At 31.1% G+C, this 72,089-nt stretch overlaps 1 protein-coding gene across 3 annotated transcripts; it reads right to left on the bottom strand.

Moving 5' to 3' along the window:
• Positions 1–32,988: 32,988 nt before the first annotated feature.
• Positions 32,989–48,034, bottom strand: LOC107411281 (V-type proton ATPase subunit a1). Of its 3 annotated transcripts, XM_016018827.4 has the most exons (18): positions 47,498–48,033; positions 45,731–45,775; positions 45,135–45,257; positions 44,765–44,872; positions 39,863–39,976; positions 39,595–39,768; positions 39,284–39,421; positions 38,944–39,051; positions 38,680–38,787; positions 38,407–38,555; positions 37,213–37,366; positions 36,772–36,932; positions 36,130–36,336; positions 35,816–35,999; positions 35,641–35,724; positions 35,195–35,388; positions 35,051–35,110; positions 32,989–33,813 (listed from the first exon to the last, which is right to left on the bottom strand). In XM_016018827.4, exons 1-18 carry the CDS (start codon positions 47,639–47,641, stop codon positions 33,609–33,611), a joined length of 2,460 nt encoding a protein of 819 aa, XP_015874313.1. In that variant the 5' UTR covers positions 47,642–48,033; the 3' UTR covers positions 32,989–33,608. The 3 variants fall into 3 exon arrangements, 2 of the variants coding, with proteins under 2 accessions (XP_015874313.1, XP_024926745.1); XM_025070977.3 differs by lacking the exon at positions 44,765–44,872 and having other exon boundaries at positions 47,498–48,034; XR_003054888.3 differs by lacking the exons at positions 32,989–33,813; positions 35,051–35,110 and adding an exon at positions 35,474–35,571 and having other exon boundaries at positions 35,249–35,388; positions 47,498–48,034.
• Between the last annotated feature and the right edge of the window lie 24,055 nt (positions 48,035–72,089).

Raw genomic sequence — 72,089 nt, 5'->3', positions numbered from 1 at the left:
AATTGTGTATTGTAATTATCTTAATTAGAGCCTGTGTTGATAAGATTATGTTGAGTTTTAATATGCATAATATTCTTCTAATATGGTTTTGATGGTATTGGTGATAAGCTCTCTAGGGATCTATGTTCCAATAATGAAAGAGTGATTAAAAGGACAATTGATAATAGTCAAATATTCTTTTGCATTTAGTAGTTTGTTGTTCACTCAAGATTGCATACCATTGGATATTGTTTATGTTGTGGGTGTGTTCTTGTAAATGATTGAGTAGTCCCAGTTATGTATACTGTAAAACAACCATTTTTTTGGTTTTGAGATCAGCGCACCACTACTTGTGAGCTGATTATAATGGCTATATATATAGATGTTTAAATGGTTGACACTAGGAATATTATTTATCATAGCAGTAGAAGCTATTTTATGAATTAATGTTGGACAAACATTTATAGTTTTATTGATTGTTAAGGCAGGGTATATAGCATGTTTTGAGACTATGATACATGCTTTCTGGTGCACTTTTGTAATATGGCCAATAATATTGTTATGGTAATTCTGTGGCTGTATTATTTTGGTTGAAGTCTCAAGTTTGTTGTGTACACGCTTGTTACAACATGGTAGCAGACCCACTAATAAAGGCTAGCCTATAAGTTTGTTTAAGGAGCATATGTTTTTGTATGGGTGTGTAGCAGTTGAGACTGTTATAGCTTAGTGAGAGTTTTGTAATCTGCAATAAATTCCTTGTTGTATGTAATATATATTGAGTGTTTCCTTGTGAGCAGTACGTGTATGTATGTGGATCATTCTAACGTGACGTTTGTTACACATATTGTTGCTCCTTATGATAGCAGGCTTGTTTGAGATTTTAGTCCCTGTGAATATGTATACATTAATCCACAGGTACCATGGTGAGTTCTTTACTACATAGTTTGAGTATATTGTTGTACCCTATCGATATGCAATGTGCTTGAATGAAATGGCATTATGTGTTGGGAGATTGTACGTGATAAGTTAAAATTCTATTATCTAGATTGAGTTTATGGCATACAAAGTGCTTAGTTGAAATGGTATCTAGTTTTGGGAGATTTACTAAGAGAATCTCTACTACCTAATTTGGTATATTGTTATCCCCTATCGGCATGCTATATGCTTAGATAAAATAGTATTTTGATTTGGGAGATACTGTAGTAAGTGAGTTTATTGTTATTTGTGATGATTATGCAATCTAAGTAAGAGACTGTTAGATATTTTGTGTGGACTAGCCATACTCATGTGACTCATTTATAGGGCTTGTTTGTGCTAGTAATGAAACTGGCTTATTTATTGACTTTTTTAGTAGAGTTCTTGGACACATACTTTCTGTAATACTTCAGTTGGCCCATTGAACTGAAGGATCTGTTCTCTCTGACTTATTCTCTATTTTATTATTATATTATTATTTATTATATATGTTATTATATTAATTATATTATTATTATTGTTATTATTTTATTAAGTATTTTGTACATATATAAATAAATTGGGAATAAGACATCAGTGTGAATAATAAGATATATACTGTTGAGATTATAGTTTTGAGGTGTCTACAATGCCTATTTGGTGAAGGAATGGTTTTAACACTTTATGAGCTCAATGAATATCATTAAAAGGACATGGAATCCAGCCAAGGTAGAATCAAAAGCATCTAAAAAGGACTTGTATGAACAGTCTCTCAATTTGGCCGAAAATATGTTGTTTTGCCACTGGCTTTAACTTTTTTTCTTGTTTGACTTATTCCAATCAAGGGGCAACGTGTGGGAATCATTATTAATCACATTTGGCATCCTACATGGTATATGGAAGCTGATTTGGGGCCCAAACAAGCTGAAAATTGGTCAAAGATACTTTAGTAGTAAAACTAGTCAACTAGTTTCCTAATTTGATTTTGACTTTTTGTTTTAGGAAATTAGTCTTTTATTTTGATTTTTATTTATTTATTTACTGGACAAATAAGTTTATGAAAGTTATTATTTTAGTATTTCAATTTTAAATTAATTAATTTCTAATTCAAAATAAATGAATTAATTAATCCAAATTAGTTTAGGAAACTAAGAAAAATTAGGTACTTTACTTTTCTCTACTTTCTTTTCTCAACACTTTGTGTCTGGTTTTGAATTAATTTTTTAGGGATTTTGCTTCGTAATCTTAGCCTATTTAAATGCTTATTTTTAATGAGAAATCAAGCTTGAATTTTATATAGGAAATTATTTAAGAGATTGAATTTTCTTTGTTCTTTTGAACACCTAAAACATCATTAGTGAATGAGTGTTTTAATTTGACTTATCAATAGGCCTTCCATCACCTACTATGGCATCTTCATTATATACCAAGGTTTCTAATCAAAGGTTGGTTAGGGGTCAAGGTAACCATTAGAACTTGAACATAATTAGATCCGGGCTAATATAATACAGGTTTAGGCGCAGGTCGTCCTAGGTTTGTATCATGTAGGTTGAAAGATTTAAAGAAACTGATGAATCAATGGTTGCACTTAAAAGGTTAATATTTTAATTAAATATAATTTTATAATTATGAGTGTGAAGATCTTAGGATTACAGTGCTATAGTTGATGCATATTAAATTGATTATATTATGGTAGCACTAACAAAATCCTCATCCTCATCATCCTTATTATCAACAACATCTACCTATGATTTTAGAATCTTTGGATGAGGATAAACTTGAAATTCAAATGTAGAATGAATATGAAACCCAAGGAAACTGGACTCTATAGCATTATTATCAATCGTAGGCCCATCCTTTTGAGCTGAAACATCCACAGGAGAGGAAACTAAATGCTTCTAGGAAGCCACAACTTTTTCTCCAACAACACTGCCACTTGTCAACACATCCTTTTTCTTTAAGCCCGTCTATTTTGACATAAACCTGCTTAAAAGGAGCCTTACAATCTGGGCCTCCCTTTTACCCTAAAAAAATCCTTAGAAACAGAATTCCTTTTGTCCCGGAGATCAAATAAATGACATAACTCAACAACATGTCCAATGTTCTTACAAGTTGAACAGAAAAGAGGACGATTCTTATAATAAATTGAAACTTGTTGACATAAGCTATCAACTTTTATCATTATTTCCTTTGGTAGAGCTTGCGTAAGATCAACATCAACTAGATGCTACGCATATTGTCCAAGATCCTCATTAATTTATGCATTATCAAATTTACAGAGGAAACAATACCCCTCACAAGATAAAATAGAATTTGCGAATGCCAAAACACTCAACTTAGCCATAGAAACGAATCCAAATTTGTAAATTCATAGACTTTTGAAGTTTTGGATTTAAAAATGGAGTCTATTCTTGCAAACGCAAAACTCTTGGCTTTAGTGCCAATGAAACTTGTACCCATATTGCATTCTTAACCTTAGCTAAAGGCAAAATAATTTGAAAATAGCCTTTCCCCAAAGAGATAAGAAGCCAACTATTTGAACTCCAAGTCTCTAATAGTTTCTTCTTTATGTCAATTAACCTCCAAGGAGACTCACCTTAGAAAGAATCACTCGGCCAATTAAACTAAATTTGTAAAGGTTCAACCTATCCTAATAAGCTCGTTGATTCACCAAAACAGACACATAATTACCTTTCCATGAGGCTACTGTTGAAGCTAGCAAAACCAAAGGTGCAGAGACCGTTGCAACATCTAACTTACTTAAACCATCAAAAATTGGAACATCCAAACCTATTGCTACACCAACAGCTAGCATGCAATTAGCTTGAAAAGGTGTAGAATCATCCGATTTCATATTAGAAGCAATAGACACTCTTACCATCCTCTATGACCAACGACGTAGATGAAGATCCTAAACCACTATGAGAGAACATGACTCCCTTACCAAAAGCCCTGTCAAAGGTATTAAGACCATCAAGCTTTATGTATACTATGCAAAGAGCCTCGCTAAAGACCAATGGAAAACATAAACACTAGCACAAATCAAAATAAAAAATAAAAAATGGAGAACTCATTGGAATTATTGAAAAAAGATATCAGAGCAAAACCCTAGCAGAGCACAATTTATCGCCATCTTTTAAGAATAATAATAATAATATTATTATTATTATTATATTTCAAATAATTATAATAGATAATTTTTTCAAATATAAAAATATTTTAAATTTTTTCTTAAAATATCTAAAATTCGTATAGAAATATAGGGGAAAAAATGAACAAATATAATTTTTTTTGAAAGTTTTTTAAAGGATAGTAATTAAAAGAATTATATAAATTTGTCCCAAAATACCATACTTATAAAAAATTGTCAGCACTAAAATTTTCTTCTAGTTTCTTCACTTATTTCTTGTAATAATTTAATTTTTTTTATTATTGTTTTAGAAAATGTAATATATTTTTAAAATATTATATACATATAAATATAATCTTTAATTGGTGTTCTTTAAAAAATTTAAACTGTAGAACTCGTTTATTTTTTTTTTTCTATCATTTTGTATGGCAAGAATAATTTTAATTTTTGCGTTGTTTGTAAATATTGTTGGAAAAAACATGGTTTAATTACCATAATAAGAGGCCATTTTGAGGAATTAATATTTGGCCATTAATTAATTATTATTAAACATTTTAACAATAATTATAATGGTTTAAAACATTTTGTAACAGTGAAACAGTTTCAAATATAAGTTTTGAACTTTTCGTAACGTCTCATTTTTATGGCAGAATAGTTTTGTAATAGCCAAGAATTGATTGATGGAGTTTATTGATCTGAAAATACGCCTGCATAAGCCTATAAATTGGCAATTTTTTCTTCTACTTGCTTCACCTATTTCTTCTAATAATTTTAATTATTTATTATTGTTTTAGAAAATGTAATATATTTTTAAAATCTTATATATATATATATACATACATTCTTTACTTTATATTCTTTTTTTAAAAATTAACAAAAAAAAAAAAAACCTAAAACTTTAGAACTCTTTTCAATTCTTTCTATCATTTTGTATGACAAGTATAATGTGAAATTTTTTTATTGTTTGTAAATATTGTTGGAAAAACATGGTTTAATTAACATAGTTATTGGCCATTTTGAGGAATTAAAGTTTGAATGAATCGAAATTGATACCTAAATTATGACCAAACATTTTTTTAACTATTGTCAAACATTTTAATAATAATTATAATTGTTTAAAACATTTTACAACAACGAAATAGTCTTAGATATAATGATAAGACCGCTCTCGAGGCCTTTTCTCGACATCTAAAATGGGTCCATCTAGGTAAATCCCACTAAACCGGTATCGAAAGTTCAGTGAGACCTTATAAATTAAATATAACCTAATAACATAGAAGGAAAAAAAAAATCGCTTTTAATAGGAATTTTGAAATCATAGTCATACCCATTAATGATTCCAACTCGAGAAAAAAAAAAATAAGCAAACATATTAGGTCAATCCACTAAAGCATACTGAAAGAAAGTAAATGAGTACAAAGATAAATAAAACAAAATGTATAATAGTCTCATAAGAAAGTAGAAAAAAGACAACACATCAGTAGTAGAAAGGTGTCAAATGTAAAGATGTCATAATGACATAATGTATGAAGGTCATGATGATGGAACAGTGCCCAAACATAATAGGCACCAACTGTTAGCCAAGGCCTAGATAAGACAATTTAAAAAAAAATACAAAGCTATGAGATGAGCTTAATGAGTGAACAATTATGGTATTATGGCAATAAATATTATTCTTAAAAATCATTTCTCTTAAGACTTCACTTTCACTGTTTGAAAGTTTCCCTGTCTTGACAAATGGTTTTCACAAAAACTTTAATTATTCCCAATACAAAAATTTCATAAGTCGTAGGATAAGAAAATTAAAACTAAATATAATCCTCTATCTTATAATAAAATACAATTTTTATGAGTTATGAGTTATAACTCTCAGTAAAAGAAATATAAATAATCATATACTGTAATCGTAGAGTAACAACAATAATTCTGTGTACAATATCCATTGCCATAACCTATCACTTGACCACTCTAGCATTCCAGTGTGTTGTCGACTACTTGGGAAGGGAAAAACTATCAATGCGAACCTCGGCATCCTAGAGGCATCGCAAACTGGGAACTCCCATCCATCCTCATAAAACACATGATCAAGTAGGGATGGTCAAATAAGTGCACGTAACTATAGGCCAACAAATTAATATTCATGGTATAATATGGTACCCAATAATCTACAACCTAGTATATTTATATGACTATTTAAATAATTCCCATAAGCATTGTATTAAAATGTTCCCATATATACCAAAACACACACACACACACACACATACACTTATATAACCATAAACTATAATTTATTTAAGTCAAGCCATTCCTTTACATATACTATAATGTGATAAGTTAAATAATTATTTCATGGCATGTGATCAAGCATATATTTCAAATAATTCTAGAAATAATAATAATAGAGAAACATATATATCACATATAATCAAATATATAATTCCTAAAACCATCTCAAAAAGTAAAGTTCACTCATAAATTATGGCTCAAACCAGTTCCTCCGCTACATCACCTCCAACATCACTTTGGACACTTAAAATAATAAAAAAATATTATTTAGACTCCCAAAATTAAACCAAAGACATTGAATGTATATCAATATCAAAAAATAACTTTAATAATTCTAGAATTTCTGAAATTGGACACCGAATCCAATTATACTATGAGTCCTAAATACCTAATGCCCAAAATTAGGGTTTTTCACTCGAAGGTCAATTTATTTAAATTAAATCTTCTATTAGGTCCCACTAACACCTAATTACACTAACCCAACTTCAAATTTATCCAATTATGTCTAAACATAGCCCAAATGTATCCGATATTAAACTAATTGTGTTAAAAATAGAAAAAAATTATCAAACAACATCCAAAATTTACTAACTTTATATTGACAAAGCCCATAAGATAAGAAATTCAATGGTGTATTTAGCTTGTGGCTAAAAAATCTCTTCAAAATTTCGACAAACTTGGTACCATTGGATCTTGCAAATGGTGGGGAATCTCAAATAACAAAGGCTAGGAGTTAACTTAAAGGGTTAAAAATAAGGGGGCAATGTATACGGGACAACCTAGAATGATTGAAAAATAGTTGAATTGCAGCGAAAGTTACTGGCCATCATTGGCATAGGGTAGTTGATCCTGACGCATTCGACAATGGTGGGCCATGGAACTTGGAGGTTTTAGTCACTGGGATGTGATTTGTCCCGATGGTCGGTGAAGTTTCGACATTGGAAAATGGGTTAGCATAGGGTTTTGAATCGAGTCACATCAAGTTTGCGAGTTTAGAGGTTTTTTGGAATTTTTTGTATTCTTATTTGTTTACTGTTGAGCATGCTCTCCAATGCATATATATAGGCCTAGAGTCCACTAAATAACAAATATAGAGCTGGTTTGGACATAAATAAATACTGATATTTTAAAATTTTTTCAGAACCATAACTTTCTAACTGCAATTTAGAATTAGGCATACCACTAATTTACGAATTCATGTCAACGGGCTATTGGTCAAACCAAAATTAATGACTAATATAAAGTTGAACTTAAGGCCCATTTACATTTTAATTAGTCAATTTTTGTCAAACAAAATAAAATTTAAATTCTAATTTTTAATTTTGGGATGGGTCATCATAACCTACCCCTTTTGAAGAAATTTTGCCCATGAAATTCATACCTTAGTTTTGGAAAAGGTGTGTATGCCTACTCCGTATCTGGTCCTTTGGCTCCCATGTAGCCTCCTCTACTGCATGGTTCCTCCACAAGACTTTGACCAGGGGTATAGTCTTAGTACGAAGCTTCTGGTCCTTACAGTCAAGGATTTATGTCGATTACTCTTAGTAAGATAAGCCCTCTCTTTACTAAATCTGCTAGGTCTTTAATGCATATGAGGGATCTGATCTATACTTGCATAGAAACATGAAAAGCATTGCGAATCTAAGATAGTTGCAATGATAAAACAAGTAGGTAAGTGACTGGCCTAATCCTCTTATTGATCTCATATGGCGTAATGTACATTGGACTCAATTTCCCTTCTTAAAATGCAATGCTCCTTTCCAGGGTGACAGCTTCAAGAACTTTTTCTCTCCATGCTTAAACTCAAGGTCCTTCCTTCTAACATCTATATAACTCTTTTGTCTGTCTAGATTTTCCTTCAGCCTTTCATAAATGATCATGACTTTATCTACTGTCCACTATGCATAATCAAGACCTTTGGGCTACCAATCACCAACCTCATTCCAACATATACAAGTTATACACTACTTCCCATACAAGGCCTTATAAGGTGCCATATTAATGTTTGAATGATAACTATTGTTGTAGGTGAACTTTGCCAAAGGTAAATGAGACTCCCAAATCCCCTTGAACTGCAGTACACAAAACCTCAATATATCCTTCAAGGTCTATATAGTCTTTTCGATTGCCCATTTATCTGTGAGTGGAAAGATGTACTAAAATGTACCTTAGCACCCAAAGCTACTTGCAGACTCCCCCAAAGCCTAGATGTAAATTGTGTGTTCCTATATGAGATAATAGACATAGAAATACCATGTCAACTCACAATCTCCTTCACATAAATTTTGGCCAGATCTTGCAATGTAGAAGTCTCGAGAATTGGCAAGAAGTGAGTGAACATCATGAGTCGGTCAACAATCACCTAAATACCATGATGACCTAACAAAGTATGGAAAAGCTTCAACAAGAAGGCTATGGTGATGTGCTCCTACTTCCATACTGGAAAAAGGCAAAGGTTACAAAAGTTTTTAAGGTTTTTTTCTCTCTACCTTCACTGTTAACATATCAAACACTTGACTACATAATCAGTAACCTCCTTTACATCCTTTGTCATCTTTAATACTCTAGTAAGGTGTGATACATTTTGGTACCACTAGGATGCATGATATCAAGAATCTCCTTCTTAAGTCCCTCATTTAAAAGAACGAAAAGTCTAGTACCCATAACCAAAACTCCATCATCTTTCACTACGAAAGTTGTAGTCAAACCCTCTGCATTATAAAAAAGGAATCATGAAGTTGGGCATCATGAATGTAATCAACAAGTATTTGCCAAACTAAAAAACTAGTTAAAAGAGTCCTCTATGGGTCCATCCTTAACATAACTCCTAACTTCCTATAACTTTACCATTAAAGGAAGTTGCATCATTTGTACGTATGCCAAAGAATTTGTAGCCTTTCTACTTAATGTATCAGTTATCACATTTTCCCTACCAGGGTGGTAATCAATGGTGCAATCATAATTCTTAAGTAGTTCCATCCATCTCTTTTTCTTTAATTCAACTCTTTTTATGTAAACAGATACTTAAGGCTCTTATGGTCGGTATAAATCTGACATGTAGCTTCATACAAGTAATATCTCCAACTTTTCAAAGTAAAGATCACCGCTCAAGCTGTAAGTCATGAGTAGAATAGTTAAACTCATACTTTTTTAACTGCCTAGAAACATAAGCCAATACCATTTTATGCTGCATCAATAAACATCCCAAGCCTAGGTAAGAAGCATCACTGTAAACCTCAAATCCTTTGTTGCTTTCTGGTAAAGTCAGAATAGGCACCGAAATTAACTTCTTCTTCAATTCTTGGAATCTATGCTCATATCTATTCATCCATACAAATTTCACTCCTTTCTTAGTCAGATAGTGAAATGGTCTTGCTATCTTAGAAAACCCCTCAATGAACATGCACTACTGCCCCATTAAACCCCAAGAAACTTTGCATCTTAGTCATTATAGTAAGTTGTTCCTAATTCAACACCGCCTCCACCTTCTAAGGATCCATATAAATGCAATCAGTAAAAGTAACATGCCTGAGGAAACCCACTCTATCAAACAAAAACTCACATTTTCTAAACTTTGCATACAATTTATGCTCCCATAAAGCCTGCAACACCAACCTCAGATGCTCCTCATGCTCCTCCTTGCTCCAAGAATAAACCAAGATGTCATCAATAAAAACTGTGATGAATTGATCCAAAAATGGGAAAAAAATCCTATTCATAAGATCCATGAAGGTTGCAGGAGCATTCATCAAAACAAAGGATATCACCAAGAACTCATAGTGTCCTATCGAGTCCTAAAAGTGGTTTTAAGTATTTTAGATTCCTTAATCCTCAACCGATAATACCCAGACCTCAAGTCAATGTTATAAAAAATTTTAGCACACTATAGTTGCTAAAAAAAAAATTATTTATGCATGGTAAAGGTGATGAGAATCCGCCTGTGCCCGCACAACCGACAACCTGCTAAGGTGCTGATCCAATATGGATGAAGACCGGGCCAATCACTAGGGCTCAAGCTAAGAGGTTTAAGGAAAACCTTGCTGCCTTTATCCAGGGAGTAATTCATTCTCAAAAGAGCTTGCCCATACCCAAATATACAAGACCATACAAATGGTGAAAGCCAATAAGGATCCGGATAACTGTTTTCGTGCAGATATGAACTCCGAGCAGCATGATATAGTTCCAATGCTTCATGGATTCAATACATATGTATAAGAGGTCATGGAATCAATTCAATTCAGCTTCAAATCCAACCAAAAAAGGGTTGTGTGCATGGAATGGAAAATTGGCCAGTTTTGTTGTATTATTTGCTGGCTTTACTGTACGTTGCTAAGTTGGCTTTCTCTCTTTGATTCAAGCAAGGACAATGTGTGGAACTCCATGAAAATCCTATTTGACATCCTAAAAAGCATATGGAAGGTGTTTTTGAGCTTAAATTGGTCAAAGATTGGTCAAAGTCAACTTAGTCAAAAAGATAGTATTTTAGTTTCCTAATTTGATTTCTACTTTTCATCTTAGGAAATTACCTTTAATATTGGTTTTTATTTGTTTATTTGCTGGAAAAATAACTTTAAGAAAGTTATAATTTTATTATTTATGTTTTAAATTAATTAATTTCTAATTCAAAATAAATGAATTAATTAATCAAATTAAGATTAGGAAAGGTTGTAAATTTCGGCCAACACTTTAGTTTCCTAATGCTGGCCGTTGTTGTCTTAGTTTCTAGGGTTTTATTTTGTAACTTTTCTAGCCTATTTAAGGGCTTGTTTTTGTGGAAGAACACACCTTGAATAATATTCAGAATTTATTACGATCCTTGATGTCATAGAGGCGCCGTAGACTAAGACCCCCCAATTATACTATGAATCCTAAATACCCAACATCCAAAATTGGAGTTTTTCACCCATAGACCAATTTATTGAAATTAACCCTTCTAGTGGTCCTACTAACACATAATTGCAACAAAAATCCAACTTCAATTTTATTCAATTTGTCCAATTATGTTCAAATACAGTTCAAATTTATTTGGTATTCAACTAATTTATCTAAAAATGAAAAAATTATCAAACAACATTCAAAATTTAAAAACTTTATATCGACAGAAAGCCCATGAGATGAGGAATGCAGTGGTGTACTTAACTTAGCCATTGACATCGTCGGTAATTTGAAACCTCTCTAGAGTTTTGGTCAAACTTAGTATTGTTGGGTCTTGCAAAAGGTTGAAAATGTCAAAAAATGGAGACTGGGAATGAGTTGAAAGGGTCCAAAATAAGGTAGAAGGGTATATTGGGCCGCTTGGAATAGCAAAGAAATGATCAAACTAGGCAAAAGATAGCAAATCCTGGCATGTTCAATGGCAACTGGCCATAGGACTTCAAGGTTTTAATCGCTTGGGCATGTGTTATCCTATGGCTGGTACATGTGAGGTTTCAACATTGAAAAATGGGCAAAACTAGCATATGACTCGGTTCACCATCAACATGGGTCATGAGTCGGGTCAAAAAGGTTTTGGGGACTTTTTGGTATTTTCTTATTTGTTTACTATTGGACACATTACCCAATGCAGGTATATAGGCCTACGGTCCATTAAATAACAAAATCCAAAACTGGTTTTGGATACAAAAAAAATACTAATGTTTAAAAACTTTCCAAATTTATAACTTAGAATTAGATGTGTCACCAGTTTACGTACTCATATCAACAAGCTTTATGCTACAGTGTAATTCAATTTTTATTACAAGGAAGGAGGACTGTGGAGGATTGCTACAAGAAGATGGAGATGCTCATGATGAGGTCGAGCATGAATGAGGACCTTGAGGCAACCATGTTGTAGTTTTTGGGAGGTTTAAATCGAGAAATAGGCAACCAAGTGAAGTCACAACAGTATGTGGAATTGGAAGACATGTTTCATGTGGCCATTAAAATAGATGAGGGGTACAAGCTCATAATTTGTAGGGGTTTCCAATAGCGGGAGTTTAAGTTAAAGTGTTTGGAGAAGCAATCTCACCTTTGATTCAAGAGAAAAGCCAAAGCTAGACGGTGAAACTCCAATCGGCCAAGGAGAGATACAAGGCTGGATTCCACTCAAGCACCTCTGTTGAAAGGTAAATCTTATCCTAAATCCTCAAGAACTTGAGATATTGTTTGTTTTAAGTGTTAAGGTCAAGGACATGTTGCCAACCAATGCCCAAACTGAAGAATTATGGTGCTAAAACATAGTGGAGAGATGGAGGCCAAAAGTGAAGAATCCAAAGCTGAAATCGAATTCATTGGTAAAGAAATTAGAGTTGAAGAACAAGAAGCACCCAAGACACTTAAAGCCTTAAGATCCAAACTTAGCGGCAATGAGGGTTCTAACCGTGTACAGGATGAGGATCAAATCCAAAGAGAAAATATCTTTCATACTAGGTGCGAAATTCAAGGTAATATTTGTAGTGTGATAATTAATAGTGGAAGTTGTGCTAATCTCATTAGTAATGTTGTGGTTGAGAAATTAGGGTCAATTAAATATCCCAAACCGTATAAACTACAATGGCTTAACGATAGTGGTGAAATGAAAGTAAAAAAACAAGCTAAGTAAAATTTAGCATTAATAAATATATGAATGTAGTTTTATGTGATGTTGTACCTATGCATGCCAGACATATCTTACTTGGAAGACCATGGAAATTTGATAAGGATACTATACATTATGGTTGTAAAATGCTATTGTTCTTAAATTTAAGAGAAAAAAGATTAAGCTTAAGCCTTTGACTCCAAAAGAAGTGTTTAGAGATCAATTACAAATGCAACAAAGGAGAGAGGTTGAACGGCTAAAAGAGAGGGCAAGTGTGGCACCTACGGCTTTACCCATTGTAAAAGAAGCTAAGGCTGATCCACTCAACCAAGGTAAGTCTTCTAAAATTGAATTTGAGGGGAAAAGGATAGATGAACTGAAAGAGAGAAAAAGTGTGACAAAGCTGAGAGTGAAGGAAAAAAAGAGGTGGATGAGAGAGATAAAGAAAAAGAAAGGAAAGAGAAGAAAAAGAAAAAATTTTATCTTAGTTTAGGTGAAATCAATAAAGCATTTTTGAATAAGAAACCTATGCTGGTCATGATTTATAAAGATGCTTATTTAAACCATCTAGCTAAACTTAAAGAGCTTGTATTACCAAGTTCTATATCTTCTCTTTCACAGGAATTTGATGATGTCTTTCCAGAGAAAATTCCTAGTGGTTTACCACCTATTCAAGCCATTGAACTTCAAATTGATTTTATTCCTGGAGCTGCAATTCTTAATAGGCCTGCATATAGAAGCAATCCTGGCAAGACAAAGGAGCTACAAAGCCAATGTGATTTTTGTCAAAATGAACTTGTTTTCCTAGGATTTGTTGTAAGTTCTATAGGAATTAAAGTTGACCAATCCAAAGTGAAAGCCATACAAGAATGGCCGAAACCTATATCTATTACCCAGGTAAAGAGTTTTCATGGTTTGGCTAGCTTCTACCGAAGATTTGTCAAGGATTTTAGCGCCATTACAGCACCTTTGACCAAAGTTGTCAAGAAGAATGTTGGATTCGAATGGGGGGAAGAATAAGAGAAGTTTTTTAATTTATTGAAATGAAAGTTAACTAATGGTCCTTTATTAGTTTTACCAAAATTTTCTAAAACTTTTGAAATTGAATGTTGATGCTTTGGGTGTAGGTATTGTGGCTGTTTTGATGTAATAAGGAGGCCCATAGCCTACTTTAGTGAGAAGTTAAATGAAGCTACATTAAACTATCTAACCTATGACAAAAAGATGTATGCTTTGGTGAAAGCTTTGGAGACATGGCAACATTACTTGATGCCGAAGGAATTCTTGACTCATATGGATCATGAATCATTGAAACACATTAAAGACCAAGGGAAGCTCAACCGAAGGCATGGGAAGTGGATTGAATTTATTGAAACTTTTCCTTACGTCATCTGCTATAAGAAAGATAAGGAAAATGTGGTTGCCGATGCATTGTCCATAATGTATGTACTATTTTCAACCTTAGATGCTAAATTGCTTGGTTTTGAACAATTAAAAAGAATTTATGAGCATAATAGTGACTTTGGTGAAATATAAAAAAGTTTGTGTCAAACATGATTTTAGTAAATTTTACATCTTTAAAGGATATTTGTTTCAGAAAAGTCAACTTTGTGAGCCTAATTATAGCACTAGGGAATTGTTAATTAGGGAAGGTCAAGGTGAACATTTTTATTGGTCGAACATGAGGAGACATGTGGAGAGGATATATGAGAAGTGTCTAAATTGCCGAAAATCCAAAACTAGATTGAAGCCTCATGGATTGTACCTACCTTTGCCGATCCCATCACATCCTTGGGTTGATTTGTCTATGGATTTTGTTCTTGGATTTACCTAGGTCTAGGAATGGAAAAGATGCAATTTTTGCAGTTATTGATAGGTTTTCTAAGATGGCACATTTCATTGCATGTAATAAAACTAAAGATGCATCCAATATAGCTAATTTATTCTTTAGGGAAATAGTAGGATTACATGGAATGCTTAGGACAATATTTTCTGATAGGGATGTTAAGTTCTTGAGTTATTTTTGGAAATATTTATGGGCTAAGTTAAGGACTAAACTTTTATTTTTTAAACTACTTGTCATCCACAAATTGATGGACAGACTGAAGTAGTAAATAGAACTTTGTCTGCATTGTTGACAACATTAATTAGTAAGAATTTAAGAACATAGGAGGAATGTTTACCACATGTAGAATTTACTTATAATAGATCTATGCATTCAGCTATTAAATATAGTCCATTTGAAATTGTTTATGGTTTTAATCATTTAACTCCATTAGATTTAAACACCTTTGTCTTTAAGTGAACATGCTAATTTAGATGGAAAACAAAAGGCTAATTTTGTTAAGAAAATTCATGAAAAGACAAAAGTAAACATTGAGAGGAGGACGGATCAATATGCGAAGAATGCTAACCAAGGCCAAATAAAGGTTGTACTTGAACCTGGAGATTATGTTTTTTGCACCTAAGGAAAGAGTGATTTACAGAACAACAGAAGTTAAAGCTTATACCTCGAGGGGATGGACATTTTGAAGTCTTGGAGAGGATCAATGAAAATACTTACAAACTTGACTTACCATATGAGTATAATGTGAGTGCTACCTTTAATGTGTTGGAGCTTGGTATGGTTTTGGGTTCACTTGGCCAAGAGTATTGTACACAGGTGTTAGTCTTGTGCATAACCTTTAATCTGGTTTTTGGTTTGATGTTTAGGTGTTTTTTGTGTTTATTTTTGGTATGGTGATATTTAGGATTGTTAGGGTTTTTGTTTTAAAGGAAGAAGAAGAAGATGAAGAAGAACAGAAGATGTTAGAGTAGGCCACACAAAACTAGACAGCACACTAATTCATCTTTGGTTTTCATTCATTTGTTGCATATATAGATACAAAACTTGTCTCATACATGTGAGGTGTGTGTGGGACCAAATGGAAGTCTTTAAAATTCAAAATTTACACATTTCCCACTCAAAATTATGATACATAACCATTCAACCACCTGCTTCACATGTGAGTGCATAATTATGACAAGAGTTTGTGAGATTTTGAATTTCAAAAAATTGTCTCCACCTAATCCTGTACTACTACTTTGACCAGATGGAAGGTTGGGATATCTTCATTCAAATTGCTTGAATTTTGGCATGTGGCATGTTGAAATATCAAGGATGAAATCTTGGTGGATTTTGATTTGCACAAGGTGGAAAGATTACCACCTTTTCAACATTCATCCTTGGTAATCTTGCTAGATACATTAAGGAGAGTCCTTAATGCCTCAAATTTGGTCTTTCCAAGTGGCTTTATGAAAACATCCACAAGGTTGTCCTCCGAATTCACATACCCCAAACAGACTTCTCCAAGATCTTCAAACTCCATCAAGGAATGATATTTGACTGGAATATGTTTTGTTCTTCCATGTTGTACCGGGTTCCTGGCTATTAAAATTGCTGAAGTGTTGTCATATTTGATGATGGTTGGACTTTCTTGAGTATGACCAAGATCTCCCATCAACTTCTTTAACAAAATATATTGGTTTGCACAAGATGAGCAAGCAATGTATTCAGCTTTTGTGGTACTTTAAGCCATTGTGCTTTGCTTCTTTGCATTCCATGAGAAAGGACCACTCCCGAGTGAAAACAAGTAGCCCAAAGTACTCCTTATATTATCAATGCAGCCTGCCTAATTATTATCCAAATAGCCAACAAGCTTCAACTCATCCTTTGCTTCATACCAAACTTCATAATCACTAGTGCCCTTAAGATACCTAAGAACTCTTTTGGCACCTTTAATATGAGTTTGGGTGGGTGCTTGTATGTATCTTGAAAGCACACACATGGCATACATAATATCCGGTCTAGATGAGCACACATAAAGTAAACTACTAATTAAGGATTGATAAAGAGTAGGATTTACCTTTGGTGTGCCATCCTCCTTTTAGTACTTCTCTCCTTGGATCATTGGAGTGCTCATTGGATTGCATTCTTCAAGATTAAATTTCTCCAAAAGATCCTTGATGTACTTTTCTTGTGACATAAATATTCCTATTTGGCATTGCATTACTTCCACACCAAGGAAGTAATTCATGAGACCCAAGCTAGACATCTCAAACTCCTTCTCAAGTTTATGTCTTAGCTTATCCACATTGCTTGGGTCCTCACCGGTGACCAACAAGTCATCAACATACAAAGAAACCACTATCATGCTTCCTTGAACCTCACATACAAAGTGGGTTCATTTTGGCTCCTCCTAAAGCCATGTCCAAGCAAGTAGCCATCTATCCTTCCATACCAATCCCTAGGTGCTTGCTTAAGACCATATAAGGCTTATAAACCTTAACTTCATGTCTTTCAATCACATAGCCCTCAGGTTGCTTCACATACACTTCTTCTTTCAATACACCATTCAAGATGCCGATTTCACATCCAAGTGAAACACACTCCATTGCTTGGTAGCCAAAAGAGCAAGGATGAGTCTAATGGTTTCCATCCTTGCTATGGGTGCAAACGTCTCCCCATAGTCAACTCTGCCTTGTTGTGCATAACCCTTGACCACCAACCTTGCCTTGTGTTTGCAAATGGTGCCATTTAGACTATATTTAGTTTTAAATATCCATTTGACATCAATTACTTTCTTGTTTTTTGGTTTAATGACCAAGGACCAAGTCTCATTCTTCTCAATCATCTCCATTTCCATATCCATTGCTTCCTTCCACTCTTTCTTCATCAAGGCCTCTTGCATGCATGTAAGGTCACCAAGTGCAACATTACACCTTTCGTAAATCTTGGATAAAGATCTCTCCCCTCTAACACAATCACCAACCTCCAAATCAGCTCCAATGATTTCTTAGAATAGATCATCATCCTACTCATTGTCTTCATCATTATCATCTTCATCATTGTTGTTTTGAACATTTCTTTCTTCATTTTCTTCTTCAAACCATGGCTCATCCTCATTCACCAATAGCTCCTCTTTACTCCAATCTCATTTTGCATTCTCATCAATCTTCACATCTCTTGTTACCACAAGCTTTTTGGTCTCTAGGTTATAGACCCTAAAACCTTTGGTAGCCTCATTATATCCCACCAAGACACCAATATTAGCCTTTTTGTCAAGCTTATCTCTCATGTGCGAGTGAACATGGAGAAAACACACATTACCAAACTCTTTAACATTCTCTAAAGATGGTTTCTCTTCAAACTACAACTCATAGGTTGTCTTGCCTTCAATGGATTTTGTGAAGTATCGATTTTGGATGTAGGAACTAGTATAGATGGCTTGGCCCAAAATTTCTTTGGCATTTTCTTTTTATGTATCATACACCTAACCATCTCTATCAATGTCCTATTCTTCCTCTCATACACACCATTTTGTTGTGGTGTGTATAGTGTGGTAAATTGATGAATTATTCCATTTTCTTTGTAAAAATCTTCAAGAGCTAGGCTAGTACATTCACCACCATTGGCAGTCCTCAAGCACTTCAAAGTGGACCTACTTTGATTTTCAATCAACTTCTTGAATTCCATAAATTTTTATAGAACTTGTGACTTATATGTGAGAAAATAAATCCAACATATCCTAAAGTAGTCATCAATAAAGGTGAGAAAGTATTTATGACCACTCAAGGAAGACACACTCATGGGACCACACACATCTGAATGAACAAGTTCTAACGCCTCCTTGGCTCTCCTCCATGCACCAATTTTAGGAAATGGCAACCTAGTGGACTTTCCAAGTTGACAAACTTCACACATATTTTTCACGTCATCAATCAAGGGCATATCATTCATCAAAGAATTAGTATTCTTCATTGCACCATAACTAAAGTGACCAAGCCTTTTATGCTAAAGTTAAAAAATGGACTCAACTTTGCCTTTCAAAACTTGTTCACTATCTAGTAAATTCAACCTATAGCTTTTATCTTTCAAGGTACCTTTAAACACCTCATTTCCAAAAGCATCCGATATCAAACAACCATCACAACCAAAGTTCAAAACATATCCCTTTTCAACCAATTGTGCAACACTCAACAAGTTTTCACATAATGAAGGGACATATAGAACATTTTGGATAAGTTGGTGTTAAATGAAATGTCTCATTTTCCTTCTACATCCATGAAGTTTCCATTCCTAATCTTCACCCTTGTCTTGTAGGATCGGTCAAGCTCCACAAAGTTGATTTCTTTAAAATTCATGTGGTGTGAACAACCATTACTTGTAGCTTTAAGGCATGTAGCCACAAATAAGGTCTCGGCCTCCTCATTTACAACATTTTCTTGTTGCCTTTGTTGCTTGCATACTTTGCCAACATGTCCTTTTTTCCCACATTTGTCACAAGTCGCATTCGATCTACAAAAGCACTTATTTGGTGCATGTCCATGCTTCTTGCAATTGGGGCATGGTGGATAACCCCCATGGTTTTGTTGTTGTCCTTCTTATTATTGCCTTGCATTGTTGTTGTTGTTGGAATTGTTGTTGTTGTTATTGAAACCTCCATAACCGGTTCCTCTTTTATTCTTGTTGTTGTTCTTTTTATTCTTCTTTTTGCTTTGACTAGACATAAAAGCACTTTCCAAAGACTCCTCCTTTCTTATAGCTCTTCTTTGTTCAGTTGCTTGGAGAGCATTGATAAGCTCACTCAAAGTAATCTTACTAAGATTCCTTGATTCCTCAAGGGAAGAAATCTTAGCTTTAAACCTTTCGGGTAAGCTCACAAATACCTTCTCTACAACCCTTTGGTTAGTCAATGGCTCTCCAAGGACCCTAATTTGGTTCACAACCTTTAGTAATCTATCGGTATAAAGTCCTTAACTAACTAATTTTCTTTCATTCTAATTGTTTCAAAAACTCTTCTTAAGTTTAGAACTTGCATTTGTCTTGTTCTAGTGTTTCCTTGAAATTCTTCTTGCAACTCTAACCAAACTTCTCTAGCACTTGCACAAGACATGATTCTAGTGAAGATGGAGTCACTCACTGAAGAATGAAAGGCTGTCAAGGCCTTGAATCCTTTAGCTATCTCGATCTCATGTGCAAGTTTTTGTGCTTGTGTGGCATTTGCTCTCAACTCCTCAACTTTATAACCTTCTTCCATTACATCCCAAAGTCCAAAGGCTTGTAGGTAGGCTTTCATCTCTATGCTCCAAATGGAGTAATTTTGGCCCTCAAATTTTGGTGGAGTGGGAGGTGCAAAACTTTGACAAGCCATGACACAAAATCGGATTTTTGAAGAAAATGGCTCTTGGGTTGGATTTTTGATGAGTTTTCTAGCTAGATTTTTGTACCACTTCAAACCAAAAATGAAAGGAATGAAATGGGGAGTTCTCTCACAAGAAAATAGGCTAGAAAGAAAGCTCACAAGGTCCCTCAATGGTTCAAACAAAGCTCTGATACCATGTTGGAGATTGGTGTGGTTTTGGGTTCACTTAGCCAAGAGTGTTGTACATAAGGTGTTAGTCTTGTGCATAACTTTTAATTCGGTTTTTGGTTTGATGTTTAGGTGTTTTTTATGTTTATTTTTGGTATGGTGATATTTAGGATTGTTAGGGTTTTTTTTTTTAAGGAAGAAGAAGAAGATGAAGAGGAAGAGAAGATGTTAGAGTAGGCCACACAAAACTAGACAGCACATTAATTCATCTTTGGTTTTCATTCATTTGTTGCATATATAGATACAAAACTTGTCTCATACATATAAGGTGTGTGTGGGACCAAATGGAAGTCTTTGAAATTCAAAATTTACTCATTTCCCACTCAAAATTATGATACATAACCATTCAACCACCTGCTTCACATGTGAGTGCATAATTATGACAAGAGTTAGTGAGATTTTGAATTTCAAAAAACTGTTTCCACCTTATCTTGTACTACTACTTTGACCAGATGGGAGGTTGGGATATCTTCATTCAAATTGCTTGAATTTTGGCATGTGGCATGTTGAAATATCAAGGATGAAATCTTGGTGGATTTTGGTTTGCACAAGGTGGCAACATTACCACCTTTTCAACACAATGTTGTTGATTTATCTCCATTTGCTGTAGTTGATGATTTTGATTTGCGGATAAATCCTTTTCAAGAGGAAGGAAATGATGAGAATCCACCCGTACAATTGAAGATGAGGCCAATAACAAGGGCACAAACTAAAATATTTGAGGACAACATGGTTAGTTTTATTCAAGGTGTTATCATATCCTAAAAGGGCATGACAATACCCAAAGATCTAAAGCCCGTCTTATGCATCCAAGTTATGAAGGCTGAAATCAACTTGGTAGGATGTTTTGGTGGCTCTATGGACTCTAAGTGGAAAGGAATGAATTTTTTGACTTATGAACAATATTGATCACTCTAAGGGGCCATAAAATCATGTCAAGGCAAAAGCAAGGCTGGTCATTCATCATATATGAGCACAAGCTTTCATTTTGCCTGAAAATCTCTATTTTGGCACTGACTTTGGTCTTTCTTGTTGTTCAAGCAAGTTTTTCTTATTCCAATCAAGGGCAAACATGAGAACCAATATTAATCCTATTTAGCATCCTACATGGCATATTGGAGCTGATTTGGAGCCTAAACAAACTGGTGATTGGACAAAGATAGCTTAGTTGTAAAAGTAGTCAGCTAGTTTTCTAATCTCAAATTGACTTTTGCTTTAGGAAATTAGTCTTTTATTTTGATTTTTGTTTATCAAATTGCTGGAAAATTACTTTAAGAAGGTTGATATTTTATTATTTTGATTGTAAATTGATTAATTCCTGTTTAAAGTTAAAGAATTAATTAATCCAAATTAGTTTAGGAAAGGTTAGGAAATTCGACCACAACTTTGTTTCCTAATCCATGTTGGCCGAATTTACCTTAGTTGATTTAGGGTTTTTGCTTTGTAACTTTAGGCTATTTAAGGGCTTATTTTTTAATGGAACGGCAACTTCGATTATCATTCAAAAATTATTTGTTAGAAGAATTCTCTTTATTCTCTTTGAACACCTAAAACATTTAATAGAGACCAGGTGTTTTAGTTTGACTTATCAATAGGACATCCATCATCTATTGTGGTATCTTCATCATATACCAACATTTCTAATCACAAGTTGATTAGGGGTTAAGGTGACCATTAGAATATCAACTTAATTTTTTGATCCAAATTTTTTATTCGTGCTAATATAATACGGGTTTAGGAGCAAGTCGACCTAAGTTTGTCTGTTCCTTACCATGAGATGACATCTGGATTTTTGATACTAACCTAGGTCGACTTGCTCCTAAACCCGTATTAAATTAGCCTTGAATCAAAATTAAGTTCAGATTCTAATGGTCACCTTGACACCATATTTTGTCTTGAATGCAATTTTCCACTCATCTTCCTCTTTTATTCTTATTTGATGATACCCGCTCCTAAGGTCAAATTTTGAAAACATGCATGCACCATATAGCTCATCAAGCATATCATCGAATCTAGGAATAAGATACCTAGTTACTTAACAGTTATATTTTTAATGGCCCTAAAATCTACACACATATGTCGTGACATGCATGCGCCATATAGCTCATCAAGCATATCATCGAATCTAGGAATAAGATACCTAGTTACTTAATAGTTATATTTTTAATGGCCCTACAATCTACATAAATATGCCATGAACCATCTTTCTTAACCATCTTTCTTAGGTACTTAAAATATAGGAATAGCACATGGGCTCATGCTTTCTCTAATGTAACCTTTTTCAAGCAACGCACTTACCTAATGTTGAAGCTCCTTTGTCTCCTTAAGATTACTCCTATACTGTGCCTATTAGGAATTGTGACTTCAGGAATAAAATCTATTTGGTGTTTAATCTCTCAAATAGATTGTAAACCACTAGGAATCTCTTATAGAAGACATCATCAAATTCTTTCAAAAGAGAATAAATAGAGCTTGGTAATACATGATTTTTAGAGTTAGCTAGATGATTTAAATAAACATATTTATGCAACATGACTAGCATAGGTTTTTTTTTACTTAAAAATGTTTTTTAACCTCACCTTGGCTAAGATAAAAGTTTTTCTTTTTCTTCTCTTCCTTTTTCTTATCACTCTCGGGTTTAGAAAACTTACCTTAGTGGTTAGGCTCGGCTTTGTCCTCTTGTATGCTTGCTGAAGCCATGGGTGGCATGATGGTCTTCTGAACTGCCTCCTTCCTTTGTTGCATTTGCATTTGATCTCTAAACACTTCTCTTGGTGTTAACGACTCAAGCTTAATTTCTTACCTTTAAATCGAAACACGATGGAATTTTCCCGACCATAGTGTATGGTATTTTTGTCAAATTGCCATGGTCTTCCTAATAAAATATATCCCCCATGCATAGGTACAACATCACATAAAACCACATCCACATAGTTATCAATACTAAACTTTACCTCGACTTATTTATTTACCTTCGTCTCTTCACTATCATTACCATTGGAGTCTATATGGTTCTGGATGTTTGATTGTTGTAAAGCCTAATTTCTCCACCACCATAGTACTAATAACATTGGCATAACTTCCACTATCTATAATCATACTACAAATGTTACCTTGAATATCATATCGAGTATGGAAGACGTTTTTCCTTTGCACTTGATCTTCATCCTTGTACACAGTCGAAACCCTTCATGCCACTAAGCTTAACTCAGCCTTTGAAGATTTTTTAGTCATAAGTTTATCATGTTCTTCTTCTTCGAATTCTTCTTCAACATGCTCAATTTCAGCTTCAGACTCCTCACTATCAGATTCCAATTTCCCATTGTCTTTTAACACCATAATTCTTCTATTTGGACATTGGTTGCAATATGTCTATGGCCCTGACATTTAAAACACACAATATCATGAGCTCTAGATGGTTTAGGATCATCCTTACTCTTCGGTTTTGGTGTTTATACATGCTCTGTCTCTCCTTAGCCAAATGGCAATTCTTTCCTCTTGCTTTGGCTTTGGTCTTGGCTCGAATGCGAGATTGCTTCTCCAACTAGTTGAACCAATCCTCCAACTACTTAAAGTTCCTCCAAGCTATGTGTTACTACCCTTTCTCTTAAGTTGGTGCTCAATTTTGATTGCTACGTGCAACATCTCTTCCAACTCCACATATCGCTGTAGGTCTAGTTGGTTGGCAATCTCTCGGTTTAGTCCTCCAAGAAACCTAGCCATTGTTGCCTCTTGGTCTTCATTCAAACTCAAGCTCATCATGAACATATCTATCTCTTTGTAATAATCCTCTACTGACCTGCTTCCTTTAGATAAAGATTGTAATCTCTGATGTAACATCCTATTATAATGGTTTGGTACAAATCTTTTCCTTATATCTCCTTTCAATTATCTCCAAGTTGTTATTAACTCATCACCAACTCTCCTTCGAGTATGTTGCTCATTGTTCCACCATTGTAAAACATAATGTCCAAATTCTAAGGCTGCCAACTTAACCTTTTTTACTACTGAATAGTTATGACAACCAAAGATCATCTTCATCTGCTCTTCCCATTCCAAGTAAGCTTCCGGATCATTCTTTCCCAAATATGGTGGTATAATGACCTTGATATTTTCTAAATCATCATCTTCCTCCTTATTATGCCCACCATGGGTTGGCCTTCCTTAAAGTGCAAATATGTCTTCAAACTCCTCCTAAAAATTGTCTCTGAAGTCACCTTCTGCAATTTCCTCCAAGTAACGCCTGCGGCCTCCTCTACCTTGACAATATCCTCCTTGTGGTTCCATTCTAGGGTTTGGTCTTCTTTGTTGGTTCTCAATCCTGTCCATCCTTTGATCAAATTGATCAAACCGAGCATTCTTCCTTTGTAATTGCTCAAACACCACTTGCATGTCAATTGTTCAACTAAACTCTCTGATGCTTTAGATTCTCCCTTGAATCCCACGGAATCCTCTCCAAGTTCTCTTATATAATCACCTCCTCTTCTTAATCTTGAATCTATCATGTTAGTGAATAATACAAAAGAAACCTCATCAAGTTCACTCCCTCACGTGTTTCACTCAAACAGGGTCTCAACACTCGTATTTCACATTAGTTTCGGCTTTTCAATCCTATTATAAGCTTACACTCTCTTGCCTTTTTCCACTTAAATATTATCTTAAAGTTTTAATAAAACGCACTCAAAACCAACAATTAGATTAGAAGTACGTCCTATTTAAACCTATCAATAAAACAAAAACAAGTAGCAAGCAATTTCCGAGTGAATGATATAACCTAGTCTCGGCTTTACTATCCAAAAACAATGAATCTTAACAATGCAATTTTCAAATTCAACAAGGAAATAAATCAAAATATTAAGAGGTCAAAATTTGAAGGATAAAATTTAGAAAAAGAATCAAACAATTAACAAGAACTCAATTTGAATAAAGTATAAGATAGTTGTTGGTTGTAGTTCTCGTAATTTATGTCTCAAATCCCTTAATCAATTTTAATCCAATCAATTAACACCAATATTCAAATATCTAGCAACCAATATTGAATGAATAAACAGCAACTCCAACAAATCTCAATTGAATTTCAACGCCAAACCAATTCCAAATTTTCTAACTTGTCAAAAACTAGCTTTTCACATAAAAAAAAATTTAACTTCGGCTTGTTCTTTTTTTTTTTTTTTCTTTTTTTGATCATAAACTAAATATATCAACAAAAACTCCAACAGCATAGTTATCACCAATAATTCCAACTTCAGTCCAAACAACTTATCAAACCTATTTCTACCTTTCAAGCAAAAACAAATTGCAGAAATTTTGGATTTACAATATGTTTTTCAAAATTCCCTTCTCTTTTTTTATTTTTTAAAAATATAATTGCAACTAATTAAGATTCAAATATCAAAGAAAAACCAACAATAAACCAAATTACTAAGAACTAATATGCAAACCAACCAACAAAAAAGAAAGCAAACAAAATTCGACTATGAAATTTTTTTTTTTTTTTTTTGATATAGAACGTGTATGGGCAGAAAACAACCTTAACCTAATGCTAAAGTTTCAGAATAACACAAAAATAAAACAAATCAAGTAAGATAGATCAAACTTGAACAGAACCAAGCTCTGATACCAGCTGATACGAATCTAGGTCGACTTGCTCCTAAACCCGTATTAAATCAGCCCGAATCGAAATTAAATTCAGATTCTAATGGTCACTTCGATTCCTAATCAAATTGTGATTATAAATTTTGATATATCAAAGATATCGCAATAGGTTATGGAATGTCCTATTGATAAATCAAACTGGAACACTAGTTCTCTATTGGAGTTCTAGGTGTTCTAAGAAAATAAAAGAGAAATCTCTCACAAGTAATTTTCTATATGAATGATGATATGAATATTATTGAGAAAATAAACCTTTAAATAGATTTGAATGACAAAAATAAAACCCTAAAGTAACTAGGTCAAATTCAACCAACATAGCAAAATAATAGTTAATTGCCAAATTTCCAAGTCTTTTCTAAACTAATTCGGATTAATTAATTCCTTAATTTACAATCAAAATATTAAAATATCAACCTTACTAAATAAATTTTTCCAGCAAATAATTAAATAAAAACTAAAAATAAAAGATTATTTCCTAAAACAAAAGTCAAATTTCAGATTTGGAAAGTAGTTTACTAGTTTTCCAAATAAGTTATCTTTGTCCAATCATCGGCTAGTTTAGGCTCCAAATCATATCCAATATGCCATATAGGATGCTTAGTAGGATTAGAACTGGTCCCCACACATTGCCATTGATTAGAATGATCAAAGCTTGCTTGAATTGCAATAAAGTCCTTCCCAGCACTGAAACAAGCAAAACCAGCCATGATGAAGCTTGCGCACCTTTATAAGTGCTTGAACACCCTTTCCACTGCCTTGATATGATTTTTTGACTTCTTAGAAAGCTCAAGCATGTTCATAAACCTACAAACTCGTCCCTTGCTGCTCGTAATCCTCAAATGCACTAAAACAGCTTCCCGGATCCATTTCTACCTTCACAACTTGGATGCTTAGCACAGGCTTAGAATCTTCTAGTATAATCATGCTTTCATGAGATTTAATTACTCCTTATATGAAGCTAACAATATTGTCCTTAAAATTCTTAGCTTGAGCTCTAGTAATTGACCCTCGTCTTCAGTTGCACAGGATCAAAACCCAAGTGTGTAGTTGTTGGTACGGGTACAAGTGGGTTCTCATCAGTTTTGTTACCTATCATTTAATATGATTAGGCTACAACATGTCTTGGCAACCCTAATCGATGTTATGTATGCTAGTTAGTATACCAAGGAAGTGATGATTGTATTAAATCGAGAGTTGATTGCTATGAAAATTAGCTCATAAGTATACAAATCTACAGGTAATAAAGTGATTTTAGAATAAAATCAAGATTGTCGCACCCTAGGGAATAGTGGATTATCCTAGGGAATAGTGGATTATCAATTCTAGTTAAATTCTAATATTAATTAAATGCCCAAGATTATTGAAAATATGAAATGAAACTAATTAATTAAAAACGCCGCAAGTAATTCAATTGAGATTAAACAAGAAAATAATATAATAATGATGAGACTAAGGCATGGAATTCACCACATAATACTTCAAAGTCATTAATTATGCATGAAACCAAATTAATTAATAATAATTGTTAATCAACACTCAATTATAAAATACCTAAATTGTTAATTCCTTAATCAATTGGTAAAAGTCACACAAGATAACCTAATTATTCCTAATTAAGGATTATCTAATTAGGTCCTAAGACACATAAACTACAATAACAATGATGATCAAGCATTCTTAGGCATCAAAGGTATGATAATTTGGCATGTTAATATTCCCTTTCAACATGTAATGTATTGTTCTTTCTCATAATTTTCTATTCCTAGACAAGAATCATATCAAAATCATTCATGGAGATCAATCCTATGAAAACGTTAAGCACATAATAAATTATTAACAAATAAAATTATTAATTAGAGATGCCCATGCATAAATAAATTAAATATCTATAATATGGGTTACATCCAAACCCTAGAAAATTAATGAAACTCAAATCCATCATCAAAATATTAAATACCATGTTCAACAATTGAAAAATAAAGAATTAAACTAGAAAAACCAAGTAGAAATCCATGGTCTTGATGGTGCTGATGGTGGCTGCACTTGGTCGTCAAGCTTTCTCCTTGATCCAAGCTTCAAACAATGCTCCAAATGTCAAGAAAAGTTGAAGGAACTTGGCTGCATAATGGTGGAATTTCCCTTGCTTTGGCCACACCCATCATTCTCCAAAAACCCTTGAAATTTATCTCTGAATTCTCTCTCTCTCTCTCTCTCTAATTGTTGTGCATATGGTTGCCATCCAATTCAGGGGTTTGTTCTTGGTTACTTGGAACCCACATAAATTTACCTACTCTAACAAGTCACCAAAGTTTCCTATACTTGCTATTGTAGGTCACTAAGAATAAAATTCAAAACTAGGTTAAATGATGACTTTTTATTGTAGGTAAATAGTTAAATTTGGAAAAAGAAAAATGGGAGACCATGTACATGTGACAAATTTGCAAGTGGGTATCAAAGAAAAACTTAGGAATTTTGGAGAGGGAGGCACATGGGTATATGAAATCTCCATGTATTGCCAAATTTTCCTTTCTGCAAATTGCCAAATAATTTTCAATTTCCACATGTGCTTGAAATGGATCTTCAAATCTCCACCCTTGAATTTAAATATTTAAATCTTTACCTTTAATTTTGATCCTTAAATGTTGGAGATGCTTAAAGGCTTAAACAAGTAATATGTTGCCACATGAATGAATTATAGCCCTTAACTTGATCAATAATGATGAAATTGTAATATCCTAGCTTTTTGGAACTTTTCTTTTATAAATTCCAAACTTCAAATGATGATAACTATATGCTTGCATCTTGGAATCCAAAAATAATGTGATATTTAGACTCATGAAATCATGAGAACTAAAGAGGACAGGTGCGAGGTTCATATTAATAAAACGATTACCTTGCCTCTTAGGTAGGAACCTTGCCTATATGTAAGCAGGGTGCGGGATAAAGAATATTATTATTATTATTATTATTATTATTATTATTATTGTCTCTATCTCACATCCTTTTCACAATGGGACAAGTTCCCCTACTACAGAACAGGGGAGGGAAAAGTGAAAAATAATTAGGAATTGTTGTGTTGTAAAAAGAGATTACAATTGATGGACTTCTACATGAAACATACATTGTTCAGCTGTCTATTAAAATATTTTGATAGACAAAATTAATGGCATAGTACAATAATTTAATCCAATAAAACACAATAAAAATTACTTATTTATACCATTAAATTCAACCAAATATTAATCCAATATAACATGTAAAGAAATTGTGTTAACACTGAAGCACTCATCCATAGGTTCTTGTACCTGGCTTCATGCGACCACTACAAAGCTGAGAACCCACTACCAAATGATGGTGCTCACAATATATTTTCCTATTATGACCAGTACGTTTATGCCATCCACCATTTTTCACATTGATTCCTCATCTTGAGATGGAGTACGATTGATTCTAGACCTTCCAAGCCTCTTTATAAATCTAGAAGGAAGCGCAACGATAAAAAGGATCTTGGCAAGAGCATGCAATTGTTTTGGATCTCTCAATGGGTAAATGGTTTTAGAGTAAGTCGTATAGAGGATGTCAATAGAGTAATAAGAATCACACATACCATATGGTGAAATATTGCAATCCTAATAAACAACAACAACATGGACATAAAGGTACCAATCAATTAGAACTCATGGAAAAAATGTGTTTTGGTTTGTAGATTCACTTTCACGATTAAATTGCCCTTATGTACTTCAAACGCATATAAGTAAGTGGACATCATGTAGAAAGAGGATGACGCATCTCTACATTGTTCCAAAATTTTATCCAATTTCAAAGTAATGGAACTGTTCATGTGGGCTATATGAGGAAAATGTGTGTGTGCCCACTTTTATGGATTTTCTTCAATAAAATATCTTGCACATCCATTATGCACTTGATGCAGCTATTCCATATGAAATATAAAAATCTTCTGGATGCAGTAAAAAAAAACTTCTTTATATTTTCCTAACCTTGAGCTTTCGGGAATTTAACCTACATATTTTTCCTTAGATGATACAAGCAGTGTCCATTGTATGCATGGGGAAAAACAAATCGTATTACAGGCATAGTGCTTGGGTGTCTATTTTTTTATAAATGCTAGATCATGATAGTTTCTATGTGCCTTCTTAAATTTTGAAAAAAACATAAATAGGATGCCTCATTTTTAATCAACCCGAATTTACATGCCAATAGTTAAATTTGTTTGTTCCAATCTAATATGATGCTGCATAAAATATACCACCATATCTATTGTTCAAAAATGTCCTATCCATAGCAAGTACAAGATATATGTTGAAACCTTTGAATGGAAGCTACAACAATCATAAAGTAATATTGGAATTAAATCTTGGAGTTCATCTCTATACAAGTTAATGAGCCAGGATTGTTACTTTCCAAAATAGCTAACCATAGAGGTAGCTTTGCATATAAGATTCCTCCGGCATCCTATACATGCTTGTCCATTCATGGACATCCATATTAGTAGTGTATGGACATGGACACAAATTTGGATCATTAAGTGGAAAGGAAAATTACTTGGTAAGTTCATATTTTTGTTCATTTTTTAATCTTTATGTAACTACACATTCTTTTCATTTAACATCCATTATCCATTGTATGAAATTTGTATTGAAATTAAACAGCAATAAAAGCCAACATTTTAAAGTCAAAGCCATCGTAGAGCAATAAAACAAACAACACAATAAAAGTAGGTTTTCACCCTACCTAAAATTTAGGCCCCTGTCTCCATTTGGGTGGGGTACTAGATATGTTTTCTATCTCATACTCCATCCCAATTAGAGTGGGGACCTCCATTACACAGTGGGGTAATCTTATTTTATTCTATTCATCTATACCCAGTTCCCAAATACACACCTCACCCTTATGCCTCGGCCCTAAGACGAGGGTATGTTGTCTTTAACATCTGTTTGAGAGAGTCTGTCATCTTTAACATCTAATTAAGATGGTTTCTGAGATTTTTATCATTACCAAATTTATTTGCTAGAAACTAACTTCAAAATACACATAAGACATGCATACACTAATAAATTTACTTTAACATGATTTATAACCAAAAAAAAAGGAAAAAAAAATGAAATGAAAATTACCTTGGTAGATTTTGAGGTTATATTTGATATTGTTAATAGCTCCAAAAAAAGCTCGAAAGTCATGTCTCAAATGGTTTTTCAAAAAATCATAACAAAGCTACAAGTGTCAATTATGCTAATTATGTTGTTAAGAATGTTGAAGGTTCAAAAATTATGGCTAACAAAGTGAATTGACTTTTCCATGGGTTTATTTAGGTATAAGGATGTTAAGGGGTTTTTTGGAAAAGTATTAGGCAAGGTAAATGAAATGTAGACAAAATTACTAAAAATGAGAAAGGTTGGCATTTTTCATCATTTTGGTTGAGGAGTTGCTATTTTTTCATTTCACATAGTAATGGCAATTTGTCCCGAATGGCCCGAAACCCACGGTGCACCTGTCCTAACAGGATGGTTTTTCCCCAACAATTCAGGGTTGCAAAGCGGGCTTGGGACAATAGGTTAAAACCCGAATCGGGACTGGACCGGGCCTAGGGAATAAAAACTCCGATCCGATATATATTTATTTATTATTATTATTATTTTAATTTCATTTATGGGATATATTTTCTTCTTACAGTTACAAACCCTAACACTAAACTCCTCTGGCTGACATCACCTTCACAAACAGCTTCTGCCGCCACCACCAAGCTGTTGACATCACCTTCTCTCAATCCCTCATTCTTTCTTCTCTCTCCTGCACATTCTCTTTTCTCTTTCTGTGGTCTGCTCCTCCACTTCTCACTCTGAAGATGAGCAGTCTCTCTATCTCTTGCGCACTATTTCTCTAGCTCAGATTCAATGGGTAAAATCTATTTTAAGTTTTTGCTATGTGGGTTCGTCGTTTTGATTGATTTTGAGGTCGAAATTCAACTTTTATTAGATAAATTTAGGATTTTGAGTACCTGGGTAATCTTAGTTTTCGGTGTTGAAAAATGGCTGAAGTGCTTTTTCTTTTGGACATATGAATATGTATTTTTGATTTTATTTTTGGGTGTAAATTCCGTAAATTTCCATGCTGTGAATTGCTTTTTGCAATGCTGTAAGACCCCATATGTGTTTTCCACTACCCATTATTCCAAACGCACTTGTGATAATTCATGGCTTTTTCATTTTCTTTCTCAATATAGACTTCAAGAGGCATGTAAACTGCTTGAGAAATTGTCTGAGAGAGATGGGCATGGTGGTGTTGTTCATTGGACTGCATTTGTGTTTTGGCTGCAACTAAGATACTTGAAGTTTGAAAAAAAAAAAAAAAAAAAAAGGGAAAAAAACCATCCTGCCCCGTCTTTAAAAAAACAGGAAACTGTGGGGATGGGATGGGAAATTTCCTATGGGATAGGATTTTAAAAATTGACCTTGCCCATTCCGTTGACATTCCTAATTTCACATTTATATATGCCTCTCAAGCGGGAATAATTAATAAATGGGTCAGGCTTTTACCAACACCCATAAAAGTAGTTTGGATTTATTTATCTTGCAAAAATTTAACCAAAATAACACCTAGATAAACCTATCAATTTATTGGATCTAGCATCACAAAATTAGATACTAACACCCCCCAGCTAATATATTTTTTGGTTCCATCTTTGAAAATCACGCATCAATACATCTAAAATCTAGTGGCATATTACCAAAAAATGAAAAAAAAAATTTATTTAAAAAGTGAAGACAGAGAATTCTCTCAGGCCTAGTTAAAAATAGTTTTTGGAGTAGATTTATTATTTGTCTTAAAGAAGCAAATACATTTCAGAAATATGGGTACAAATAGGCTCGAATGCACCTTAATCACTAATAGAAACCCTACCAACATAGGTAACAGCTCCATGCACTTGCGATGTAACTTAAGCAACTCTTAACTTCAGCACTTTGGAAGAAATCTTCACATTAAATCAAGTGTCATAAAGAACAATTTGCACTTTTCCCTTCATTCAAATGAAAATATCGTGACAAGTACTGTTTTAAGGAGATGAACATTGTTTACTCAAAGTTTGAATTCTTTAAAATGAGTCCTTAAAAAGAATGGAACTACATAAAATCGTGCTAAAAGTATTACACTGAAATTTATAGAAAAAAGAATTTCACGACCAATCCCTACAAAATCCACACTGCTGAGTGTGTTGTGTGTACGTATAAGACTATAAAATTTACCTTCCGATGAACTGAAAATTAGGAAAAGCTATATGGTGATGCTGATTCCCCAGCTCTCTACAAGCGAATCTAAAACAAACACCCTCCCATCCCCAATCCCCCACCTCTCTTTTTCTCCAAATTCTATAAAAAAAAAGAAAAAAAAAATGAAGAAGAAGAAAATACGCCCAGAACCCTTTCATGCCACCATAACCAAAAAGAATGACCTAGGATTTTACATTTGCAACTGTAAGTCAAAAGTTGAGCATCATTATGTTAATGCAGATTAAAAGTCCTCTCTGCCAGCCAAAATGGGGTTTGATTTCCATCTCAGTTCAAGCCATTATATATGCTATCTTCCCTTGAAACAAGGGAAATGATGTATGCATAGATTAATCCTCATCCTCATTCAAGGAGGCAAAGGAGAAAGGTCTGAACTTGTAGCCATCACCATGGTAGAACTTATTTTGAAATTCCACCCAATGAAGACGCAAGGCATGAAGAAAAGCACTGAGTGTCTCCATCATGAGCAGTATGAAGGCAGTTGCAAAGGAAAATACTGCTAATCCAACTAACCGGATTACTAAATTGTCATACCTGTTGCAAAAATGTATAACAGCAAATTACCTGTAAGAAAATGTGCAAACTCAAATGTATAAATAACAGAGGGAACTTTGTTTCTATGTTTGGTCTAATGGTTGAGCTTCATAGCAAAGGGGTTTATTGGGTTTTACTACAGAATAACCATCAGTCATACTAATTGGTTTTGCATTTGATCAAAGGAATGGACTCGGGGAGGGCACATAATCTAGATAAAATACAATTGCGCAAGGAATGAAAAAGCCAGATTAATCAATTTCATTATCTAGTTGAAAGATGGAACTATGAATAGCTAAATTAATTATTATGTTCAGTTAACTACTGGAAATTGAAGTGAACACATGCAGAGAGAGAGAGAGAGAGAGATAACAGAATAATAATTCCTTATCTCTAGGTGCAGAATATCCAAGTTTATCATTATTGTGGAACGCACAATTTCATAGAAATTCTCATTCCTTAAGTCAATGGAACAGGCATTCTAAGGAATACCTATTCCATTTTACTGTTCTTCCCATAAACCAAACATTGATGAAAGCATTCTGCCAGACTTATCAGTTGAGTATTATTATTGAGCTAGGAAGAACACTAAAACTACAACAGAATTATCTAAGTTGTTTATGCTATAAAGAATAAAGCCTGGTTTCAGGCTATAGTTCAGTCGATTGTGCATCCTATGTAGTAATAAATGACAAAAATGACATCAGTAAAATTCTTGGAAGAGTGGCAACTTGGCAATAAGTTATGCAATGCTATGTTTTCATTAGTGTGAGCTAATTAGAAAATGCCAAAGTTTTATCAGGGATGCAGCTATGTAGTAAATAGTGGCAAAAGGATGGAGATATGGGAACTCTATTTAGAGTTTAAGATCATCCTAGATATTCATCTAAATACCTCTCCTACCAACAATCATCACCTATAAGTCATAGAATTCATTTTTCTATTTGACTACGTTTGAGGATTTCTCACCCATTAAATACTAGTACTGTTTTCTTTGTTTTATATCAATTAAACGAAGACATGTTTCCTATAAAAAAATAATAATAATAACATAATAAAGTGATTCTTATCTCACTTCTGAGAAGAATAAGTAACCATATGAAAACAAGATAAAAATAGAAAGAAAGTAAAAAAGATTATAAGAAAAGAATAATTATAATAATAAAGGGTAAATTGCACAAAGATAAAAGACAAGAAATATATTTTATTACATAGTTCAAAACAGTTAAAAACTCACCCCCAGGCAAGGAGTAGGACTTTCTCATAAAATACAGTTGAGAGTTCTGAGTGGGCCAAACTGCAATAAACAAAATAGATGTCAACTGCATAACTATAGGATGAAACAAGTTTAGAAAACATGAGATAAAAATCCTATGAATACCTTAAAGCCCAAAGTCGAAGATATGATGCCGTATTTGAAACTGCACCCAGTACAAACTCTATGGAATGTATCATTTGGTGCACAAATACCTCACTAAAATTGAACTCCTCATGATGTTGTCTTGCAGAATCAGGTTCCACCTCGAGATCCATCTCTGAGGTGCCAAGCATCCCATAGGTGCGACCTTGAAACCTCTAGACAGTGACATCAAGAAAACATAGTTTTACTTCTCCCAATCTCCACATAAAATTCCTCAAATCGAAGCTACTAGTGACATACAGAGAACTAAAATACTCCATGTAGTAAATTGTAAGCCCACTTCACCAGATGAGGTTCATAACTTAAATTGAAAAACAATTTCCAAAGAACAGAAACACCTGAAGCAAAACCAATGATGAATTCATAGCTTCAATGGGATTATTAAAGCCAAATTAATAACTCAATACCTCCAAATGAAGCTTCTTCAAAATAAAAGGTTTTGGAAAAAGCATCCAGGGAACTGCAACTAAAGCCAAAAGCAACAACAAGATCTGCAAGACGAGGAGCCTTGTTAGACTATTAAGCGTAAAGCAAAATGATCAAGTATAAAAGGTAGAAACAGAGACAAAGTGGAGATTGTGCCTGAAGAGGTCTTTGTCCCCAGAACAACTGATTTTCACCAAGATCCTCAGTGGGACTTAGAAACATGTAAATCATAACATGGTAGAGGTCTGCCTGAGATCCAGTGCACCACTTGATGACAATAAGAAGTGCAAGATACCCAAAAAGACTGTTAAGAAAGATCATCTGTGGCACAAACTGATACCTACCAAGGGGACGCAGATAAGTCAAACCTCTTTTACTTACCTTAGAAAGTAGGGACAGAAAAAGAACAGTATGGTTGATATAAGGAAGGAAGAGAGAAAAATCAGAAAAGGTATGAAAAGGAGACACACCTTATATCAATTGAGCTGCCAAAAAAATGTGAATTGAAGTAACTTAAAATGATTCCCAAGTTCATTTGGACAACACCCAACAAAATAGACATCTTCATTTTGAGAGAGTTCAAAAATGGAAGTTCTGAACGGCTTCCACGCCAACTAGGGTCCACACCAAATGGGTATGTATCTTGGTATTTGACTAAGCCAGTAGTGTGTGCATCACTGCTTAAGGGGGGAAAAATGATGATGAAGGATCATACTATAAATTGAAAATTCTCTTAGAAAACAAGTTTGCTAAGTCAAGTAGTCAGACATCATAAAAGGAAAAAACATACATATATTTATATGAATTTTTTTCACCCCACAGGAGGGAAATGAGGTTAAAAAGTAAAATAACGTACTGAAAAAGATGCCCAAGAAATAACAATAACAATTTGGTTTCAAACAAGTAAAGATATACCAAGTTAAATCCAAGATTTGAAACAAAATTCTATAAAGCACATCAATAAAAGATCATTAAATCACATTTCAACTAAACTCCTGAATAGAAAAGATGACAGGCAAAGTTGTATCAGATAAATATATGATTGAATAGGAGAATTTAATTGACTTAAATTAAATCTTGCTTTAAAGATTTACGAGGGAGAGAAAGCATACTGGCAAGTAGAATCTCTGCATTTGTAAGCAGATTCACCAAATATATGATAAGGAACCGAGAAAAATTCATTGTAAATCAAGCCGCAATAAATTGAAAACAGTGACATCAAAAGAAGTACATAGCGACCACCAAACAGCATCTCCATAAAGCTTCCAAGTTTCTGTCAGAAATAAAGAAAGAATTTTAGCTAAAGGAAAAACACGCTCTCTCATCTTTTCTTTTTCTTTTTTTCCTGTAGATGCACTAGATCCATTTTATCTAGCCATTTAAAATGAATATTCTTGATAGCCCAAAAAGTATGAATGTGATACAATCTGCCACAAATTTAAAGCTTTTATTTCAGTGGAGGAACAAAATTCATAAATTAATTTGGTCATACAGTTTCTGATAGAAAATTTTCTTCTTAAACTTTGTGCAACCATTTGGTGGTAAGGACCTACCTGTCCACTGAGCTTACTTTCACGAGCTATAAGAACTAATGCTCCCAGCAACAAGCATATTCCATGACCCCAGTCCCCAAACATCACCGCGAAAAGAAATGGAAATGTAATCACAGTGTACACTGCAGGATTTGCTTCTTGATATCTTGCAACACTGCCAAACAAATTATTCAATTAGACTCCAATTGAATAAACAGCTTAGTTGTTGACCAAAAGAAAACCAGCTTAATCTCAATGTCAATTTAATTTCAATGAATTCATGCCACAGTTTTTTTTTTTTTTTTTTCCTTTCCTTTTTTTTAATGAATTCACCTACCATATTTGCTTTTTGCATGTGATGTTAATGCAACCACAGTTACCAAAATTAGTAATATCAAACCAATCTATCATTACCCATTTTTCAATTGACTATTTAGATGTTAGCATAATTCTTGCTGCAAAAGAGAGGAAAATAACGTTTAAATAAGGAACAAAAATATGCTAATGATTTAATATAGCAAACAATGCCTTCTTAAACTGTCAAAGTAGTTGGGGGCAAGAAGTGGACGTTTAATCATCTATATATGTTTTTTTTGTTTATTTGTGTTTGTTATTGTTTTTGTTTTTATTTTTATTTATTTATTTGTTTATTTTCTATGGCAGATGTCAACAAAATAATTGGTGCTACTTGTGTTATGAATGCCATGTAGATTAATTTGCTATGGTCACTAACATTTATTATATTTCCTAAAGAAGCACAATTTAAATGTAGCCTCTAGTTTACTTAGGTAGTCAGAGAGACAATTATTTTGATATTCCAAACAGTTCTGACCTTTTTGATTTTTGCGTCATCACCAATTCAGAAAATTCACTCTATGTTCTTTTTTTTTTCTTTTTAACTCCAAATACTACTAGTAGTAGTTGCTTAATAAATAGATCACATTACAAAAACCACTTCCTTCAATAATTTTAATAAATTTATAATTATTAAACTCAGAATTTTAAATTTGTCTGATACTAATGAATCATAATCTGATTGTATCCACAATAATTCCTCACTATAAGAGATCCTCACCCACTAACTAATTGGTATTGCCGAAAGCAATATGGTGCTCTTCTTAGAAAATTTTACTTCTTTGAAAATTTAATTTCCCAAATTAGATGAAAAGACAAAAAAGTGCCTAACATGAATGTTAGCAGCATATTTTGACTCACCCATATGCATCAACAATTTCTTGATAAGCGCTTGTGAAACGGTTGGTTCTAAAATATGTGGGAGGTGATTCTACCGCATCCATCAGATGAAATATTATCCCAACTTGTGAATTGCTATCAAATGTTGCACGTTGCAGTGCCTCCTGAATCTGCATCGATCACACTTTGTCAAATATGACATCACTTTGCAAACATCCTCAAAAAATTGAAAGGAATTCAAGTAATTACAAAGCAATCCAAAACACACAAAGGTAGAAACTAAAATAGTTTCACCTGAGTTTTTGCGAAAATTGGGCACCATCCCTCTCCAACAAGACATTTTTTGGTCACATCAAAATTTAGCATATTTAATGTATCGTACACAGCTTTCTCCCTTCTAACCTGGGGAGATAGGAGCATCAGATGAATATCACAATCATGTTGAACCCAAATCATTCAAATGTCGTCATCAAATTTTATTTCGATACTCAATCTTGTTTTTATTGCTCAAGAAAGTGCAAACAACAAATAACAAGACATAACAGCTATATATCTTACCATGCTCATCCATTTTGCTAGGTGGAAACCTACAGAAGAAAGGGCCTTATTTCGATGTCGCATCCCTGCATCTAAAGTTGCTTCCAGTTCAGCAAGGCGTGACGAAACCTATCCAAAAAAAAGTGAGGGAACATTCAGAAAATGATACGGTCTCCCTCGAACCATTGGCACTTCATACTCTTAGGGCCATAACAAGGCATTTATTGTTCGGACAAGAAAAACAAAACTGGCATGGTAGAAGTAAGTGAGTTAGTTTATCAAAAGAATGTCATTTTAAGCTTGAAATTTCTTTTAGCTTTAGGGAAAGACAAACAATCGATTACTTGAACTGCCTACTTACTTCTCTCGTTAATTGCCTCTGTTTAGTTATATCCTCGGGCACAGGATAGCAATTTGCACCAAATGCTTCACAAATTTTCAGAATCTTTGTTTTTGCCTGCTCCCCAGAGAAAAACACTACAAATACTGTTTTCTCTACCTGAAAAGTTACTCAAACGAATGAGAAAATGCTGTTTTTCTTAAAAAGGCAAAGTACATAACGCATGGTGCAGAAAAAGTAAATGGCTGGGAAGGAATTTAAATTTTGCATGCAAGAATATAAAGAAGGAACATATATATCAAAATAAAATTGATCTGAGCAGACATAAGAACCATTTCAGTAGATAAAGGATCCATAATCTGTTCATCAGCAGGTGCTTGGTTGAAAAGCATGTTGCCCCTTGTAGCACGAAACAGCATCCTCTCAAATCTAAGAACTTTGGAATTACAAATAATACCACTAATAAATCTCAAGCCAGATTGGTCTGGACGTCCAGGTCTCATCTCCTGCAAAATAAACAATGCATGGAAAAAAATTGAACTTTGAAATTAGCTGTGTACCAAAAAAATATGAGGTTAGTAAAAAATAATGAATGAGGACCTGTTCCAGCAATGATGCCGTCTCAACATAGCCATCATTTGAGTAGACATTCTCATCTAATTCCCTGTCCTCTGAAACTGCATGGTTATTACTTGATACAAGAAAGCCACCTGCCTGATATTATCCACAAAAAGATATATGTATGAAGGCATATGATAATCAGCATTTGAATATAGAGTAAGGTTGATTCCCCTAAAGAAAAGGCCATATTTGATGAATGGGAAGAATGACAGACAAGCAGTAGGATCAAAATGAAATAAAATATATATATAAAGAAAGCCACCTGCCTGATATTATCCACAAAAAGATATATGTATGAAGGCATATGATAATCAGCATTTGAATATAGAGTAAGGTTGATTCCCCTAAAGAAAAGGCCATATTTGATGAATGGGAAGAATGACAGACAAGCAGTAGGATCAAAATGAAATAAAATATATATATATATATATATATATATAAATATATATATGCATATAATAAAGAAAACGGAAAGCTTTACCATGAACCAACCCATACAAATTAATAAATAACTGTATGGTTATTTGTCTTGAAAGTTAGAACCTATGACTAAAAATGCCATCTCACAACAGAACCACCTAAACCAACATGATGGAGAACGATGGAGACGGATTATAATTATTAGGGTTTTAAGATTTCTAGAATTTTAATATTATTATGCTTATTTGATATTTAGGACTTTAATATTATCATGTTTATTAGGTTTCTTATTATTATTTTAGTTTAAAAAGGTTTATTATTTGGTTTCCTTATTTAACTCGATTTCTTATAATTTTAGTTTCCTAATGTTATTAGGTAGTTTTGTTATAAATAGGAATTTTTGTAACTCTTTTAAAAAAAATTGATTAATAATACAAATATTTTTCTGAGAGTTATTTATCTGGCTTTGTGTAATGCAAACCAAAACTAAGTATGATACCTAGATAGGGACTAGGTATGATGCCTAAAGATTTTAGGAGTGATTCCAAAAATTGTTCTAGTGTGATGCCAAAACCTAACTTTTAATTAGTTTTAAAAAGGTTTATTATTTGGTTTCCTTATTTAACTCGATTTCTTATAATTTTAGTTTCCTAATGTTATTAGGTAGTTTTGTTATAAATAGGAATTTTTGTAACTCTTTTAAAAAAAATTGATTAATAATACAAATATTTTTCTGAGAGTTATTTATCTTGCTTTGTGTAATGCAAACCAAAACTAAGTATGATACCTAGATAGGGACTAGGTATGATGCCTAGAGATTTTAGGAGTGATTCCTAAAATTGTTCTAATGTGATGCCAAAGCCTAACTTTTAATTTTCAATTTTCTTTTCTTCACCTTTCAATTTTCTTTTCCTCCCCCCTGTCCTACATCAGTTTGGTATCAGAGCAACGATCCAACCTTCTTTTTAAACAGTACCGCAGCATGAACAGTAATCGCATAACAGAACCACGTAAACAGTAACCCTGAGCTGCGTGAACAGTACTCCGCGTGAAGTATCTAGTGATCAGATTGTTTCGTTGGCTTAAAGCATCACGACTACTCGATCTGGAAAGAGTTTTAGAGATAGAATAACTGATAAATCAATTTCAATAACTATTTATTCGTATGGTAGAACAAGTAGAGTATCTCACTGCTCAGGTTAGAGATATTACTGTTCCAGTTAGCAATATTGAGGCACAAATATCTCGGCCTAGTAGTTCTTCAACTAACAACGAACAAGATGAGATTCCTGAAGCCAACATAAAAATCAAGAGAAGCAGCCAGCAAAGACAACTGCTCGAATACCCTAACCTACAGCCCAATAAACATCTAATTAGGTGAGAGATATGTTTCAATCAACACAAGAACGTCAAAATACTTTTGATGACATCACAAAGAGGGTAAAAATTGAAGTACCAGATTTCGAAGGTAAGATAAATCCAATCGAGTTTGCTGATTGGCTTTCTTCCATTGAAGAATATTTTAACTGGTACGATATGGATGATGATCGAAGAATAAGATTTGCTAGAATGAAACAAGTAGGTCTTGCTAAAATTTGGTGGATGGGTGTTGAAGGAGACTTAAAGAGAATGAGGCCAACATCCATTGGTAATTGGCAAGAGATGAAAGCTAATGAAAGCTAAGCTTAGGGAAAAAAACATGCCTACCAATTATTATGACAAATTATGTGAGCAAGCAATCAACTTGAAGCAAATATGTCGGTTGCTGAATATATGCAAAAGTTTGATGAATTGAAGACTCGAAGCCAACTACTTGAAGATCCAAGGCAAACACTTGCAAGATTAAAATCTGGTTTGAGATCAGACATTAGGAGAGAGCTGTTATGACAACCTATCTACAGCTTGGAGCGAGCTTTTCAAGTTTTTTTGGGCTTGGAGGAGTACCTTGGAAGTTCCAAAAGACTTGATACAACACTAAATCGCAGCACTAGCATGGTAGCAAATCAACCTTCTAAGACCAAGGCACCTGTTTCTAAGTCTATTGATCTTAGAGGAAAATGTAACAAGTGTTTCAAGTGTGGACAATCTGGACATATGGCATATAATTGTCCCAAGAAAAATTTACACCTTGGTGTGGAATATGATGAAGAACCAGAACAACAAAGAGAAAAGGATGAAGACGACTTCAACTATGGGGTTTGTAATCCTGATGATTTGGAAGAAGAAGATGAAATAGATACTTCACTAAATGCTGTTGTTAGACGCATCCTTTCAATTTCGAAAGATGAGAAGGAAGATTGGAACCGCACATCTATTTTGCAAACGCTAGTTTATTGTGGAAATCAAACACAAAAGCTTATCATTGATGGTGATAGTAGCATGAATGTTGTTTTGGCATCTATGGTAGAGCGCTTAAAAATTCCAACTGAACCACATCCACATCCACATCCATACAAGGTAGCATGGATTGACACTTTTATGTTCAATAATAGAGAAGTGGTGATGGTGTTGAAACATATGACGGTAGCTGAGATGGATAAATATAAGTTGGAAAAGCAAAGTAAGGTCTCAAACAACTCACAAAAGTCGCAGGACATTCTTTCCAATAAAGAATTTGAAGAGAAAAGTGAAAGAAAGTAGATTAAGGCTCAGGTTCTTCAACTACCAGATTTTGCAAAGGATTTTGAATCCTTACCTACACAACCCAAATTCATACCTGAACTTTTACCTACACAACCTGCCATCTTATCCAAATCCTTACCCAAAACCTTGCCTACACAACCTGTCACCTTACTAGAACCCTTATTTTTTACACAACTTGCCACCTTACCTGAATTCTTATCTACACAACCTGTCACCTTACTTAGATCACAATCTACACAACCTAAATGTGTCAAGTTGGATCCAGATCAATTGAATGAAGGGCTTTTGTTGACCTTGAATGTCCCTAAATTTGCTAGCCATGTAGTTCTCTTCATCAAGTTTGAGCTTCTGCCGCTGATGTTATCATTCTTGAAGTTTCACTTATTGCTTTATGATTTCAGCTTTAAACTCGCCAGAGTCTTGTTCTCTAAGAGGGGGGGAATGATGGAAAACGATGGAGACTACACAGGATTATAATTATTAGGGTTTTATGATTTTTAGAATTTTAATATTATTTTGTTTTTTTGATATTCAGGGTTTTAATATTATTATGTTTTATTAGATTTCTTATTATTATTTTAGTTTTAGAAAGGTTTATTATTTGGTTTCCTTATTTAACTAGATTTCTAATTATTTAGTTTTATAATGTTATTAGGTGGTTTTGTTATAGATATTTCTAATTATTTAGTTTTATAATGTTATTAGGTGGTTTTGTTATAGATATGGATTTTTGTAACTCTTTCAAAAAAAGTTGATTAACAAATATTTTTCTGAGAGTTATTTCTCTGGTTTTGTAGCAAACCAAAACTAGATGCGATGCCTAGGGACTAGGTGTGATGCCTAGGCATTTTAAAAGTGATTCCTAAAATTGTTCTAGTGCGATGCTAGAGCCTATCTTTTAATTTTCAATTTTCTTTCCTTCCCCACCTGTCCTACATCACAACATTTAGGGGCTAAATGTAATGCCATAACTGTGCAGTATAATTCTTAACTCAAACAAGTTTATGGTGAAACCAAAGGATCTAGACCTCCATCAAAGTGGAGCCAGAATTTGGAATTAGTGGGGCAACTATAAAAATAAATAAAATTGGAGAAGTTGAATTTTAAATTATATAACTTGGTTTCACAAAACGAAAAAGAAAAGAAAGAAATTTAAGCATTAGTGTGAATAAATTTTGTCATGAATCTATAGTTTCTTCCAGTAAAGACACGAATCTATACTTGGTACTATTATACATCTTTTTATAATAAAAGACAATCAAATTCTTCAAGTATAGATATGATAGTTAAAAGTTAGACATGACAGGTAAAGAAAATATAGTTAACAAATAAACATAAAAATAAAAACATAGAAAAAAAATTAGGTGAGGAGAGCCAATCAAATCAAAATATGAAGAGATAAAAGTCTATATGTGGAAGATAAATATCTTTTCTTTAAACAAAATAAGTTAAAGTCAAATTTCAATTGAGGGCAAATTAATATAAAAATTCTTTAAAAAAAAATTAAAATCCTATATCATGCAACAGAACCAAAAAAAAAAAAAAAAAAAAAAAAAAAAAAAAAAAAAAAAAAACCCAAGCATAGAGGAAATTGCCCCCGTTGCCCCCAAGTATCTGCCACTGGCCTCCATGTTGCCAGGCAACAAAAAAAGATGGAGTTGGAGAGAACCTAGTTCACATGTTAGGTTTCAGTTGACATGCACTAATGCACAAGGACGCAGATATGAGACCTCTGGTTGAAAACATATTAAGAAAACAGCAGATGGGAAACCACTGTTACATCACTTAAACTGGACAGAAGAGAAAAAAGCCAATTACCTTTTGGAGTACCATCTTGAACTCCAAGAGTTCATTGTATGACTGTCGAAGTTTCTCGCTATTAGAGTTCATTTCAATTAGCTCATGTTCATGCTCAGCAAGTTGAATCTGGTGTTTGGGGGGGTGGGGGGGTGGTGGAGAGAAGAAAGAGCATAGTTATTACAGAAGAAAATATTCCCCACATGAAACATCCAAAATATACTCCATGAGATAACAATTCACAATTGCTCAGTTTGTTTTCAGTCAAAGGTTTCAGTTAAATGTTTATACTGACACCATAAAACAAAGACCAAGCCGAAAAGGGAGGGAAGCAAAATAAACTCTTATAAAGAAAAAAGAAATGACCAAAGCAAAAATAATAGAAAAATACCTCAAGTTCCTCCAACTCAATGTCAGGTTGCAGAACAGGATGCATGGAAGAAATAAGACTAGTTCTCCTGATTTGATCTTTGAAAAATCGTAGCTTTCTTGACATCTCTGCACATCGCTTTACCTGTGAAAGACCTCATAGGGATAAAAACATGATAAAGAATAACTGGTTGCTGCAGTCTACATCATTCTCAATTATGGTATCCTAATAGCAAAATACAGTTAAGGACTTTCTAGTAAATGCAATTAAAGGTTTAATTCACAACAATCCAGAAATTGATGACTTTAGTAAAAGTCTTTTAAGACAATGGCTTTTATTATCTGGAAATAAAAACCAAAAGGGGGGGGACCTATAAAATCATGTTTTGATGCTAAACAATATACTAATAAATCACTCTTATTTAGTTTTGGTTACCACTTCAATAACAAAAAAGAATGCATGTAGAATTGGCAAACATGTCAGAGAAAAGACACTAGAAATTGTAAAACTGGAACAACAAACAGCATGCGTAATGATACAAGGGCAAAACTGAAGTAGAGTGGGAACACTAAGTGTTCAAACTCCAGTAATACTTGTAATCAGATCCAGATGCATACCTGATTAACAAAAGTCCGTTGGAAAGGGCTTTTATCAGCATTCAACTGTCAAAAAGAATTAAAATGACCATGAGTATAGAGATTGCAAGTATCTAAGAGTATATGGCAAATTCCTTGTAAAAGTTCTCATAAATGATATAAAAGGCCCAAAAACTACTCTAATAATTTACGTATGAGAAATAACCCAAAGAAAAAATTAAAAGAAGAATATATATATATAACAGTGCTTTTCAAATTATTTAATGATGTTTAAGATTACATATTCACCAAAAGCTATAAAGAAAAATTGAGACATGAACTGAGATAGATAAATATCAATTTAAAACCACTGATATACGTTGATATTATGACCTCAAGTTTGTGATCCATAAAGTAACCTATATTTCTTGGGGTTGCGTCCATTCACAAAATGCTATATTAAAACTGGAAGTTGCCATATCTTATAGACAGACAGTATAAAATATCATACAAAAGGACGCCACATCAAATCAAGATACTTCCAAAAATTTCCACAAAAAAGAAGGGAAAAAATAAAAAAAGATACTTTTAAAAATTCAATCAACACATGATGACTCAGGAAATGAAATCCTTGGCACAGGCAAAAGCAATCTCATTGTACCCCAAGAAGGTTGGACCTAAAGAGGAGACTCCACGACATAGAATTCAATGCAATTCAAGCAAAGGGCTTGTATAGTTTTTGGAGCATTTAGTAATTCATGTGTCCAGGAAAGTACAATAATGGGACGGCGATATAAAATTAGCAATCTTATCTTATGTGAAACAATGCATCCCACTAAAATTCAATAAATAACTAAAAATTTAAATCCTTAATCAAAGTCAGATACAACTTATGCAATTTCCAAGTAGAGCAAGCTTCAGAATAACTTGGATCTCATTAGCAACATGTCTTCATACCTATGACTTAATTTCTAATTTTTAGATGATCTCCTTTCACTCAGAAAAGGCCAGGACACACTTTAGGGAAATTAAAATAAGCCTCCGAGACCTTTTGACACACTTATAATACTTCCTCTTTAAGAAGTTATACCAGAATAACTACATCATAACAAGTTATAGAAATTTCAATTGACCTCTCCTGAGGTGAGTATAATTATAGGAAATAACTAAAATTCATTACTTGAGTCCTCTATTATTAAGATGATCCAGTCTAATTATATCATTTGATCAAGTTATGCTTAAAATGAAAGAGTTAAACTATGAACACCCAAACCGCTAGTAGTTTTCTGTGATTATTCCTAACCAAAAGGTTGGTCAATGAGATTTTCCCTAACAAATACATAAATATATATAGATATATAGATATATGTATATTTGTGAATGCAAGCAGTCATATGCATATAGATTCCCCCGGATGATACAACCTTGGATTAAAATTTTTGTGAATGCACAAAGAAAATGACGACCAAGGTCCCCAATTCAACAAAAGTTTCGACTTCAAACAAGGCACGAAGATAAATTTCATATTCGATATTAAAATTTATAAACACAATTCAAAAAACTAAATTTCTCACTAACTGACTCTGTACAATTATTTATTTACTTTTTGAACGAACAACTCTCTCAATAACTAAGATGAAGCAAAATGGAAAATCATACAATTAAAAAACCGCAAAGTGATTTGAGTTTCAAACTGAATACCTATCCCCAAGTCTCCGAATATTCTATTCAACTAAAAATAAACAAATAAACAAATGCCAAACCTAAGATTAGTGATAGAGACCCAGTCAGATCTGAATCGGAACTTACGTCTCGAAATTGGAAGAGACCGAGTTCACCGAGGTAAGAGATGGCGCGGTGAGCGGATTCGACGGGAATAATGAGCTGCACGAAGGTCATCTTCTCAGAGCGCAACAGATCCATGGGTGGCAAGTTGTCTATGAAGTCGTCCATTTTCTGGGAAACCAAACCGGAAAAAGAGAAATAACTTTCAGTTGACCTTTTCGGATCTGAAAATTTTTTTCTCAGATCTGAAACTCTCTGTGTTGTCTGGTTAGTTTGGTGCGTTATTTGGCAACTTTGTGTTTCAGTTAGTTTGACGCTGTTGTTGTTTTTGTTTTCATTTTTCTTTTTTTCTTTTTTTTTTTTATAATTGTTTTTCAATGGCAACTGCCATTAGAGTCGGGAATTCGCATATTTTTTATGCATGATAGAAAAATCGGAATAAAAAACTAAGAAGAAAAATGAAATAAAATAAAAGACCGCACGGGAAGGATTTATAAGATTCTTGGATTAAGCGATGGTCATAGTCCACTACGAGCGAAATTCTGGCAGGAGTATGCACTGCCTCCACTTATATTGAATATGTATTGAATACACAAACTCTGTTATATTGTAGATTTTTTCTGTTTTTTTTTTTTTTTCGTCTATCACGCTATATTATTCGAAATGTATTCAATTTGAATTTTAATAATTTTTTATAAACTTTTTGAATGATTGGTTTAGAATTTTATAAAATTTTATGATTTTTCATAAAGTTTATGGAATTTTAAAAGAATTTTAAAATTTTATGTTTATAAATTTTATTGAAATTTATAAAATTGAAAAAAAAAATTATGCATTTTTATAGACTTTTATTTTTAAAAGATTTAGAGAATTTTTTTTCTCATATCATTAATTATTTTCTTAAAAATAATCATATCAATGAAAATTTATTCACAAAAACTAGTAGTAATAGAAATTCATAATTATTTTATAAAATTTCTATGATATATTTGAATTATTATCCTTATTTTAATATATATTTTTTGTTATTAATTTATTAAAATTTAATATGTACTATGAATGAAATCTATATAATATATAAAAAAACAAGAAGAATATACGCCATATGTCATTCTCATATTATTTCAATTTCCCTTCAAATCATTAATTAAAAAATTTATATTTTTTTATTATTTATGATTCATATTAAAATATTAATTAATATCAAATTGAACAGTTATTTAACAATATAATATTTTTTATCTTTTATTAGTTATATTCAAAAACATATATTTTTATTATTATAATATTATATAATTAATTAAAAAAAATGAAATTTTTTACTTTTTATGGATGTATTTAAAAATATATAAAATTTATTATTGTAAAATAATAATAAATATATATTATTATTTATTAATAATAAATAACTATATATTTATTATTATAATATTATAAGTATTATTACTATAAATGTAAGTGAACAACAAGTTTAAATATTATATATTTTAGATGTGATAAAGTAAAAAAATAAAATACATATTTTCATTATTATAATATTATATATGATATAAATTGTATTTGCATAGATATGTTTCCTTATCAAATATATTTTAAATATTTTCACATATACAAATGTGATTATAAGATTATATATTATAAATATTCTACTTTTATATATTATATACATTGTTGGTAATAATATATATTATATATTGAAAATTTTGCTATAATGAATATTGACATGCAAATTAAATGTAAATTATAATCAAATTATATATAATATCAAAATAAAATATATACAACACTTCATAAATTATATATAATTTAATATTGATTTGTATCATAATATACAAATCAATATATGTAGTTGTGAAACTGTATATATATCGTTATTAAATTTAAATTATTGTTAATTAAATTATAATAATCATAATAATAATAATAACAACAACAATAATAAATATAATTAAATTATATTATAATGATTTAATATATGAAAATTAATTATTTCTAAGGAATCAAATAATACATTTAAATTTGAATTTGAATTTTATAGATGAAAAATATTATATAAACACGTTTGAATTTGAATTAAACTATATAAATAAATTTAAATTTGAATTCCATAAATATATCACCATATAAGGTAAAAATGTACTTATAGGATAAATAATAAAAATAATAATTATATTATATTATAAAAAGTTAATATAAAAAAATTAATTATTTGCAGGGAATCAAATAATACATTTAAATTTGAATTTAAAATCTATAGATGAAAAATATTATATAAATATATTTGAATTTGAATTAAATTATATAACTATATTTGAATTTGAATTTAAATTTAAATTGTATATATGGAAAAAATTAAATAGATACGAGAAAAATTAGATAGGTAAACACCTTTGAATTTAAATTCTATAATTGAATAATATTATATATGGATGTCAAATTTTTAGTTGTTGACAAACTTTTACGATATAGATTAAAAATAAAAAAATAAAATCAAAATATACTTAATAATAATAAAACTTTTAAATAAGTTTTCAAATATGTCAGGTAGGTTGAGTTTATCAATCGGATCAACACTAAAGATACAGTGAATGTTTAAGGTTCGAGTCCCAAGATTTTGAAAGGTCTTAAACGTTGATGATAAATTAGAAATTAATAATATTGAAATGGCTTTAATTGATGAACAAGTTTTTTTTTATTTTTGTTATTATTATTATTATTATTATTATTATTATTTGTTTCAGTATATCTAAATTCTATTGATTCAAAATCTGTTATTTTAGATTATCTTATATTATTTTTTATAACAAATAATACATATAATATGATTTAAAGCTTTGTATGTAAACGTGCATGTAATATATAATAACGTCAAAGCTTAAATATCATTATTTAATTATTATTTATGATATTATATATATTATATATAACACTAAAATAGTTAGTAAAATTTTTTTCCACATGTCAGATTTGAATATAATTAATTATTATATATCATTTTAAAAATCATCTATTATAATTTCATATACCGTATATCACACGAGAATTAATACTAGTGGTATCATAATAATAGTAGACCAAGACAAAAAAAATTAAAATATATGGAATATTTTTCACTAATTTTCTTTCACGTGGGATGGAAAAGACACAAGAAAAAAAAAAAAAAAAGAGTTGAGGAAAATCATGAAAGCCCTATATGGTACCTAAGGAAGATAAAGAGAGAGAGGTCTGAAAAAATAATATGCAATTAATTACATTGAAGTCATTTACAAGAAAAATTCAAAAGTCTACAAAAGTTTTGGAAGTGAAGATGGAGAAATTTTAAAACAAATATTTATTTTTTCAACTTAAAAGTATATAAAAGTTAGGATTTAGGAAAATCTATAAATATCATTATCATTTTAAATATATCTGACTTTTATAGATTTTTAAAAAAAATTAATTGACTCTTTAAAACTAAAGACTTTTTAAAAGTCAAGTCTAAAATAAATACTTCAAAATCATTATAGAGTCTTTAAAAATTTATATTAAATATACCTAAACTTTTTAAATCCATAAAAATCTTTAGGATTTTTTTTAAAATTTTAATTGAATACAACCCCTACAATTTTACTATTTGGATTCATATTCCATATTAAAAGGATAATACCTGATTCATATTCCATATTAAAATTATAATACCTTGAGTGGGATGGCAATGAGTTGGACCTCATATTTTGACCCACTCCCAGTTTATAGAGGATGAGTGTGGTGGGGATTTTACGGATCAAATCGGATATTCTCATTTTCTGCTCTGTTTTTACAATTTTTTTTTTTTTTTTGTGTTTTAACTTATAAAAATGTTAAAAAATTTAATTTTTCAAATAATATTTTGAAATATTCTTATTTTCACTTCAAACAAAAGAAAATGTAACCAAAAAAATAAAGCCATATTTGATTGCAAGTTCATTTTTTATTTTTTGTTTTTCATTTTTATTTACTGTTTATGTTTAATTTAAAAATAAAACATGTTTGAGAATCAATTTTATTTTTTATTTTTTAGAAAAAAAAATTACTTGTTTGATTACTATTTTTGTTTTTTGTTTTTTTAATTTTTGTATTTCTTAAAATATTTGGATAAATATCACTATAACCTCTCAATTTTTTTTTTAAATATTACATTTCTATTGTAAAAATCATCAATATAATCTCCTTATATTTTACTATTTATTGTTTTTTCTAAAACATAAAATAGAATATAGTGCATGTAGCATTTTATTTTTATTTTATTCAAGTGCTCAAGAGTATTTCTGACCTATTATCAATAGGTATTTTTATATAAAAATACCATTAAAAATGTAATGTAACTATCAAAATTTGTAACGTGAATAGAACCGCCATAATTCTAACATTTTTGCTTACAATTTTATCCTCAATTAACATGATCTTTTACAGGTGGTTATTATAATGCTTGTTTTTTGCTTTTAAAAAAAAAAATCAATAATTTCCTACAATATCTCAAATTCTACATTCATATTGACCTTCGTAGTGGGATCTTGAGATTCATATATTTATGTTATATGTGCATGTGTGTTTTTTTACTGGTATTATTTAGTTTTGCTTTACTTTGTTTGAATGGAATTTATTTGGAGAGATAGGAATATAGTATTGTATTGTCTAGTTGTAAATATATTGATGCACATCCCTTTATGTAGTGGGTATTTTTTAAATCATCTATCTATGTTGTACGTATTTATGTTTTTTACTTTTGATGGGTTAAAAGAATAAACAATAAATGTATTTTTTATTTCTAATTCGCCATATCTCAACAAAGTTTATTTGGGGAGACAAGAAAACTAGGTTTTAGAATAGGTAGATTGGTAAAAACAAGAATATCAAGGTCTCTACTTTGCATATATCTATAGTTTAAATTTGTAAATGATAGTAAGCCTTTTTTTTTTTTTTTTTTGGGTTCCAATGTCATATATGTCAAATGTCCAATGAAGCGAGAGCGTGGAATTTTCTAAGTTCCAATTCCATTAGCCACTATGTACCTAGATGTACATGGTGGTGAACTTTCGATGTCTAATCAAAATAGGACCAAAAATCCATATTCTTTACAATTTATGACCTTGTAAGTTCAAATAATGAGGGAAAGTATAACCATCTTCCTAAGAAGCCTTTACAGTTTAACATCCCCACAGAGCTAAGTATTTGCTAGTGGTAAGGGCCCCAACTCCTTAGCTAAATTCATAAATAAGTTTCTAAAATATGACGAAATGATTTCAACCATAACTCTTGGAGACATGATTGCCTTAAAGAATACCTACAAAATCCATTCCATGATAACTTTTATAAGATTTGAATATGATGGAAATCCTAGTGAACCTCGTAAAGGTGAATTTCCATTGAGGACTTGATTTTTCAAGTTTAGGTTTTGACTTACTTTTTAATCATTCTTAAAAAGCTTCTCCATGAGATTCAATTGAGCACTTACCAGTTATATCCCAACATATGGATGACTATATTAAGCTTTTTTATTCTCTTATGAGAGGTTTTCTCCACTGATCCTACATTTTTAGAGTTGCAATCTTGTATACTTTTTAAACATATTCCTAATAGCATTACTACTATTTACACCAGGGAACCTTTATTTGAGTGAGCTTTGACAAAAGATAATGGCAAGAGTCATGGTCCTTTGTTGACGATGTCTGGGTAGCTAATCTCCTTAATTTGTTCCCTAACTTGAGTGTTATAGACTTTGGTAGTTTTAAGTGTAGTTCTTCAATTCTTAAATTGCTTAAGGCGCATGAGAAAAAAGTATCCAAGGTTTTGGGACTTCCCACCAGAAAGAGAAATATTAGATTTATTTTTATTGCGAAAAGGCTTGCTAATGGTAGTAAGCTCATAACTTATTGACTTGTTTAAAATTTTACCACATGATATTTTTAACATTATACACAACAAATTATTTTCCTTCTTGCATAGCTCTGGTAGATTTATAGCCAACTATACCTCATTTCCTCAAGAGTTTCTATAAGAAAAGGCTAGCTCCTGCGAACTTCCCTAAGTCTGATATCCTTATTAAATCCCCAAAGACGCATGTTGACTCCATACGTCACTCACTATCTATAACCTGCGTGAAATCAACTCTTGAAGATTCTGAAGTATTATCTTAGTCTTAGTTTGATCAATATAACTATCAATATATAGGGATCGAATATACAATAATATACCAAAAACAATAAAAACATACAAACAAAAATATTTCCATAAACTCATAGTGTCATAAATTCATATCCCAATATATTTACAAAATCATAATTTCATAACCGATTATATAAATATGTAAATCTCACAAAATATTACACTTCCATATACCAAAATATTCCACTTAACAAACCAATGGAAATAAATGTTAAAACATTAAACATTTAAAAATTTGAAAAACTAGTTAGTATATTAACCATAAATATATATGTTTATTCACTTTAAATCATTTATCAAAATCTACAATACCACTAACGTAAAATACTCAATTACAATAGAATAGGAAGTTTTATAAACTACGAAGAATCAAATATCTATTTAAAAATATAGAAGGCATTTATATTAATATATATATATATATAGCCAAAATTTGTTTATATATATATATATATATATAATTTGTAGTATCAAACTTCAAATATATATTATATGGATAGAAATAAAAACATAAATATAATCCCACTAACAAAAGTAATTGCTCCTATGCCACGCTTGTGTTGCATGCTCTTTAAGGATTCACCTAAAACATTCCTCCCTCTAACACAATTATCAAAGACATAGTATAAATATTAACTCAAAATGAAAAGTTAAAGTTTAACTAAATGCATATCTAAGTTCAAAATTATCATGTTCTTCTACTTCAAACTCCTCTATAACCTCAATTAAATAATAACCACCCTTCAAATCACATAAAAGCTTTGAAAAATCCCAAATAAACTTATGTACACAAGAATTCAACACATATAAAGTAAAATTTTTATCCCATACAACTAAATAATAATCTTTCATCAAAAGATAAGTTCAAGATTTTCTCTTAAAACCAACCTAAACAATCTCATCATCCAAATTAAATAACCAAAATGTTGCATAACCTCATAATTTCCATAATCCAATACCAAAATTCCATAAATTAATAAGTTTCAGACAAAATAAGGAAGCTTACTACTATTGAAGTTTAAAAATACCAAAAATCCCTTAAAAGTTTTATGCTCTGCATATGATTTCTAATAACAACTTACTAAATGCTTTGAAACATCAACATGAATGTTGTGGGTCTTGTAGAGGATGGAGAGAGGAAGCTTATTGTATGGTCAAGGAAAAAAATATCAGCATCGATGGAAATATTAGAATTCAATTTTATAAAAATATCGATGAAAATGTTGATATGGATGAAAATTTCGAGAAAAATTGAAAAAAGTATAGATTTTTCATTAAAAACATAGAAGTTTGCATTTGAAACATTTAAAATGGTAAAGTTAATTAATCATACCAATTAAAATGATAATATTGATTAAATACCAAATAAAAAAGAAAATTTATAGCAAATATTGTACGTTTGTAACAGATATACTATTGAAATTTAATAAACATGAATAAAAAGACAAATAAAATATTTTGTTAAAAAAAAAATCATGCTTCTTATATAGAAATGAAAGAACAAAAAATACCATCCATCACATGAATACACACAGATACCAAGTTACCAATTCACCTATCTTATTAAATGAGAAGCTAATTAATTTTCTAAGAAAATGTGTACCTCATCTTTCTCTTTGCCTACATACTTTCTCTTTTCCTTGTAAAAAAGCTAAAAACTAAAACACAGAGTAGCTCAAACCATCGAAATTATCATAAAATATCGCTGATATTTCTATCGAAATTGCCAAAAAAATCATTGATTTTATTTAGTTATTTAATCAATATTAATGATATTGATAACATTAAATGATTTTGCAGATAATTTCCTCAACACCAAGGAAGAATTTCTTCACGATCCCTATCAGTATCGAGAGTTTATTTTTTTCAATATGTCATCGAGATTATCGAAGTTGCCAGTAATATTTTCTTCCATGGGCATGACTTTTTTAGTAAAAGATGGTCAGAATTTCTCAAAATTCAACAAAAGGTAGGTCAACCTAAGTTAAAAATAAGGGGTTTAGATGTGTTATTAGCTCAAAATAACCTTATCAAAGTGTTTAGAAAAACAAAAATACTTTTAAACAACTTGTTTGAAACACATAGATGTAAGGATTTGATCAAGAAAAAAATTTTCTTCCTTTTTTATTGTAATTGGCGGGTTAGAAAATAAAATGCATCGTTCTTGTTATGAAGAAAAGGAAAATTGTTGCCCGAATAATACCAGCCCTCCCTTTATTTGTTTTATTATTAGTACTTGTTTTATTATTAGGATAAATTATATAATTAGTCTCCAAGCTATACTGCCATTTGCTATTAGGTCCCTGAAGAATTTCTTTTGGCATTTTAGTCTCCAAATTTGTTGAAACATTGTACCATTAGTCCTTCTATCCAAAAACATATCATTTTAGGGACTAATTTGTAACACAATATATAGTTTGGGAATCAATTTGTAATGCCGGAAATAATTTGAAGATTGAATATGATAACGTGCTAGTTGTACCTTTAATTCTCAAATTATGTCAGGCATTATACATTGATTTCTAAACTATCTCCTATGTTACAAATTGGTTCTTAACACAAGATTTACACATGCATCTAATGGTGGATTTTAAATAGAATAATGTCAAGGAACTAACATGTACAATGTTTTAATGAGTTTAGGGACAAAAATGCCAAAAAAATTGTTTAGGGATTAACTTGTAAATGGTAGTATACTTTGGGGACAAATTGTATGATTTACTCTTCTCATTACTTTTTTTAAACAAGCCTAGGTGGCAATTTTTGTTTTTAAAAAAAAAGTTAGGTGACATTTTTCTATAGGCTAAGTGGGAAAACTTAATAAAAACATAAAAAAAAATTCAAAAAAAATTCAAGAAAAAAATTAAAATTTTCAAAGGTTTCTAAAGTGTAAAAGGCCGTACAAAATTAATTAACCCATATATAGTTAAAAGTAGCTAATCAAATGAGCTAGTCTCACTTGACTAATTAATCCAAACAAAATAAATAATGTCTAGTTAAAAATAATTTTTGAGTGTTACAATGAATGGGTGCCAACTAATTTCGTTGCAATCCAAAAGGCTACCTATTATTAATAATATAAACCTAAATAGTTAGTGAATCATAATCTATTTTGTTTACATCCTTTTGAGTTAATAAATGGAAATACCCATTAAACCTATTATATTATTAATTAATTTATTGGATAAATAATTGTTTAATAAAATAATATAGATTTGTTAATTTAATATTAATTGGCTTTTAACCATTAAAATTGTTTTGTAGTGGTGCCACCAAACCTTCAGATTTTTTGCAATTGCACCCCCAACTTAACATTCATTATCTATATACCCTGAACTTATAGGTTTTTTGCGTATGCCCCTCAAACATGATTTCATCTAGTTTTAGGTGTTAACTATCACGTATAAGACATGTGCTTCGTTAGGGCAAAGACATTTTTTTGAAAAGTAACTCACTTAATGCTCCTTTATATATTGAGGGAAAGAGCCAAAATTATAAGGTTTGTGTGGCCGAATTGTTGGAAATTTGGTTGAAAATTGGATAAATCCCTATGGAAGAGATGATTTGTCATTGTGGAAATCCTACTATGAGAAGGACATCATGTATTTGTTTGAATCTTGGAAAGAGGTTTCTAGGCTGTCAAAACTACCCTGTAAGTTTTATGCTCTCTCTATCTCTCTTTCTCTCTAACAATGATCATCTGGTGAATAGCTTTGTATTCACTTTACATGTTTTTTATTTTTTTTGTTCATATTGATCAATATATAACTTTTTTTTATTTAATTATTTAAATTTGATATCGATCAATATATTAGTGTTCAAATTTACAAGCTTATAAATTTGTGTTCATATTGAAAAGTTAGTAAAAATTTTAATTTTGAAATAGAATGAGATAGATGAATTTGTTAGTTATAATTATTCATCGTAACTGATGGGGAAAAAGAGACTTTCACTGAATCGATGTGTATTTTTGAAATTTGGACTAGAGAGAAAAATATTTAAAGGGTATAGTTTGTTGACTTGTGTTTTGATTTTATTTGTGTTTGCTTTTAATTTTTATACAACTACATGCATTTTAACAAAATGAGAGAATTACAATTTGATAGTTATAAATGAAGGTGGATCACAATTTGAAATTTCTATGTATATATATATATATATTTCATTTTTGCTTACTTTGTATGTTAATATATATCATCTTCTAAACTATTTTTCTGTATATGGCATTGTTTAAGAATGGGATTGTGAACTGCAAAACAATATTAAAAAGTAGCCAAAACTTTATATATTGAATCATATTAACTAAACATATTCATCTAAATATTTAATCTAAATATTTACTCACTACTAAACTCCTGATATGTTATGTTTTCTAAATTTGACTTGCTTCAATTGCAGAATGGATGTGGTTTCTTTGCTTGGATTTATCAACAAATATATAACTGATCATAAAAAGTAATCCTTGGCTTATTAAGACGTGTGCAACATTTAGAGAAAAACAATGAAAAAAAATGAGACATAGGCCATGAATGGCTTTTATTCTCTGTTGCGTTTAATTATTTATGTTGTTTGATAAATGGAAGAAATAATAGTCATTGTAGTAGAAACTTGACGGAAAGTAATATAGTCGGCATGTTGGTAGCTTTTGCGCCACTTTTTTTTATTATAGTCTAAATATTAATTTTGTAGTATGCAATATATTTGATTAACAACTTCTGTAGTATGCAATGAACCATATAAAGCACAGTTATGGACTACAACAAACAATAATAAATAAAATGTACAATTTTACTAACACAAAACCATCTTATATCTCTAGAACATAACTGCACCCAGCACAAAAGCACAGAAGCCTACTTATTTGGCAATTGATCACTTTAAGTTTGATTTCCAAACAAATTATGATATTTCAACATAGAAAAGCTAATGCATCCATTCAACAAACAAGCAAAACAAAATTAAATACTTATTCACTAATCATTTTTTAATTGAAAGTAAATTAAAAACAAACAAATAAGCTGTACATTACTAAAATCCATTTAGTAAAATATTTCAACCAATAATTATGAACTATGCAACAATTCCTTTCAAACTCATCAAACAATAAAATAAAAATCCACGTTTGGGAATATACTACCATACACAAATACATAAACAGAAAAAGTCAATAAAATAAAAAAATTAATAATAAACCCAAAAGGCACAAACTCAACTAATAATTAAAACAAAATCATACATCATTTTCAAGTTCAACTAACCAAAAACAAAAAAACAAAAAAAAAACAAAAACACACATTTATTTTAACTAAACATGCATAAATACCTAAATAAAAAAAATTATAAATTGAAAAATACAAAAAAATCCAAAGTCAACCAAAAATCTACAAAAAAAAACCATATATCACTTTCAAAAACTCCCATGAAAAACAAAAACCAAAAAACCCAAATGAAAATGGAAAAAAAAAAAAAAACTCATCTACGATCGTATAATAAACTTGAGGTTCTTTATTGCCTCTCAAATATGTCATATCGTTCACTGATGGTTATGTTTAGATTTTTTCTTCCACTTTCTATTATGATTCAAAATGAGTTCTTCATTTTGCTTAGGATTTTTCAATAGTTTTATTTTTGATTAATTTATCGTTGACAGATTTGGGATTTGGGAATTTTTAAAATCCTAATCCTTAATTCTAAACTAAGTCAACCTTACTTGCCGCAATTTGATATTTTTATCTCGTGGTGGTGCCAAATACCTAAAAGGGTACCAAGTGAACTATTTTTTCAGAAATGCATTTATCCTAATATAGCACATGCCTTACAAGTGACAATTTGACAGACTCGCATTTGGTAGGCATTGGTGCAAAAAAACTATAGGTGATTAATGTTAAGTTGATGATGTAATTTGTGAAAAACCTGAAAGTTCATAGGGCACTGCTGTAAAAAATCTTTAAAAATAAACAGTGTTACTAATTGAATTAAATTTGGCATACAAATCAAATGTCAATTAAATAAAAATATCCAATTAATTTTAGAGGATTATTATATTAAATTATTTTGGCTTATGGCTCCATGAGTTACAAATAAATTTATGATTCCAGTAACTTTAAAAGGATTATCAAATTTTTAACAACAATCTAAGAGGCCCTTTAAAAGTATTATGAAAATTTTTATTAGTAATATTGTTAACCACACTTAATCACAAAATAAATTAAAAATAGTTTCCATTCATAATTGATAATATTCACATAACTTAATTTATTCATTCCGACATTTAAATTAAATTATGCAAATTCATTAAGTATAGAATTAAGCAAATAATATGGTATGAAACATAATTATTTTCCAATCAATTATACATTCATGTAAATTATTGTAGATCCATAATATTAACTTTTTTCCAAACTTAAATATTATTTAAATCATTCATTGCTTCCGGTCTATGAAAGCATTAAGCATACCAATAATTTATTAATAAAGCATATTACTAATTAAATAAATCTCAATATATATTAAAGTAATTAAGCCTTCATATTTAGGGCTATATTATAGCCCTAACTTTGAAAATTAATTCATGATAAAAATAAATTCAATATCCATAATTACTAAAAATAAGGTTCACGACTAAAGAGATAAGAAAAGAGAATAAAAACTACTAAAAAAATCCTCTAATAACTCTTCAAGTTGTGGCTTTTTTTTCCAAGTAAACCCACGTCTATGCCTTCTCTAAACTCTCCAATTAATCTCCCAAAACTCTAAAATCCTAAAACATTAAAACATTTTAGAGAACTTAAGAAACTTCCAAAATTTGATTTTTTCCATTCAAGCCTCCTAAAAACTATTAAATAACTCTATAGAACTTGTATATCTTCCTTCAATGAGGTGAGGGCTGATATATAAAGGACCTTGAAGACATTTTTCTCTTCATGTTTTCAATGTGGGACTTTGCAATAAACCTTTTTTTAGCCTTCAAAAGGGTTGGATGAATTTCATGTGTAAAAGAAAATTTCTTAATATTACTTGCTTCTTATAACTTTCCTTTTTCTAATTCCTTCTAAAAAAATATTAATTAGTCTAATTTATTCTTAATAAAGCATGTGACATGACATATGCCTCATTAATGATAAATTAACCAATTACCATCACTTGTCCTAATTTTGGCTCTTGGATTGCCTTGATTCCCTCCCTTGATTAATGGTAAAGATTTAATTAGAATCTTCTTTTTATAAATTCCAACCTTTAAACAGCGATATCTTTTTACTTGCAACTCGGACTTCAAAAATAATGTAATATTAGAAATTGTTAAATCGTGTTGATTCATATGACATCAACTTCAACTATGAAATTTTCAATGAAATTTTTATGAAATCTTCAAAGAATCTTCTTGGAATATTTAAGAATCTTCTTAATGCTTGATTTGTTTGAGCTCTAATCTTGGTTCCCACTATAATTCAACCTAAAGAATCCATTTTTATGTTTGTTTTCTTAAAATTCTTTCTCCTTCACCTGGATTATAAAAACTACATAATTAAATATCTTTTCATAACAAATTAACACAAAATAACAAATATTGAGCTATAAATATGACATAAAATCATTAATATTTTAAGCTTAACATTTGGTATCTGTAACCAAGCTCAATCATCTTTAATTTTGAAGATTGTAATCAATCCCTCTCCAACCTTATCTCTCAACTTTATCAAAAAAGGATTATAAATTTGGGAATCATAAATACTATTAACAAGAATGGGTCGAACTTCAAAGCTAGCCAAAAGAGCTCCTATTAAGTCCAAGCTCAACTCGACTCCCAAATTTCCTAACTTATACCATCATAGGAAACTGTACAAGTTGTGTATAATCTAAAGAACTTGTAGCCTTTCTACTTAGAATATTAGCTATCACATTTGCCTTGTTAGAATAGTAATCAATAGTGCAATCATAATTGTCAAATAAGTCCGTTCATCTCCTTTGCCTTAAGTTCAACTCATTTTGTATAAATAGATATTTATGACTCTTGTGGTCAATGTTGATAGCTCCATACAAGTAATGTCTTAAAGTCTTCAATGCAAAATTCACTACTAAAAGCTCCAATTTATGAGTAGGATAGTTCATCTTATGCTTCTTCAACTACCTTGAAGCATAAGTACCTATCCTTTTATGCGGCATCAATACATTTCAAGCCTTGATAAATAACGTTACAATAAACCTAAAACACTTTGGTTCCTTTAAGTAAAGTTAAAACAGGTGACAAAGTTAATTTCTTCTTCAACTTTTGAAAGTTCTGCTCGTACCTATTAGTCCATTCAAACTTGACTTCTTTCTTGGTCAGATAGTGAAGTGCTCTTACTATCTTCTAAAAAACCCTTCCATGAACTTGTGGTAATACCCCTCTAAGCCTAGAGAACTCTGCACATCAGTTATTGTAGTGGACTACTCTCAATTTAACACCATTTTTATATTTTAAAGATTTACATAAATGTTGTTAGTTAAAACTACATGTCAGAGGAAACCCATTCTATTCAACCAAAACTCACACTTGCTGAAATTAATTTACAGCTGATACTCTCTTAAGGTCTACAACACCAATCTCAAATGCTATTCATGATCCTCACCACTACTATAATATACTAAAATATCATCAATGATGAATCAATTTAAGAATGAATGAAAAACCTTATTCATAATATCCAAAAAGGTTGTAAGAGCATTAGTCAAACCAAAAGATACACCAAGTACTCATAGTATCCATAGCAAGTCCTAAAAGCAATCTTAGAAATATCAGATTCCTTAGTCCTCAACTAATGGCATCCTGATATCAAGTCAATCTTGGAAAATATCTTAGCACTTTATAATGGGTCAAACAATTAATATGTGGTAGCGTATGTCGATTCCAAATGGTAACATTATCCAGCTGCCAATAATCAATGCATGACCATATAAACCCATCCTTCTTCTTCACAAACAAGTTGATACTCCTTAAAAAGAAACATTAGGTCTAACAAATCCCTTATCCACTAAGTCATGCAACTAGTTCTTCAATTCCTTCAACTTGACTAGGCATTCGATATGGTAATAAAAAGATAGGACGAGCATTGGAAACAAGATATATAACGAAATCTCTCATTTTGGTGGAAACCCTAAAAGATAGTCGAGAAATACATCCAAAAAATCACATACCATAGGAACGTCCTTGAGCCTAACCTCATTAGCTCAAGTATCAATGATATGTGCCAAGCACCCTTTACAACCTTTCCAAAGTAACTGACCTATAACAATAATATAAATCAAGCCTGAAGAAAGAATCCTATGATTTCTACAAACATAACCTTTGGTAGCCCCGATGGTTTAAAAGTTATTTTCTTACGGAAGCAATCTATAGAAGCATAGTTGGTTACAAGCCAATCCATCCCAAAATAATATACAACCTATGAAGCTTCAACAAAATGAAATTTGCCTCCATCTTTTGATTATTGATAATGATTATATATCCCTTCCACACTTGAGTTGACTATAAGGACTCTCCCATGAGCATGGAAATGTCCAAAGCTAACTCTAAGGGAATAGGATCTCTTCCCACTTATGTTACTAAACTATGTGACACAAATAAATGTGTAGCCCTAAGATCAATAAATCCAAATGTCAATCCTAAAAATAGATATCATAATTGTAACCACATCTGGAGTCACCAAAGCTTTCTACAATGTCATGGAGAAGACTCTGCCTCGAGTTTGTAGTCTTTTCCTACTGACCACTACCTATGCCTCTAGGTGTCATCTATACTTTACTACTTGAGGATGTTGATTGATGATCAGTACAAACTTAAATCATCGGCCAATTAAACCAAAAAATTGATTGCTTTGATTCTCGCAAGCATATGCATCATTCAAGTAATAAAGAAAATGAGTAAGAAATTGTTCCCATGAGGAATGATTGTTTTAGGAAAAAACAATATGTATTCTAGCTAAGTATTAAACGTTTTCACTAATTAATTTTGCTTGAAAAATTCAATTGAAGAGTAAATCCAAAAGATATCATAAATTCAAATTAAAATCAATCACCAATAAACTAATTCAAAGAGATTTAAAAATCAAAACCATTATCTATATTTGACATGCAAGAAATTAAAACTCTAGGATCTTGACTTCATTTAGATTTTTCATGTAATGCTTTAATTCATAGTCTTAACTTCCTCCTTTTCAATTATTAGCCATGAGTTCCTAAATTTACTAACTCCATCTTTCAAGGTTAAGCTAGATTATAAGCTATCTTTATAAAAAATGGAATTTCTTGTTAATTTTACTAATTCTCCATTAAATTACACTACTCATTAATAATTTAAGCCAAATTGGTTTTTTCAAACTCAATTCTAGCCTAAATTGATGTTACTCAAGACCTTATAGGCTCTTTTAAGCGTAATTGGTTATTAGATCATATTTACCTAATTCTTAATTCATCAATTACCCTTTCTCAAGGTTATAATCTTTAAATCTAACCAATACGTAAATAAATTCTCACCCAATTAAGTGTTTAATTCCCATAAAAATCCATCGTAATACAAATAATTATAAGGAAATATATTAAAACCAACCAATTAAGTTATTCCTATTAACAATCTAATCTAGATCAAGGTCCTATAGCCAAGAGATCTAGCCACTCATGTTCATAATAAAATCAAATACAAAAGTAAAGTAGAATTCCATAAACAAAATGATTATCTTATACACGAACCAAGAATTCAATTATAAAAATAAGAAAATTAAGAGAAGAGATAGATAACTAGAGAAATCTCAATGGATAGTGGCTCCTTCAAGCTAACCCAAAGTATTAGGCTTTTTAAGGACTCTAAAATTCCTATAGCTTCTTTTTCTATAATTGTTTTCTCTCCCTTAAACTATGGTGTCCCTCCAATAATGAAAATCCAAGGTTGCCAAACAGATCATGATAGATAGTTTTACCTCTTTTGATAAATATATAGCCACATCCCAAGTGTTTCATCATAGTCTTTACCTTTGAAAGCCTAATCTCAACCTTTAAATCTTCATCACAAGGCTGTATATAAAAATAGACAATACAAGTCACATGCTTCATTAATACGGAGCCTTGAGCTTTAAGAATTGGTAATTGAGATCCAAAAAGGGTTCCACATGTGAGATAAAACAAGCATGGAGCACTGCCTTCCTTTCTCATCCTTAACCAAGTTAGGCCGTGGGCACTTCATGGAGCAAATGGGCACGCTAAGGATTTATGTCTTTGCCTTCTAATTCTTCTTCTTCTCATTTTATTTTTTTGAACCTATTATTAAATATGATTATGGATTTGTTTTGTAGTTTAGTTATAAACTAAGTTTTATAACTAGGGTTAAGATGTAGCCTTGGCCATGATTATCCATTATTAACGTAACAAAACTTTAATTTTTTTTTATATTTTTTTTAGTAGTCTATTGTTGATCTTAATGCTTTCATGGAAAAAAAAATGAATATAGTTTAATATTATTTTTGTATAGGAATATGGAATATAATATTGTTTGCAATTGATTACATGATGAATAAGAATATTTTTGTACCATGTTCATATCATACATTTGATGCCATAATAAAGCTTAGTCTTTTTTTATTGGATTTATATTTTTTTTATTGGATTTACATGCCTTAAGACTAATTAGGTCAATCTAGAATAGGAATAATTAGATGTCTTATGCGAATTAATCAATTATTTGAGAAATCCTATTTGATTAACGAAGTATGGTTAACAAATGTCATTGATTGATTCGGTTGCATATAGTAAAATGCATATGATTAGTTATTGGTGACTTGAAAACTTTAGTACTTTCATAATCATTGTTTTTCTTCTTAATCAATTCAATTGTTCTCTTTAATTTTATTTGTTTTCTTAATTTTAAAATTTTAATTGATTAGTTTAATCGTTTTTGGTTAATTTGCACAATGACAAAGCTTTGATTTAGTTAATATAATAATTAAATTTAGACTATTACAATTAGTAATATTCTCTGTGGGTACACTTGATTACTCTCTATAAATATTTTGTATTTCATATACATGAAGGTGAAAATTGCACAATGGCTATATTGCTAACATATTTTTTTGTCACACTCGATGGGAATTCTAGTTAGACCAAGGACAATGGTGTAAATTCAATTGAAATAGCAACTGAAAATTGATGAATGAGGTCAATAAGGAATATGGAGTCAAGAAGACTTCAAACATAACATTAGTCGATGGTGGAATCGATTGGTGAACTATCCTGAAGCCTATCGGATGGTCAACTAAGGGTGAGAAAGTTCTAGAAGATTGAACAAGAGATAGTGCTAAAGAACCAATGGATGATGGCTGAGTCATATGTATGTCATGGTTATATCCGGTAGCTGTTGGCCACTCAGGCTACAATGAATGGTATAAGGCCGATTAATGGCTAGGAAAAGAAACAAGTACTGGCCTTTTAGCACATATCAATGACAACATGTCAAGGACAAAGGCATAAGCCTCTCAAACCTAGATGGAAAATCTAGAATGACAAGTCCAACCTTACATTCTCCAACTAGCCAAGAGCTAAACTTAAGGCATAGGGAATGCTAAGAACCAAGGCCAAAATCTTAGAAATGGTTGCAATGAATAAATGACATATGCTCCTTAAGCCATACCTAATGCAATACAAGCTTTTCAAGCCGCACCTAGTGGCTTATGTTAAGTAAAAAATTTAGAGAGTTTCTAGTTGCGCTACCAAACGAACTTTATATAGATTTTTTATTATAAACTTACATTTTTACCCAATTTATAATTACTATTAAGTGCATTTAATATTTTTTTTTTAAGAACCTCTTTATAAACTTTCATTCTTTCTCTCAAATCTCACCATCTAACTTATGCTCCACCATAAACTAAGGTTGCATATAAAATGGTTATACAAACCATGGAAGCTTAAAAATTAAATATGAAAGAGTAAGTTGTTCTATTTTCCTTTTTCATTTTGTAATGGTTCGTTTTGTTTAGTAATTTGTTTTTGTTTTTTTGTTTTTTTGTTTTTTTTTGTTTACCAATGACGTACAATTAGAACAACATTCTCATTGGTTTCTTGCATTATGTTCTTTAGGGTCATGGTTTTTTGAACTTTATCATCCATTTCTTAGTTCATAATTGAACACTTTGCAATTGTTTAGAAGTAAACAATCAAATATCTTCAACATTGTTAGAAGTAACACAACGAGATAGACAAAAAATAAACATACAAAATCGTTATACTAACCATGAAGCTCAAAATTAAACATGAAAGACTAAGATGTTCAATTTCCCTTTTTCATTTTGCAATGGTTCGTTTTGTTTAGTAATTTTTATTTTCTATTTTTTGTTGTTTACCAATGATGTACAATTAGAACAACATTCTCATTAGTTTTTTACATTATGTTATTTAGGATCATAGTTTTTTGAACTTTATCATCTATTTCTTGATTCATAATTGCACATTTTGCAATTATTTAGAAGTAAACAATCAAATATCTTCAACATTGTTAGAAGTTTACAACTAAATAGACAAAAAATAAATTCTTGAAAAACATGTAGAAGTATAGGACTGAATAATTTGGTGGAGTTTTCGTGACTATCAGTTCAAAAATATTAAAAATCTTATGATCAAACAATTCCGTAGAGTTTCATGCATCAGTTCCACCCAAGCATATTGATTGGAAAGAAAATTCCATGGAGTTTCATCATAGTTTTATGTAAAACCCTTAATTTGTTAACCAAATGCGACTATGAGTTTCCATAAAATGGTATTCGAAGTATGAAGGATTTATTAAAAAAGCTTGTTTTTGGCTTCGTTGGGGAGAGTATGAATGTAGGGTATTATAGGTATTAAGAATTTTGTATAAAGTAATTTTATATTTTCTATTTATTTAATCGTGTTTTGAAAAGAATGGAATGTTAAGAGTTTTTTGGGAATTGTGAAAACAACTTTTCTAAAATTTATCTATTTTATAGCCTATTTTTATTCTTTTTATTTATCATTTTCTTAGTAACTTTTTATAATTTTGAATGGAAATATATTGATTTCATGTTTTTCTTACCTTTAGGTAAAAAGACTAAAAGAGAAGTTTTTGCATTAAATTGGGTTCTTTTTAGCAAATATATAGAAAGATGCACTTTATTAAGTTTTAATGGATTCAAATTGATGGATCTATAATGGAAATGAATTTCTAAAGCTTGAAGATTTATTTTGGAGATTTGAAAATTAATTCTCTACTGTATTTTGAAAGGATTCAAAAAGATACTAAATTTCTTTGAAGCAATCACTATATTGATCATATCTAGAGTTATGATGGAATTTTTGAGCGAATTAGTTGGAGAATTTTAGTAATACATTAAGGATCATCTCTATAAAATTTCATTGCCTTTGGTTTGGCCAAGTAATACTAGTTTTTATTTGAAGTTAGCATAGATGCACAGTTTTTGACAAATTTGCAATCTGAGAGGAGATTTGAGAGTTGAATGCATTTTGGTATCAGAATGCTTATCATCTTATAAAATTGTAAATCTGATTCATAAAGCTAAGTTTTCCAAGGGGTTTTAATGAAAATAAATAGGCTTAATATTTCTAAAAATGTGCTAAAAGTAAGATTGTAATATATACAAGAAAACTTTGAATATTTAATTTTGAAATTAATTGAAGAATCCAATATGTTACGGGCTTTATATTGGGTGGCTTCTCAAGTGTTGAAGCCAAAAGATGAATCAAGATAAAGGGCCCAAACTACCATTTAATGGGATTTTACGCCCATGACCAAGTTATGTGGTGATCAAGTCACTTTATTTTCTATCTTTTTTTTATTGCATTTATTTTATTATTTGGAAATTATTTAGCAACCTTACATTTTAAGAGCTGGAGAATTAAAGGTCTAATGGGATTTTAGATGTTATTTTGTATTTTAGAAAATAGGTAAAAGAAAGGAAAACCTAGGTATATAAAAGGTGATAGGATATTCTGCACCTATATACCATCACTATCATATACACACTACCTTTCTTCTCTCTCCAGCATTGAATTTTTTCAAGCACCCATTCCTTAATTGAAGATATTTAGAAGTAGCTTTGCAAGATTAAGAAGAATGAAGCAAGAATCAATTTTAAAGTATAAAACACCATCAAAATCGTCGGTTTTATGAGTTGAAGCCTTTGGAATTTTTATGTTTGCTTTCAAATTCTTGTACTCTTTCTTTTCTATTTCTTATGATCCCATATATATATTCTTGTTTATTTATGAACTAATTTCATAACTAGGACTACGTTATAGCCTTAATTATAATGGATTGCTATTATGTTGGAATTTATTTTTATTTGATTAATAAAAGCTTATAATTCATTAACGTGTTTAATGCATCATCTCGACCTCTTCAATGTATAATTTATGTCTTCTAATTCTATGTGAGAGCTAAATAATTAGGTAGATCAATTTTTAAATTAGTAGGTAGGTCAATATGATGAATTACATATTATTTTGCTATTAAGTGAATAATATGTCATATGAAGCCTAATCTTGGTTTTATGGGATTCCATGACTTCTAGTCTTCACTAGGATTAATTAGTACATGAAAGTTACTAACTTTCTTGTGTAGTTACTTACAGATTTATGTGTAATTGATTAGGATAGATCATTGTTTTTATTTTAATTTCCAAATTTTGATAAGATTTATACATACCGAATGATTAATTATTCCCTATATCTAAGGAATTATCATTCCTTTTAAAAACCATAAGAATACTATTTTGTATGTCTATGTGAAAAAAATAATGCAATATCTCTAAAACCATCTAAAAAATGCTCAATCTTCTCTCTCTCTCTTTTTCTCTCTCTTTCTTCTCTTTTGTTTTTTCCCTTTTGTATTCATCCTTTCCTATTATTTTTTTTATTCTTCTTTTGTGTAAGATTGCCTTAATCTTTTTTCTTTTGTTTTCTTTCATCAATTTCTTTTTTTTTTTTTTGGTGTTTTACTTCCTTTTTTTTATCTTTTATTTATTTATTTTTTTCCTTCTTCTTTTGTATCACATGGTCATGATTTATTTTTCTATTTTTTCTATATTATTTTTAAAATTAACATAGCCTTATGTGTTGGATGAAGTTTGATAAGGGTAGGATTTTCATTGATTATAACATTTAGAAAAATATTTGTATGAAGATGTGTTAGTTATTTTAATTTTGACTTAGAATAAACTTTCTAGAGATGTGGAGATTGAGAGGATGAACATAACATATTTCCTTTTATTTTTATATTTTCACTATTCATGGTGTTAATCCTTTATTGTAACCAAAGTTTTGAATAGAAATAATAAATTTATTTAATAATTTTATTGCTGGGAATAACTAATCCCCTAAATGGTGAATCTCTTTATCAAACATACACTAAATTTGAAAACTTTGTTTTGTTTTATTTTGTTTTTGGTAAAATGATTGACTTGGCCTTAAATATCACTTCTTTTACTCATATCTGTTAACATGGTCTTGAATATTGAATGGTCGTATTCTTTTGTTGCAGCCTTGTATGATGAACTTGCATAAAAATTTTGAAATTTTCCTAGACATTTTGAATTAATTGGATGGTTAGAATTGATGAATATTTGCAGCAACTTGCTAAGTTTTTCAATTTATTAGATGGAAAGGAGACGAATGTGAAAATGACCTTTCATACTCTCATAAAACAAGCACTTAAGAACCATATACATGTACTGTTACACGTTTGGATGGCAATTGAGTTTTGGAGTTTGGGGACCTAAGTATGTCATAGAATTTACAGATTTTTATTGATATTATCCCTTTTACTTTTTCATCACATTGACTTAAAAGATTGTTTTGCCCTTATATGGGTCGCAATGAATATTAAATTAATATTTTGTTACTTTTTCATTGTGTGTAACAAAATGAAACAAAGTGAAACATGAAATGCAAACAAATATAAAATATTATATTAATTAATATTTTTTTTATTTTCATTGTGTGTTAAAAAAATGAAGTAAAAAAAAAACACATATAAAATGCAAACCTATGTAAAATTTAAATATCTCATTTATTTTTAAAGGAAAAATATATTTTTTAGTTAAAAATCTTCAACAAATGTTAAATATTTTTTTTTTAATAAAATTAAAAAATGTCAAATGGTGGATAATAAGTAATGAATTTTGAAACTTAATGTTTTTTTTTTTTTTTGGTGAATAAGAAAATGTTCAAAGGGCCGAGGTTGATGCACACTTGCCCAAATGATGAATGCATTCACATCTATCAAGTAATTTGCATACATATATTTATAGCTTTACAAATATGACTTAGTGTCCGTTTGGCAAAACTGTTTTGAATAGAACTTTTGAAGTAAAATTTTTGTTAGTAGATCTTTTTTTTTTAAAAAAAACACTTTTTTTTAAGAAGATTTGACTGTTTGGTTGTTCAATTAAAAAAGTGATGTGAATATTAAATTAAGTATGTGGCAACATAACTTAAAAATGTTTTTGACTTTAAAACTTTATAACATTATTTTTTATTATAATAATCTCATAATTTCTTTTTGTAAAAATATATATTAGAAAAATGCATCATCTATAAAAATTAACATTGATAAAATTAATTTGGTGAAAAGAGTTGCTTATGATTTGTAGTATTTTAAATTTATTAATTAGATTTTATTTATATGATTTTGAAAATATATTTTGACTCATCATCATATAATATATTTTGATACTTTCATATATAAATAGCTCAATAACAGAAGCAAAATAAATGTGTATCATATTAGTCTTTCATAAATTCTTTAACTTATACAAACTAATGAATATATATATGTATATATTGAAACATAAGAAAATTTGTTATATGATCATGCTCATCGTTCATCTTTTTTTCATATAGAACACCATAATTATTTGCTTCAGCAACTTCTTCATCTCCGTTCATTTCTTCTCCTATACTAGCTGTTCCTCATCATTATCATAAATACTAAATTCTTAATCTTTGTTAGCATGAATCCTTATGAAGTTATGTAAAGCCACTGAAGCAATCACAATTTTCACTTGCTTTTCAAAAGGAAAACTTGGCATTTGATGCAATATTCTCCATCTATTTTTTCAAACACAAAAATCAAGAAGATGATATCACTCACCTTTATATGGTCTTAAATAACCTTTCATATGAGAATATCCAACATCTACTAAATATATTTACCTACATTAAAGAATGGTTCAAACATAAAAATAAATAAATAAATTATATATGAAAATATAAATGATAATATAAATAACAATTTTTAAATTCACAAATCTTTTGGTGGATGAGGAAAATGTAATGTTTCTCTACGGAGAGCCTCTAAGAAAATACATATATCTGAGTAGTGTTCTCCTATCTAGCCCATGCAAATGTAAAGCACATGTTAAAATCACACACGTCC

This window comes from Ziziphus jujuba, chromosome 10 (genome assembly GCF_031755915.1).
Source record: "Ziziphus jujuba cultivar Dongzao chromosome 10, ASM3175591v1".
Taxonomy (NCBI): Eukaryota; Viridiplantae; Streptophyta; class Magnoliopsida; order Rosales; family Rhamnaceae; genus Ziziphus; species Ziziphus jujuba.
The sequence above is the reverse complement of the archived record's forward strand: the minus strand, read 5'-3'. Positions and strand labels throughout refer to the sequence as shown.

Bases quoted from the DNA above. Each gene is read 5' to 3' on its own strand.
- LOC107411281 (XM_016018827.4), bottom strand. From the start codon at position 47,641: ATGGACGACTTCATAGACAACTTGCCACCCATGGATCTGTTGCGCTCT. The intron at 45,258-45,730 runs GTATGCATCTGG...GGTCTTTCACAG, and splicing joins AACGGACTTTTGTTAATCAG to GTAAAGCGATGTGCAGAGAT. The intron at 39,769-39,862 runs GTCCTCATTCAT...TTTATTTTGCAG, and splicing joins CGGCATCATTGCTGGAACAG to GAGATGAGACCTGGACGTCC.